We start from the raw sequence: 60,948 nt of genomic DNA, 5'->3' as shown, positions 1-60,948 counted from the left end.
AAAAAAGTTCTGACAAAATGGAAAGCTTTTTCTTGCGAACAGCATGCCAGAGATCGTGGCGAAGTACTGTCATTATCACGGGGAATCCAAATCATCAAGCTCAGTGAGCGATGAGAACGAGGTTAGTGTTTTGAACCGATTCAGAATTTTCACTGTACACACATAAACAAAGAAGAAAGGCAGTGTCCGCAGTGCGTCCACCAAATTCATCCCCGCCGCCATGGCACTGCCCCACAAAGTCTCGTCCCCCCACCTTTCAGGCCAAGATGCGCAAAGGGAAGACTCCCGATACTGAGTATCCATGGCCCCAGAAGATCACGCAGGATGAATTCGGTGGATCCCGATTGAAATTTCTCTCCCGTTTCAAGCCTCTGACAAGCAAGCCAAAATTAGTTACACTCCCCTTCGAGCTGCCTTTAGTTGATTTGGAAAAGAAAATTAAAGAGGTACAAATCAACGCGTGCTACGACGTCGTTCCGCGCAGCTTGTTGCATTCGTATTTTTCCCTTTGCTCGATCGAGCTTGTGAATGCATAACGTGGATCGTAGTAAGGAACCAAATTGTCTCTGATGTCAAAATTAACCAAATCGATCATAAATTTCCGACGTGAATCGCTGATTACGAGGACTTGGCCCTGCAGGTTAGTGAGCTAGCGAGAAACACTGGCATGGACTTTTCGGAGCAAATTGCCGATCTCAAAGAGAAGTATAATCAGGTACGAGGCAATGAAAGCCGCTTACTGAGAATTTTGCTGACATCCATGCTTCATACGTGCTCTACGATAACACAAAATTTGAATTCAGGTACGCAAGGACTTGTACTCGCAACTCACCCCGGTCCAGAGATTGAGCGTGGCAAGACATCCAAATAGACCAACTTTTCCTTACATGATTAGAGCACCTTTCCCCTGATTTCGGGAAAGATCGACTTCAAATCAAGGCCATTCGGCTTTTACGAGTTACCCCTCTTCCCAAGTTTCGCTGGCGAAACTAGTGAAGACTAGTTTCGCTGGCGAAACTAGTCTTCACTAGTTTCGGAAACCTTTATCTCCTCAACCTTTATCTCCTTTATCTCCTCGACCTTTATCTCCAAAGCTTTATCTCCGCCTGCGTCAAACCTTTATCTCCTCGACCTTTATCTCCAAAGCTTCATCTCCGCCTCCAAACCTTTATCTCCGCCTCCTCGACCTTTATCTCCGCCTCCAAACGCCTCCGTCTCGACCTTTATCTCCGCCTTTATATCCGCCTCCGTCTCGACCCTCTGCCGCCATCCCTTCCCCTCCTGGAACATCTCCGCCATTTCTTCCCCTCCTTGAACATCTCGCGAGGATTTTGCCGCTCGAGAACTGCTGGGAGCTTCCCCCCATCTTCTTCAAGGCAAAATTTTGGAGCAGGCGTAAGTCTTCAAAGCTTTGCAGTAAAATTGCAGTTTGCTTCTCGATTTCGGTCTCCAAGGCGGAAATTTTGAATCGAAAAAGCTGAGTGTCGCCTCTGCTTCTTTGCCATCCCTGCTGCAGTCGTGGGCTTCTCTTGCTCCCAACCTCGCTTGTCGGTCTCCCTTCCTTCCTTGAATTGGATGCTTTTTTGGCAATTTTTTGTTTGCCAATACCTCGTACTCAGACACATTCACCACCATGGTAGACATGGCTCCGACGTCCAGAGTCTCCACGTAATGTCCTAACTCGTTGATGTCAATCTACTATCGACGGGCGCACTTCATAATCGGAGAACTGCTAGAGAAAACGCATACTTAGAGAAACACGAGGCCTTCGTTGGGCACACGACAAGAGCAATACAGAGATAGAATCGTGCTAAATAACAGATTTAAACGATTCATCACGAGTCATATGAAGCGCGTGCATCTTGGGGAAAAGACTTGGCAAGGGTGGTGAAACAACGTGCAAAGCAGGAGATGGATGGGGAAAATGATCTAAAGAGAGCAAGAACCTGGAATGAGGACTAAGGACGAAACAAAGAGCTATAGAGAGAGAGAGAGAGAGAGAAAGAGAGAGACAAAAGGACAGACAGACACAGACAGAGAGAGAGAGAGATAGGGAGGGGAGTACCAAAGGTGTGAGGATAGGAGGGATGGAGGAGGTGGGTTGTGGTGAATTGAGCTGAAGAGAATGGATTGGGTTGGATTGGGAGGAGGAGAAGGTCTGAGAGTGGGAGTGAGAGAGAGATGTGTACCGGTAAGTTGTTGCTTTTTCAAAATGATACTGCTTTTCTTCCGGCTCAAGAATCTCCCTCTTGAAAGCCGATAGTCGACACGCCCCATGTGTAGTCCTTGGGATTGCAATTGGAGGACGGATGCTCGTTCGAAAGCAGGATTGGGGAGGGATTGGAGGATGGTATGCTTGTTTTAAGGTCATTTTCTAGTTCGGCTCTCTATGAGGATGCCCTTACTTTTCTCCATGACTCTTTTAGCGCATGCGTTGCTCCTATCCTCTCTTCCTCCTGCCCCTCCCCCCTCCCCAAGCACCACCTTGTCGCTGCCCCGCTCTCTCCCCCCATGTTTTCTCTGCCTGCGCCCTCCTTTCCCTACATCTACTCTTCGAATCGCTCTCTCGGCATTCTTGGGCCGCACTCGGATTGCTGACGGACCAACGAGTGATCTAGGGATTTGTTTTGCAACTGTGATACAATACAAGACTCTTAATCCCCATGTTTTGTGAGATAAATTTCTTTGAGTGTTCACCCGTTTTGAACCTATACTTAGACTTTGTTTTATGAAGCTATTTGTTGTGAGCATTCATTGGTTTGTTTGGGGTAGAGTCATTTGGACAGTATGTTGCTATTATCCCTATCTTTGGTTTGAAGGGGGTGTTAGGAGGCAAAACCTTGATAAGGTTCAAATACTTTGGAGAGAATGTCGAATGTTGTAGATGGAGTACTTGGTAATTTATGCTCCCCACGTTATTCAAATACTTCTCGATTATTCTCGGCTATGGTTTCGCCAGCGAAAGTATGATCTTGTCTTCTTCACACAGTGCTAGTTATAGTTGAAGGGAGCCTCACCCATAACACGAAATGTTTATTCTTAACTTGCATTTTGTTATCAGAATAATGTATTGAGGAACTCCATTTTTTTCAATCATTTAAAAGAAGTTTCCTTTGGCAAAACTATGAATGGCATTTTTATTTAATCATTTGAAAGATGGTTACACTCTGTCATTTTTCATTTAATCATTTCAAAGATGGTTTCACTATGTCATTTATTTGTTTTTCTTCTTGTGCAGGTGAGCTTATTGAAAGTTGTGCAACAAATGCCTCCAGTAAGTTTGGTTTCTTTTTCTTTTTCTAGTTGCATTTCACCTTTGCATTTTTGCAAATCTTGTAATTGAGTTCTTCGAACGTGTAGAGAAAGAAGCGTGATGTGTCTAGTCCTATCACAAGAAAAGGTGGTAAAAGGAAGAAGCAAGAGTCAGAGGTCAAGAATGAACTGAAGGAGCTTGAGCAAGTTGACATTGAAAATGATATTGAGGATCCTGGGGACAACAAGGATAAAACTATAGATGATCCATCCAACAAAGTAGGAGTTAAAGATGATGTGGAGGATATCATTCCAGAGTGTGTTGAGAGACCTTCAGGTGCAGATATTTTAGAGCTTCTTACAGTAACTAAAGAAATTCCACCTCCTCGAATTCCCTTGTGTCGTTGTCTCATAAACCCAGTTGTGCGTCAAATTAGGAATGATTTGACCATTTTGAAAAGAGCATTTGAAACAGAGGGATACATTCCGACCAAAGGATCTTTTATTCTATCTATCAAAATGCCTGATGGGTCTTCCAAGGATGTTGATGATGTCACAAGAGAACGTTGGGACAAGAATTGGAGCTTAGTTAATGATGAGTTTGAATCAGAGATAATTGGCACACCATGGAGCTTTCTATCAAACAAAATGTTCTTCGTGTGGGAAGGAAATCATCGTACGGCATCTTGGATGGAAAGCATAGAAGAGCTTTACACAAATATCAAGTCTAGACACATTAGAGTGCAAGCTCAAATTATTGAACCGGAAGCAAAGGATGAGCTTAAGCTTGTTGCTGCTCTACAAAGATTTAACTTGTAAGCTTTGTTGTTTATGTTTACTATATTGCGCAAGAGGGTTGGATTATTTGAATAATCCTTGAGATGGTAAGTGCTTGTAAATGAAACCAATTTTGATCCATTTAAGTCAATGGTTGCAGGCTTAATGAAGATGCAATTGTTGTTACTAATCTCAAGGATTATTTGTACCACACAAGCACACTCGTATCCTGTGATGCTCAATATTTTACTCAGGATTTTAGTGAGGAGGAGAAAAAAGCTATTGAGTTGGCAAGACAAAAAGAGGTTGGAAGTGGACGAAGGGTGTGGTATCCCCTCACCCAAACTATTCTTGGGAGGATGGTATTTGTTGTAAGTATTAGTTCTTTAGTTTATATATTTTGCTTTGTGTTCCAATAACATTATGATGAGATTATCTGTTTATGTTGAAAGGGGAAATGGAAATCAGATTTTGAGGCTCAATGCAAGAAATTGCATTCTTCCATGCCAAAGGATGAGAGAGAGTCCAAGATTCATGAGATTAAGAAGACTGTGGGAGCAACATATCGAAGAAAAATTACACAGGTAAGTTTTCAATTTACCAAATTTTGTATTTATAGATCACAAATTTGAATTTGTAGTCCACAAAATTCTACGTTTTATATCTCAGATATTTGAATTTATAGTTTGCAAATTTGAATTTATAGTTTTCAAATTCTAATTTTACAACTCATAAACCATAATATATGATTTGAAAATTATAAATCTATAGTTACAACTTGCAAATTTTTAGTTTGTACTTTGAAAACCTTAATATATGGTTTGTTGTGTGTATCAAAGTCTCTTCTAAAACTTTACTATTTGGCAGATGCTTTCAATAGTCAATCCTTCCCATGGCAAGGAGTGGTTTAATATCCTTTGGAATTTACCATTTGAGGATACATCAATGAAGATCACTTTGGAGAAGCTTTACCAAGTATCAATTGCAACCTGTTCCAAGGCAAAGCAACTATCTATTCTTTCTCTTCTTGGTGCAGATGACAATCTAAAGGAGAGTTATGGGATGCCTATGACTGACCATGGTTTCATACCTTGGCTTGCAAAAGAAGTATGGATGGACCATGTGTTGGCAGATGCTGGGCGATTGCTTGACCAAGTGATGAAATCATCAAGCATTGAGGGTGCAGCTACACTTCCAGACAGTCCTTCTATTCTGGAATACTTTGATGGCATTATAGTGAGACACAGGCCTTTTTTGTTTGAGCCTTTAGCTTCATTGATGACAGTTGCTGTTGTTCCATCCAAGCAAGTTGATCTTACAAATGCCAGCAGACGATTGGTTTACAGGTGCGTTTTGGCTTTCGTTTTCAATGGAAAGATATCTTTGTAATACCTTGCATTCTCTTATATTATCCTAAAAATCATTTAGGTATCTCCATTATCTGGCTGCAAATAAGAGTCTTAAGGTGGTACCATCCATTTGCAAGGCTTGGACTATGCTTGCACCTGCTACTTATTGCATGTACACCTCTCATATTTTTAGAGAGAATAAGCATAAGGATGGTCATATATTGCTTACGGAGTGGGAAAGGAAGCACTGCCCTTGGTGGATCGAGATGAAGGCTGGAACATGTATCGAGGAAGAGAAGGAAACTTATGATCGCCATTTAAAAGGTGAGTGCAAGTCAAACTCGGGTTCGTCGGGCAACATGGATGAGGCACAAAAGAAGAGGCTTGAAGAGGAGCAAAAAGCAATAGTAGAAAAGCAAAAGGCAAGTCATGTGACTCCAAATAACAAACGTGGTGGAAGACCTAAACCAACGGGCACTTCTAACACAGGTCTATTTTCTTATAACTCTTTCTTTCATGTTTCAAAGTGATTAGAAGCTTCCTACAAATTTAATTTACGGTTCTTTGTTATTGTAGACAATGATCCACGAAAGGAGGAGTCTCTTCTTAGTAAGAAAGTGTGTAATACGGATATGGTTTATGTTCCTTTGTCCACTTTCTCATCATTTGCAACTCGTATCTCACAAGAAAACTACAAAGTTTGGGAGTATGATTATGTATCACTTGGAAAAGAAGTTAAGCAATACAAGTACGATGGGGCTTTTCAAATCATAAGAAATTTTTACCATGAACTTGGTGGCATGAAGAAGTCACGCAATGGAAAAAATGCTGCATGGAGTGTGGATTTTTGCTTGATTGACCTTCCTACAGGATCTATAGTGAGTGGAATCAAGGGTGGAATCCCTGGATGGAACATTCTAAATGAGGAGCATATCTCATGCTCACTTGCTATTGCTTCATCTGTGATGGATGATTATGGATGGACATTGGTGATGTGTTCACCTATATCCACTTCATTCGTTGAGCGTTTGGCAAGACAAATGAGACTAGAGGTTTCTTCTAGGTGAGCAATATATCACAGTTGATAATGTCTGTTTATGTGAATTGCATTCAGCTATTGGTATCTTATAGTTAGTACATGTAGATGGATCATGGAGACGGGAGATTGCATTGATGTTGCGGATAATGTTGGCTTTGGTGTCAAGGTATGTCATTTGGCTATTTACATGATTGTCATGTTCTTGTTTGTTCGTATTTTAGTATTCTCCATTAACTTTTTCAATCTATGTTTCATGTAGATTACTGCCTTTCAAATCCTATTGTTCTCTAGGATTGGCAAGAAGGCACATCACTATCTTGATAGGGCAAATAAAGTTTCCCAATCCCTTAAGGTGTGCATGGACAATTATTTCATCACTCATTACTTGCCTTCAAGTGTACGGTGCATAAAAGAGGGAAAGGGTGGACAGTGGCGTGGTGGGTTGGAGAAGAGTAGCTCCATGATGTTGATGTTCATGGAGTTGTTGTGTCCGATTGGAGGCTCTGTGCTTGAGCTTGGTGCAGGTACAGCACCTGGGATGAAAGCAGCAATTCACTCAGGACGTCCATGCATGGCAGTGGACAATGACAAAGAGATTTGCACAGGATACTTAGAAGGCATGCTTAGAGACAACTTCACAGAGGCAGGGCCTTCAAGTGTGAATCAAGCAGTCCTCATGATAGATGATGAGGAGACAGACTATGACTTTGATGCACCTCTTGATTAGTGAGTAATTTATTTGATCTATGTGTATAATTTAAGCATGGTTAGATACTGACTAATTGAGCTTAGTGTTCTGCCTTGCTATGCAGAAGATGTGGCTACCCAAATGGCAGGAGATAGCACATTCGATTATGAGTTGGTGGAGAGGCATCATGGACGTCTAGACTACATAGATCACTTGGCTGATGAGGTCTAGAGAGCATGTCCTGGCTTTTTATGGATTGATGCAAAACTTAATTTCTCATGTTTTCATTATCATCTCATGTAGACCTGGTTTCTTATGGATGGATAGCCATTACCTTCTTATGCAAACCTTAACTTCTTATGGATTGATAGATTATGGCTTCTGAATCATGTGATTTTAATGTTCTTTGACCTAATAATATGAACATGTCATAGTTGTTTTGGAAATGTATGGCAAGTTGTAATTTTTAGGTTTGAATTTTTAGGTGAATTCATAGATTACATCTTTGATTGTTAAAATATATATCCGTCCCTCTATTGAGTTTCGAAAGACTAAAAACAAATAATTGTTGGCAATCTCACAAGCTTGAGGGGAGGTATTAATAAGCATATCTACTTAAAAGTGAACAATGCCACTAGTCCTAATTTTGTTGGCATGTTGAGGCTTATAGAAAATACAATGAATGTGCAAATATAATACACACAACTGCATCATGAGAGCATTCAAACCAAGGGTATATGTCTTTGGCTCTTTGTACCTTGGTACATGCATGCAGTTAATATGAGCGCTGTCGAGATTGAGGTTTTTAAAAAAAGATATTCCATAAAAAAACATTCATTCAAGTATAACTCCATTGAGTGTTGCTCGGATAATCCGCTCAAGGGTTTCCGCTCATAATATGTACGCACCCACGAGCCACACGTGAAGATATCTCACTTTGAAAGTCTATCAGCTCTCTCCTATATGACTGCAATTTATCTATTTCAGTAGTAGCCATACTTATTTTTCTTTTCTCTTCCTTCTCTAAGCCCTTCTGACAAGCAAAGTCATCCTTCTCGTACTGGATTAATGGAGCTGGATTTTGCTTTCTCTCCTCTCTCTTTCCTTGGTTCTCGGCAATCCATACTTTGATGCTGCTAATGGCTTGCTCGACAGAATCGATTACCTTAAAAAGATCCATAAAAACGAGAGGAGGAAGGTAACTAGAGGAGGTAAGGCAAGATGAAAGGAGTATGCTTGAGAAGAGGAGGTAAGGATGCGGGCAAGATGGAAGGAGCAAGCTTGAGGAGAGGAGTAAGGTAAGAAGAGCAAAGTGGAAGAAGTGTTTGCTGCAGGTGAGATATAGAAGACGAACAAGAGGAGGAAGGTAACGAGAGTGAGGAAGGTAACTAGAGGAGGTAAGGCAAGATGAAAGGAGTATGCTTGAGAAGAGGAGGTTAGGCTGCAGACAAGATGGAAGGAGCAAGCTTAAGGAGAGAAGTAAGGTAAGAAGAGCAAAGTGAAAGAAGTGTTTGCTGCAGGTGAGATATAGAAGACGAACGACTACTAGGGGATTTATAGAACTGCAGACTCATAATGTAGGATGAAAGATTTAGAATAAAGAATTGGTAGAGGCTGAGATGACTAGATTATCTGAAGTAACAGATGCAAGACTGTAATGCGAGACATGTGAGACATGTAAGATAGTGAGTACATTGAAATCTATAAAGTAAAATGATGGGATGCAAGACCGTAATGCGAGACATTTGAGACATGTAAGCCAGTGATCAGTACATTGAAATCTATAAAATAAAATGATGGAACACAAGAATGATATAATTATTAGAATCTCATCATGAGATATTTTTTTAATATAATATAAGTTAGACTTGCTGATGCAAGACCATAATGCGAGACATGTGAGATGATAGATTTTGAGTACATTAAAATCTATAAAATAAAGTGATGGAACATAAGAATGATATAATTATTAGATTCTCATCATAAGATATTTATTGTATATAATAAATTAGACTTTCAAAAAAGTAAAACCGATTTAATAAATTTAGAGAGGTCAGTTGTTCATTGAGTGAAGTAAAAAATAAAAGACCATAAATGCGAGAGACACATGAGATGATAGATTTTGAATCGGTTTAAATCTATGAAATAAAGTGATTGAAGACAAGAATAGTATAATTAGACTCCCTTCTTTCGTCCATCCTAGTCCTTCTACAAGCACATTCTTCGTTTATCACTCTTAATTTATCATCTCTCCACCCACCATGGATGTCCTTGGCATCGCCGGAGACATGGAGTTTGGAATCGATAGTCTCAAACAATGGGTTGCTGACTAAGGAGCAAGGAGAGATGCAAGAGACTTCTCCATTTGCTGCAAGGTATGATTATTTTCTATAGTCATCCAATGGATAGCTAGAGCAGCTTTGCTTTCTTGAGATGAGCTTTCTATATTCTCTACTCCAGCTATGTCCTCCTCATCCTCCTCCTTTCCCTTCTCCTATAAAAGGATAAAATATTTATGAGATTCAAATTTTTAAATTAATTATAAATTTAAAAATGCCTTTGAATGAATAAAGAAAATTAAACATAAGTTTTCATACCTCTAGATATCTTCGTGGTCTTTTTATGTAACCTTCTGAGGCAAGGTCAGTGTCATATCCATCTTCTTCAGCTTCCTTACTATTGCTGGTGTCCTCACTATCATATCCAAAGCTTTCAGCATTTTCATCATCTTTCTTGCTCTCGTCATACATGACCATCTCTATGTCAGCATCCTCTTCATGTGAGATCGGACCTTTCTTATCATACTTTATTGTGAGAGAAGCCATGGTATCAAGGTATTCCAAGCAAGTAGGGCTCTCAATAATATTTACATGGTGTCCTTTTCTGATAAGAGCTTCAAACAAATGTCCCATTTGACACAATGTGACTTCCCATCCGGACGGCAGCAAAAATTCCATCATACTAATTAAAAGATCAGCACTTTTTGCTAGCCTTTCATAGTGATTTGCGTTGCGATGGAGGGGACTTGGAGCTTCATGCTCTTCCAACAGTAATTGCAATCTCTTTGCATTCCCTCTTATGTTGTTCTGTAAGGAGTCATCATTGTAAGGGCTCTTCATGCACAAGAAAAAGGTTTCAAGACTCTGTATCTTGAGACCGCATTCTCTCTTGTCCCTTTTTCTTGAGTATATACCATTGTAAATGTTAAGCTCATTGCCATATTGTTTTTCTAGGGTAGCATACATTTTTTCCTTGTCATCTTTATCAGCAAATATGACTATGTTACATAGTCCCACTCTACAAATGGTGGTATGTAATATTCTGTCAAGGAGTTGACGAATGTCATCCGGTGATATTTCATAGACAAAGAAAAGCTGAGGCCTCTCCCAAGCAGTGTCGTCGGACAAAAAATCATTCAATGAAACTCCCTTGCACTCAACACTCTTTCCAGACTCTGAAATGATTTCATGTATGAAAAAAAAGCCCTTGTTCAAAGTTTTTTCTTTTCTGAGAGTGTGCTTATTGATGATTTTTTGTGCATATGCATACACATTTTCCGGAATGTCACTTGTCATAGAAGGAGTAATTTTAGATCCATCATCTTCTACCTTCACCCATTTATGCACCCAAGCCTTCTGTTTAGCCGATGGTAAAGCTGATGCCATCTGCCTCACAATGCTATGATCAATTTTACATTCGCTAATTGGAATATTTTTTTCTGCCAACAAATATTCAATTGCACTCTTTACTGCATCACGCTTGACCTGTTGGATGATGCAATCTTCCATGCAATGATCTTTATCCTTTTTGCCAAAACACCATTCTTTGGACATTAATTTCTCTGCAGCAACACTTGCGTATTTGTCTGGTAAGTTTCTTAGAGGCCTCCACATCCGAGCTGTCATCTCTTTTTTCTCAATCTTCTTTGCCCTGTCTTTAATCAATGATGGAGCCTCATATGTGACATCTCCCTTTTCACATGCAAGACACACGTCTTTGATCTGATGAAAAACTTCATCACTACGAAAAAGTATGCTTGTGTAGTCTTGATACCTATCCCTTATGTCTTAAAGCTTGTAATCACCTCTGCTCTTTCCTGCTTTCCCCTTGGTACAATGGCACTCAAGCATGTGTAGAAGTCAACAAGATTATCCGTTTCCACTTTAGTTGCAGTTCTTTTGAGAGTGGTCACAGGAGAATGAAAAGTTCTCCATATGGTCCTAGCTTTGAGCAACATCTCTGAAGTGGAGGTGATTTTTCGTAGTGCATAAATGTCATGATTAAGTCTTTCCGACTCAATCAAATATTTTTTCTCATTCTTGAAGATACAAATGCATGCAGAATAGTAGTGAAATTGAGGCACACTCGTGAAGGTTTGATAAGTAATTTCTCCTTTGTTGTATGCCTCTCTAGAGCACTCATTACAAGCATACGCATAGTGCTGACCATCTATTGCCTCAAATGTGCAATGAGCTAAGAAATTTCTCTTGGCATCCTTTATATGTTGTTCTGGATCATTCATTGAACTCTGTCCTTCTTGAAGTGAGGGAACTTGTTTTCCGAGGAACTTAGTGAATTACATCTCAAAATCTATAGGCTGAGAGAAATTGATGGATTGACTATAATCTCCTCTGACTGGCCAAAATGCTCTTGGACGGAGTACCAAATTAGAAACAACTGGTTTTTTTCCATCAATCAAAGCCTGAAAAATCTTTTCAGCATAGACAATATCTAAGGTCCTGCTATTGGTGAAGACGCTTGCTTCGACCACCGTTGAAGCATGTATAACTTGAGTCTTCTGGCCCCATATATATCCTGGATCCTCATCTGTCACAACCTCATTCAAGCAAAGATTTAGGTTCTTCATTGATAACATTTCTGCTTCTAAATCTGACTCCATTTCAAGACCCTCCGCATCCTCTTCATGTTCTTCCTCTTCTCTTCTTTGCCCTTTCTTTGTATATGAACTACCTCTTTTTCGAGTTATAGGACTTGGAACTGTAGCTCGTGAAGTACTTGCCTTCTGCATTTGACGTCGGGGTTTATTCTTTAGGGGCTCTATGTGAACCGCTTTAGATCACCCTACTTCTTCTTCTATTGCCTCAACTTCAGGTATACTTAAGGGCTTCACTTGTTCTGTTATTCCATCAACTTCATGAGTTACACCATCTAAGTGAGTAATACCATGAACAAGAGATGTTTGTGCATGTCCTATCTTATCTAATGCATGTCGTGTCTCACTCAATTCAATTTCTATCTGAGATGCATGTGCATGTCCTGTATCATCTGATGCATGTCCTATCTCCACCAATTCAATTCCTGTCTCAGATGTAGATCCCTTGTAAGCATCCACGTGTACAAGACCCTCATCCAATGCTACAATGTGTTCTATCTCATCCACTCTAGTTCCTCTCTCATTTGTATTACCATGAACCAGGTCTATATGGCGTGTCTCATCACTTCCTTTCTCATGTGTGGATTCTTGCACCTTAGGTCCCTCCAATGAAGTTGAACCTTGTTCAATGACACCCTGAAAGTATTCAAGGATAATCTTTGACTGCATTTTTCTTGCTTCCTCAATGGGAAATTCCTCCCACACATGTTGGAGGATCTCCAATGCAGGAACTAATTCAAGAAATCTAGGTGCTTTTGGCGGCGGCATCACAAAGTGCATTGCATCTTTCTTAGAAAGAAGAAACAATCTGTTGCTCATTCTTGACTTTGTGTAAATCATCATTGTACTGCTATCTTTTTCACTTTTTATTCCTAGTAAGATGCCCCCTTGAATCAAATTGCTCTTTGAGAAAGATACATTTGATGCCCACTCATCTTTCTCCAACTCTCTCTTTGTCATCACTAGAATGAGATTTCCTTTACTTAATACCAAGAACCATGCTTTCTTTGTTGTGTCAACAACGGTCCAGTTTGTGAAGTCCTTTGGGGCATAAATTCTTCCATTGTATTTCAGTGTCATACCATTGACAAATCCTGTTGCCTCAAGATCCATCCTATATTAAAGCACAATAAAAATTTTAGATACTTTAACAAACTACAATTACTTTGATAAATCAAAAGTACAATAAATCCCATTAATACACCTCAAGTTTTTATTCTTCCCAATCGTATAAGTGTCAATTTCATGCTTTGGGAATAGCCTAAAAGACTTTACAAGGCTTAGACACATGCATAAATGTGAAAAAAAATAAGGATTTACAATGAACTCGTGGATAGTGTAAAATGAAATAAAGTACAATCAAATACAAATTTGAAGTCTGTTAGATATAAGTGCAAAATGCTCTGTCAACTCCCACAAGTGATATAAGTGTAAAATGCTTTGTCAACTCCCACAACTAGTATAAATATAATCTACTTTGTCTAGTCCCTTAAGTGATTCAACTGTAATCTGTCATGTCCACTGATACAACTTTCAATCATCTTGAAAGTTTAAAAACCTTGATCATTGCTTAAATGGTAGGGTTGTTGTGAGTGTGAAACCGAATGTGAACGAATGGACTGGCTCCGATTAAGAACTAGTCGGGAAATTTTGAGCATGGCTTTGATTGGTTTTTTTGGAGTTCTCTCCTCTAAGGACAAACTAATCTATGCTAATCTAGACTACACCAACCGTCGAAGCGAAGAAAAGCAAGAAATAATTTATTTTCCATTGTTCTTTTTAATATGCTTAGCTTGCGAATTAAAAGCAAGAAATAATCTTTTTTCGATTATTCTTTTTAATATACTCAGGTTGCGAGTTTAAAAAATATAAAATTTATATTTTCAAAAACTAATTTACTTACAACTCATAAGAATTGAACATTCACATTAATAAGAAGTTAAACTCTTAATAAATTTGAATTTAAATAATAAAAACTACAAATTTAATTTGACTCCAAACCCTAAACCCTAAACGCGAAACCCAAACCCTCAAATCTTAAAACCTAACCCCAAATCCTGAACCCTAAACCCAAACCCTAAACCCTAAACCCAGGTCCCCAAACCCTAAACTCTAAACTCCCAAACCCTAAACCCTAACCCCTAAACCTTAAAACCCTAAAACCTAACCCCCAAACCCTAAACCCTAAACCCAAACCTCAAAACCCTAAATCCTAAATCCTAAACCCTAAACCCAAACCTCAAAACCCTAAACCCTAAACCCAAACCCCCAAACCCTAAACCCTAATCCCTAAATCCTAAACCCTAATCCCTAAACCCTTAATCCCAAAACTTGAACCCTAAACCCTAACCCCTAACCCCCAAATACTAACGCCCTAAACACTAACCCCAAACCCAAACCCTAAACCGTAAACCCCTAACCCCTAACCCCAAACCCTAAGCCCTGACTCCGAAACCCTAAACCCTCATCGACAAACCTTAAACCCAAACTCCCAAACTCTTTTTTAATTCAAATTAATTTAACTTAAAACTAATAAGAATTTAAAACTCACAATCATAAGAAGTTTAAACTTTGACAAAGTAAATTCTTATTAGTTTGAAATCACAAATTTGAAATATAAATAAATTCAATTTAACTTAAAGTTTATGAAAAAATAACGTAAAATTAAGAAAATAAGACTTAAAATTTTGAAATCACAAAATTTGAAATATAGATAAATTCAATTTAACTTAAAGTTTATGAAAAAATAATGTAAAATTAAGAAAATAAAACTTAAAATTAAAAATTTAATATCTACCTACAATTCTCCCTAAAAAGAAATAAATTAAAGTAATAATAATGAATGTAAGTTAAACTACTTTTAAATTTTTTAAAAATGTAATAAAATTAAAATTATACTTTCTATATTCCAACACAAAATGCATTTTTGTAAACTATATTTCAAAAAATTTAATTGAGAAATTAAACTAGTAAATTGAAAATGGAAGTGAAACTCATTTTAAATTTAAAAAAAAAGAAAAATTTAAAATTCAAGTTTCCACAAGTTTTCCTTTTCGCACACGTTTGTCTTTTCACACTTTTCAAGTTTCCACACGTTTGTCTTTTCAAACACAAGGTTGTCTTTTATCACAATTTTCAAGATTCCACACGTTTATCTTTTCAAACACAAGGATTCATAGTTTAAAAAAAGGCGAGAAATTTAAAATTCAAGTTTCCACACATTTCTCTTTTCAAACACTAAGGTTTATAGTTTTGTTTGTTTAAGTTTCGACTAAATCACACACCAATCTCCTCTAATATGCCTCATTGATCATAGCTCCCAAATTCTTCCATCAAAACATCTCTCCTTTATCTCTCCTTGATCGTCACCCACTCATTTCTCCTCCTCATTGGTAAGATTTTCTATCTCTGATCGTACTTTCTCTTGCGCCCTCCCTCTCTAAATTTTCATCTCTCGTCAATATCTCTCATCTCCTCTCTTCTTCTTCTCTCTCTCTCACGCTAGTACGCTTCTCTCTTCTTCTTGTCTCTCTCTCTCTCTCTCTCACTCTAGTACGTTTCTCTCTCTCTCGTCTCTCCTCTCCCTCTCTTTTTCTCTTCTCTCTCTCTCTCTCTCTCTCTCTTTCCTCTCCTTTTTATTTCCTCTCCCCTCTAGTATATGTTTCCTCTCATCTTTATTTACTCTCTCCCCTCCTCTTCATTTCCTCTCTCTCTCTCTCTCTCTCTCTCTCTCTCTCTCTCTCCCACTCTCTCCTCTCTTTTTCTCTCTCTCTCACTTGCACGTTGTGCCTCTCTCTCTTCTCTCTCGCTCTCCTACTCTCTCCCACTCTATCTTTCTCTACTCTCTCTCCCACTCCTCTCTCTCTCTCTCTCTCTCTCTCTCTCTCTCTCTCTCTCTCTCTCTCTCGCTGCCGTGGCAGTGCACCCCTCTCTCTCCCTCCCACTCTCTCTCGCTCTCCTACTCTTTCTCTCCTCTCTCTCCCACTCCCTCTCTCGCGGTGCCCATGCCCCTCTCTCTCCCTCCCACTCTCTCTCTCTCTCTCTCTCTCTCTCTCTCTCCCCTCTCTCTCTCTCTCTCTCTCTCTCTCTCTCTCTCTCTCTCTCTCTTGCATTGCCATGGTAGCGCGCCCCTCTCTCTCTCCCTCCCTCTCTCTCCCTCCCCACTCTCTCTCTCTCTCTCTCTCTCTCTCTCTCTCTCTCTCTCTCTCTCCTTCGCACTGTGCCTCCCCCCTCTCTCTCTCTCCCCACTCTCTCTCTCCCCCTTCTCTCTCTCTCCCCCTCTCTCCCTCCCCCCCCTCGCGCTGCACCTCCCCCCCTCTCTCTCTCTCCCCACTCTCTCTCTCTCCCCTCTCTCTCTCACGTGCTGCCGCGACAGCGTGCCCCTCTCTCCCTCCCCCCCTTGCGTTGCGCCTCCCCCCTCTCTCTCTCTCCCCACTCTCTCTCCCCCCTCTTTCTCTCTCGCGCGTTGCCGTGGTAGCGCACCCCTCTCTCCCTCCCCCTCTCTCTCTCCCCCCCTCGCGTTGTGCCTCCCCCCCTCTCTCTCTCTCCCCACTCTCTCTCTCCCCCCCTCTCTCTCTCGTGCGCTGCCGCAGCACGCCCCTCTCTCCCTCCCCACTCTCTCCCTCCCCCCCTTGCACGCCCCTCTCTCCCTCCCCACTCTCTCCCTCCCCCCCCTCTCTCTCTCCCCACTCTCTCTCTCCCCCCCTCTCTCTCTCGCGTGCTACCGTAGCAGCGCGACAGCGCACCCCTCTCTCCCTCCCCCTCTCTCTCTCCCCCCCTCGCGCTGCGCCTCCCCCCTCTCTCTCTCGCGCACTGCTGCGGCACTGCACCCCTCTCCCTCCCTCTCTCTCCCTCCCCACTCTCTCTCTCTCTCCCCCCCTCGCGCTATGCCTCCCCCCTCTCTCTCTCTCCCCACTCTCTCTCTCCCCCCTCTCTCTCTTGTGTGCTGATGCGGCAGCGCACCCCTCTCTCCCTCCCTCTCTCTCCCTCTCTCCCCTCACGCTGCGCCTCCCCCCCTCTCTCTCTCTCCCCACTCTCTCTCTCTCTCCCCCTCTCTCTCGTGCCCTGCCACGGCAGCGTGCCCCTCTCTCCCTCCCCACTCTCTCTCTCCCCCCCCTTGCGCTGTGCCTCCCCCCTCTCTCTCTCCCCACTCTCTCTCCCCCCTCTCTCTCTCGTGTGTTGTCGTGGCAGTGCGCCCCTCTCTCCCTCCCTCTCTCTCCCTCCCCCCTCGCGCTGTGCCTCCCTCCCTCCCTCTCTCTCTCCCGATTCTCTCTCACCCTCCCCTCTCTCTCTTGCGCGCTATTGTGGCAGCGCGCCCCTCTCTCCCTCCCCACACTCTCTCTCCCCCCCCTCGCGCTGCGCCTCCCCCCCTCTCTCTCTCTCCCCACTCTCTCTCTCCCCCCTCTCTCTCGCGCGCTGCCGCGGCAGTGTGCCCCACTCTCTCCCTCCCTCTCTCTCCCTTCCCACTCTCTCTCTCTCTCCTTTGCGTTGCGCCTTCCCCCCTCTCTCTCTCTCCCCCTCTCTCTCTCGCGGTCTCTCTCTCTCCCTCTCGGCACTCCTTTCTCTCTCTCTCTCTCTTTTCTCTCGGCACTTCTTTCTCTCTCTCTCCCCCTCCCTCTCCTTTCCCTCTCTCCCTTTCTCTCTCTCGTCTCTCTCTCCCTCTTGTCTCTCCCATCTCCTGCAGCCCTCTACTGCTCTCTCTCCCTCTATCTCTCTCTCATATCTCTCTCCTCTCGTGCAGTCTCTCTCTCCCTCTCTCTGTCTCGCGAATCTCTCCCTCCCTCCCTCTCTCTCTCTCCTCTCGCGGGCCCCCTCTCTCTCTCTCTCCTCTCGCACGGCCCTCCCCTCTCTCTCTCTTTTACCTCTCACCCTCTCTCTCTCTCTAAATCTCTCTCCTCTCTCTTTCTCTCTCTCTCTCTAAAAGTCTCTCCTCTCTCTCCCTCTCTCTTTCTCCCCCTCTCTCTCTTTTGCTGCCGAGGCAGCAAGACTCTCTCTCTTATAATCTCTCTCTAAAAGTCTTTCCTTCACTTTTCTCCCTCTCTAAGTTCTCTCTCTATAATAAAATTTCAAAGAATACAAATTTAAAAAATACCTGGAAAAAAGTTGAGATCTATGCTTGTGCTTGCTTTTGCTCTTCCTCCTCTTTTTGCTTCTCCTCTTGCTCTTCCTTGTTGAAATGAGAGAAACACTAAGAGGAGGAGAGTATATATAAGAAAAACTAGGGTTTTAAGTGCTTCTCTCTCATTGGTCCTTCTATATCATTATCTCCTCTCCCATTGGCCTCTCCATTAGATTATCTTCTCTCCCTCTCCCACCCACTCCCATCCTCCCACCCCATTCCCACTCCCACCCCCATCCTCCCACCCCACCTCCCCCATTCCCACTCCCTCTCCCACTCCCACACCCACGCCCATTCTCCCACCTTCCCCATTCCTACTCCCTCTCCCACTCCCATCCTCCCACCCCACCCCACCCCTCCCACTCCCACTCCCATCCTCCCACCCTCACCCCACCCCCACCTCCCCCATTCCCACTCCCTCTCCCACTCCCACTCCCACTCCCATTCTCCCACCCACTCCCATCCTCCCACCTCCACCTCTCACTCCCACTCCCATCCTCCCACCCCCACCCCTCCCCCCCCCATTCCCACTCTCATTCCCACTCCCACTCCCATTCTCCCACCCCTATCCTCCCACCCCACCCCTCCCACTCCCATCCTCCCACTCCCTCTCCCACTCCCACGCCCATTCTCCCACCGCCACCTCCCCCATTCCCACTCCCTCTCCCATCCTCCCACCCCACCCCTCCCACTTCCACCCCCACCTCCCCCATTCCCACTCCCTCTCCCACTCCCATCCTCCCACCCCTCCCACTCCCACCCCCACCTCCCCCATTCCCACTCCCATCCTCCCACTCCCACTCCCGACCCCTCCCACTCCCACTCCCATCCTCCCACCCTCACCCCACCCCCACCTCCCCCATTCCCACTCCTTCTCCCACTCCCACTCCCATTCTCCCACCCCCACTCCCACCTACCCCATTCCCACTCCCTCTCCCACTCCCACTCCCATCCTCCCACCCCCACCCCCACCGCCCCCATTCCCACTCCCTCTCCCACTCTCCCTTTCTCCCACTACCACCCTCCCACACTCCCTTTCTCCACACTCCCACTCTCCCTTTCTCCCACTACCACCCTCCCAACTCCCACTCCCATTCCCACATTCCTACTATCAATTCCACTACTACTTATGAATTTTAATTAAAACTATTACTTAAATAAATGATATTACTGAAAACACTCATAGGATTTAAGGTTTAGGATTTGGTGGTTTGGGTTTAGGGTTTGGGGTTTAGTGAGTTAGGGTTTAGGGTTTAGGGTTTGTGAGGTAGGGTTTAGGGTTTATGAGTTAGGGTTAGGGTTTATGAGTTAGGGTTTAGGGTTTGTGAGGTAGGGTTTAGGGTTTGTGAGTTAGGGTTAGGGTTTAGGGTTTATGAGTTAGGGTTTAGGATTTAGTGGTTTGGATTTAGGGTTTAGGAGGTAGGGTTTAGGGTTTAAGGTTTGGGAGTTAGGGTTTAGGGTTTAGGGTTTAGGGTTTGAGGGTTAGGATTTAGGGTTCAGGGTTTGGGGGTTAGGGTTTAGGGTTTGGTGGTTTGGGTTTAGGGTTTAGGGGGTAGGGTTTATTGTTTAGGGTTTAGGGGTTAGGGTTTAGGGTTTAGGGTTTGGGGGTTAGGTTTAGGGTTTACGAGTTAGGGTTTAGGGTTTAGGGTTTAAGGTTTTTATTGGTTAGGGTTGAGGGTTTAGAGAGTCAAGATTAACATTTACTGTTTAGGGATTAGGGATTATGAGTTAGGGTTTAAGGATAAGGGTTTACGAGTTTAGGTTTAGGTGTTAGGGTTTAGGGTTTAAGGGTTAGGGTTTAGGAATTAGAGTTTTGGGATTAGGATTTCTGGATTAGGGATTAGGGGTTAGGGTTTACAGATTAGGATTTAGGGGTTTAGGATTTAGGTTTAAGAATTAGGGTTTAGGATCTAGGGCTTAGGGTTTAAGGGTTTAGGAATTAGGGATTAGGGTATAGAATTTAGGGTTTAGAAATTAGGGGTTAAGGTTTAAGATTTAGGGTTTAGGGTTTAGGAATTAGGGTTTATGGTTGCAAGGGTCAAATTAGGGTTTAGGGATTAGGGGTTAGGATTTAGGGTTTAGGGTTTAGGGTTTGATTAAATTTTTAAACAAGATCTAGATTTTTAAATAATTAATAAAGTAGATTATTGAGAAGAGACTAATGTTCTTTATAATGGTTGTTACAGCTTGTTTGCAAAGGAAACTCACAAAGGAGATGGCTACAAAATTTATTCCGGGGATGGAGGTAATTCTATGTTGCAAAAGAGAAGTAGTTGCATTTGCTACAATCCATGAAAGTGATCCAAATTCTATTTGTCACTTTAGAAGACTTGGCGAAGATAAGGTGGCGGTTATCGTATCAAGGATTCTTAGTGCACATGTTGAGCTAAAGCATAAGTGTGGGGATATGGAAATCCTTGGAGAGGTTATGCCCTATAATATTTCCAACGAAGCATTTATTGCATGGGACAGAGATGAGACTTATCCAACACATGTCATCAGGAATACAAAGTGCATATCTTTGGATTTTAGAGTGGGAGATATTTTACAAATGTTATCATTTGCAAATAAGAATGTAGCAGAAGGTCAAGTCTTGGGATTTGAACAAGTGGAACACTGGACATTTGCACAGATGAGAATTCAGAAAGTTACTGATGATGGTATGGATGATAACTCAATGTCATTGGATGGTCCCTACTATGAGGTAGGTAAGGATTTGAGATGGAGCATGCAATTTTTAAAGATTGGAAAGACTCGGCATGTGGTTTTTAATGATAAACATAATGTATACTACAACATCAAAGAATTGAAAGAATATGTCAATGTACCAAGCTCTATTCCTTCAGAGATGGAGGATTCCAATGCACTCAACTATAGCACTGATGTCTTATCAGAAGTCGATGAGTTCATTGGTACCGAGAAAGAAAAATATTTCACAAGTAATGCCTTATCCGGGGTGGATGAGTTCATGCACATTGAGAACTTGGGCAAAGATGTCAAAAGTGATATATTTTCAAGCATGGATGGCTTCATAAATACTGATAAAGTTCTTGGAGTCAAACCAAGTAACTATGGAATTATGGAAATCATGCACGATAGTATAATGAGTGATGTTCTCTCTGGAGTAGAGGAGTTTCAAGACTATGGAATTATGAAATCCATAGAAAGTGCATCAATGAGTGATGTTCTCTCAGGAATAGATTAGTTTGAAGATCATTCTAGACACTCTATCATGACTGACTATGGAGTTATGAAATCCATAGAAAGTGCATCAATGAGTGATGTTCTCTCAGGAATAGATGAGTTTGAAGATCATTCCTTCAAAGATGGATGATTCCAATGCACTCAACTATAGCACTGATGTCTTATCAGAAGTCGATGAGTTCATTGGTACCGAGAAAGAAAAACATTTCACAAGTAATGCCTTATCCAGGGTGGATGAGTTCATGCACATTGAGAACTTGGGCAAAGATGTCAAAAGTGATATATTTTCAAGCATGGATGGCTTCATGGATACTGATAAAGTTCTTGGAGTCAAACCAAGTAGCTATGGAATTATGGAAATCATGCACGATAGTATAATGAGTGATGTTCTCTCTGGAGTAGAGGAGTTTCAAGACTATGGAATTATGAAATCCATAGAAAGTGCATCAATGAGTGATGTTCTCTCAGGAATAGATTAGTTTGAAGATCATTCTAGACACTCTATCATGACTGACTATGGAGTTATGAAATCCATAGAAAGTGCATCAATGAGTGATGTTCTCTCAGGAATAAATGAGTTTGAAGATCATTCTAGACACCCTAATGCCATTGTGACAAGTGGTTCTACGATTGTATCAAAAGTAGGGATGAGATCAACAAAGGACTATTCGGTATTTGACTTTGATTGTGAAATAGTTAATGTTACAAATGGTTTGACGAATGTATCAAAAGCAAGGATGACATCAACAAAGGAATATTCAGTATTTGACCGTCAAAGTGATAAGATCAAGGATGCAACATCTCATGAAAACAACGTGACAAATAAATCTTACAAGGAGAACTACACAAATCCAAATAAGAATGTACAGAAGGTCCCAAAACGGACATACAGATTGCATGAAAAGACAACGAGTCCAGGCAAATCCAGAAAAGCAACCAAAGAGAATAAGAGTAATGAATGAAGATGTTATGCTAAAAGCAATGCGATCTACATGCTGTAAGTGTATATGTATGCGATCCATTAACTTACATGACATCAAGGGTTGTAGAGAACATGTCTGGCAAAGGAAAGGAAGCAGAAGAAATGAATACCTACTCACGAGATTGTCTTGCTTTCTTGTAAATAATAAGAGAAGGCGAAGTTCAGGACAACAGATAAGGCCTCTTATAAATGGAAAAAGTATTTGCAATAATGCATATCGCATTATTACAGGATTATCACATGGCACATATTGGAATTTGGCTAATAAAGCAAAGTATGGAGTTAAATTTAACATTCATGGAAACATCAGAAGGCCCAAAACAAGAGCCTCAATGGTTGTGGCAACAGCAATTTTGAAAGATTACATTTATGAAAATGCTTTACCGCAACCCCATCTATCAAAAATGCATCTTCCGATAGGTTTGATAAAAAAAGAAGTATTTAACTCTATTAGAGAAACACAGAGGCAAAGAGGGCATGCACCGGCATCTTTTCATACTTTGTATACTCTTTGGAAAAAAAGCTTTGGACATGTTAAAATCCCAAAGAGGCAAAAAATGTCAAAGTGCAACGATTGTGATGATCTAAAGCGAGCACTTGAGAGTGCAACATCTCCATAACAAAAAGAAGCTTACAAAAAAAAGAGAGAATTTCATCATGGACTTGTTCGACATTCTAGAATAAAATATGCATTTTGGAAGGAGCAAGCTATTTCTCACCCAAATGAGTACATGTGCATTATTGTAGATGGTATGGATCAAAATACAACAACATTACCTCGATTCGTTAACACTCCATCTAAGCTACAAGGAAAATACTTTTTAAAAACACATCTATGTGGAGTGTTAGTGCACAAATTTAAGTTTTTACAAACATATGGATTGATTCCTTGCATCTACATGATAGCAATCAAGTTGTAACATCCGTTATGAAGGCAATTCACAATGTACATGCATAAAAAGGTCGCCTACTAGCAACTTTGAGAGTACAAGCAGACAATTGCAGACGAGAGAATAAGAATGTACTCTTCTTTGCATTTTGATCAATTCCAATCGCTCATAGAATCTTCAATGAGATTGAAGTTGGGTTTTTGTTGGTTGGGCACACACATGAGGATATCGATCAAGTATTTAGCACGGTTTCAAGAGAACTAAAACACAAGGACATGGAGACGATGGATGACTTGATAAGAAAATGTGGGAGGCAAGTTGGTGGCTGTAAGGAAGGAACAATATGCTCAATGGTTGAGAGGATGTATGATTGGAAGAGCTTTATTCTACCTTTCATACAAAAAGGTGGTGATGCCCTGATAGGTCATAGCGCTCCACACTATTTTCGCTTTTTCTTAAAGGATGAAAAACCAGTGATGCAATGGCAACACTATTCTCTTGATACAAAATGGGAACCTAAAGAACCTTACTCTCTCTTAACTTCAATCCCGAGCAAAGAAATGCATCCAACACGGGCTCCTATAAAAGAATTCAGCGAGAAATCCAAAGGTGAAATAGAAGGCTTAAAAGCTTTTATTACATACAAAGAGGAAATGCTCCGGAGATTTCCTGATTGGAAGCCCTCTTGGAAGGAACACACTACTGTTGTAATTAGCAAGACCTACCAATTGATAAAGGACCTTGCAAAAATGCGAGAAGATGATATTAAGGCAGAACAGCCTTTATTTTGGCCAAATGTTGGTAATGACTTGCGTCCAGCACTTGCGTCCAGCATGTGGTCTCTTTGAAAATGAGTTTGAATCGTTACTCCCACATCCATATTGTGGACCTAAGAAGAGAGAGTTTATGCCACAAATAGACATAGATGTCCATTGTTTTGTTGCAATTCGACCGTCGGATGATGAACATAAGAACGTGAAGTTTTGGGTTGCGAAAGTAGTTGACATGAGCACGGATGACCGGGGGAGAGCTACAACATTTACAACGGTATGGTATGAGCCAAGGGGTAGGAAGGAGAACCAAGATAACAATACATTGTATAGTAGTTGTCTGAAAAGGGAATGGGTCCCAAACCATGATGCAATTTCAAGACTTTCCACAGAGACAGTCATAGTATCCTGGAAATCAAGGTCAAAGAAAACAAAGAAGCACATGGGGTATGATGTAGAAGACAAAATAAACTTATCGCAACCAATTATTACGCACATTACAGAGTTCATAAAGATGGTCGCCTAGGAGAAAGTAGAAGGAGATAGTGCAAATGAAGAATGCCCATGATAACACCATTCAAATATCGAGAAAGAGTGAAGGTGGTGGTGGTAGTCAGATGAGAGTGAATGAAGATGGCACCCAAGCGACAAGTGACAATAGAAAGGACATTCTGAACAAGCAAATCTTTGGATCGTTCATTTCTGTGATCATGATAGAAAAGGACATCCAAACAAGCAAATGTTTGGATCGCCCATTTGTACTAAACTCATTGTAAAGGAAAAATTAAATTATTGAAAAGGCCATAGGAGATCCTTTGTACAAAGACTCATCCAGAGCAATATTTATTGTAAAACTTATGATATGATAATGTAAAATTGCAAGCATAGCTATTGTATTTTTTGGAGTACAAAAGAGGCTTCCATCATGTCCCATGTCTATATAAACCTTTTAATTTCTTGAATATTCAAGAGTGTTATAGTTTTCTGCATTGAAAGTAAAAAGAGTCTTACAGGTCTCTTATGTATACATTTTTAAAATGTTGTGAATCCTCAATAGCATGGTTTTTCATGGATTTAAACTAATAACTCAGATTTTTTATTTTAAGAATATGATTCTTATAAACAAGAAATACAAATTTAGGATTTAATAGTAGTTTTTGCATTATTTGTACAACATTGTAGAGAGATATTTTGAAATGTATTATGTGAAAATGACAGTGCCAAAAAGTAAACTTTTGATTCTCGAATGACAGTTTCATAAAGTAAACTTTTCATTTGGGAAGGATTTTAAGGAATAGTCCAAAAGTAGACATATGAGTCCAAAATTAATGAAATAAGTGTTAATCACAAAGTGTCACTGATTTGTGCTTAGGGAGTCACTCAATAATACATATGACTATCATGTGAGTTTAATAGGACATATTTAATTTCAAATTTTTTCACAATTTCAAATATAGATGGGTGCCATAAAAAGAATTTTGGATAAATGGTTTAGAGATTGAATAAGAAAAGGGTGCATTAAATATTAGTGAAAATTTTACAAATAAGGAAGCCTTAAATGCAATAGCAATAAAGTCCTTGAAAAGAATGCATTCGTGTAGCAAACAAAGAGATTCCTTGATTATATAGTTAATGAGTAAGTATGCCAATGTCTCACCACACCAATATAGTTTATTTTACATTTGTAACATTTTATGTCATAATTATGTCATTTTATCTCACTCTATCAGCATTTTGGATTCCGCTATCCGATTGAAGTCGCCTATCTGCACACAAGAAGGTATCGTAGCCCAAAGTGTTATGTTTCACAATGTCTCGATATATGTGATTGAGTTCTTAAGTACCTTCGTCAATGCAAGGGCTTTCACCTTTGCATCCATACATGGGGTTTTTCTCTTGAATTATGGTGTGCTTGGACTTGTTTCGAAGACTATTTGCTCTTCAAGGCATAAGCTACATGCCAGGAGTTTGCTATTTTGCAGATCTATAAAAGCAGTTACAGTCGAGGGAACTGGACGCGACGGAAGATTACACCATCTAGGCTCCAGTGCTGCTAGTGCTTGGAGGACGTGACTATGCTATGTTCATTCCCTATTTAAAGCAAGCCACGAGCATGATGAAGACCGACGTTCCGAAGCTGGAATCAAAGTGGATAGAAGAAGGCTCACACTTCATGCAGGAGCAATGCCCCGAACACGTCAACAAGCTCATCCTCGACTGCTTCATCAAAGGCTCTTGATCAAATTGAGATTTAAAACAAGATTTTAGCATAGCTATCTTGGAATGCCCGTAAAAATGGATGGGTATCTTGATAGATAAAACCAGCAGGCGAACAACTTAGCAATGCCTACCTAGGAAGGACCTTAGAAGAGAGAGAGAGTAACCATGTTATTTTTAAAAATTATGACATGATGAAAGTTACCAATGTTTTTGCTTGTTGGGAGAGAGAGAGAGAGAGAGAGAGAGAGAGAGATGCCAAAGAACCATATTATTTGTTTAAAATGAAAACATGTTGAAAATCCCAAAACTTATCACCATATACTAATCTATCATAGACAATAATGTAAAAGTTTTTCATTTTTTAAAATAATGTCACAACTTTGTGTCACTTTGCCCCTGATAAGAAATTTTTTTACTAGGAGATGATGGCTCTCTCAATGAAAATTGTAAATGTTAATGACAATAATTGCAAATATTTATCACTTCAAGGAAACTTTCACCATTGTGGCATTGCATTCATTTTAACCCACAAGGATAAATTTTTCGACAATGAAATGAGTTCACATAGTAATATCCACTAATTGTGTCACTTATATGATGTTATGAAATCTTACACTTTAGCATGCATTTCCTTGAAATGGGGAGAGGGGGGGGGTGCGAGTTCTACGGTTATGGATTGCATAGAGAACTACATAATGCTTACTTAGTGTACTAAATCCTCTCTTTTTGAGTTTGCTAATCTCCTTAAGCAACATTGCCCTTCTTTTCATTTTTTTGTTGCTAGATATACAATTATAGGTTGCATGGAGAACTTTATAATACAAGAATTATAGCAACCCGGGAGGGTCCACCATAGACTACATGACCAATTATGATAGCTACAATCACAAAGTGTCACTCATTTGCGCTCAGGGAGTCACTCAATAATACATATGACTATCATGTGAGTTTAATAGGACACATTTAATTTCAATTTTTTTCACAATTTCAAATATAGACGGGTGCCATAGAAAGAATTTTGGATAAATGGTTTACAGATTGAATAAGAAAAGGGTGCATTAAATATTAGTGAAAATTTTACAAATAAGGGGGCCTTAAATGCAATAGCAATAAAGTCCTTGAAAACAATGCATTCGTGTAGCAAACAAAGAGATTCCTTGATTATATAGTTAATGAGTAAGTATGCCAATGTCTCACCACACCAATATAGTTTATTTTACATTTGTAACATTTTATGTCATAATTAAGTTGTAGCAACAAGGTGTCATAGGATTGGATCGAAAATATAAGGAAAGGATTTGAGAGCCTTGGTCAAATGTAAGCACGCACAAAGTAGTGTGATATTCCCTTGTGCACACTTCTTTAGGTTGCCACAAGTTACTAATTATCCATTTAAACAAGTGTTTCATTAATTTTAGACTTGTGCATGTTGACAAATGAATCCTCAACTAGGTCCCCCAAATACGTAGCAAATACTCTTTTTTTACATGAGACAGAAGTGAAAGTGGAAGGTGTCTTTCACTATGCAGGGTTATAAGTTGTGTGCTAAGGTTGACATGGGCTTGCAGGACACAATCATACTCCTCCTCCCGCTGGCTCTCAATCTTTAGCTCCCACTTCTAGCTGGTGGTATCTAACTGGTTGTACTTCTCCATTGGGCATGGAGGTACATGTGCAGGGCTTCAATCTGATTTTGTTGAGTGGCATGGCCTTCTTAGCCCTGGTCCTCGAGTGCTTAAAACTCTCTTCCATCTTGGCACAACTTCTTTCTGGCCCATCTACGTGTGCCTTTTTTTACGTGAGCTTTGAGGCTGTGAGCTTCTCTTTGAGGGTCATTCCTCGCTTTCTCTTATAATGTTTTTCCCTCCTCCGAGAGTGTAATAACCCTTTTTTTTTAATGTTGAGCTCTTGTGTGAGTTGATCGATCCTTGATTGCATAAGAGACAAGTTGGTGGTGGTGTCGGCAAGGGTCTCTTGGAGCATCTTATAAATGTTGAGGTCCATTTGTGTGCCTTGGAAGAAAAAGGCCATAAAGGATCCTAGAGTCACATCCTCCAGGTTCTAATATCTGCATGTTTTGTATTTTATAGGGGAGCAGTAGGTTGGATACGCGCATTGGCCTAACACCTCTTATACTTCGATCCAATCTACGCTAGAGGGACCTATTGATTGTGCCGTGGGGGCCTTGCCCTTGAAGCTTTACAATAATGCCTCCACCTGTTTGGAGATATCAAGGAGGACTTTGGGTGCTTGGACTAGTTGTGTCATCGAAGGAGAAGAAAATGTCATTATAGAGCTGGTTGTCATCCTATTATCATTGTTGATGTTGCTATTGGTGTCCAAAACTTTGGTGGTCACAATAGGAGGAATGACCATTGATGGCTCTTGGTACCAGATGGAGAAGTAGATAGAGATGTGCAAGCCCAATTTAGTTGCTACTCAGCTTTTCCTTAGCCCTTTCCACCATATGTTCTATCCATTCCATTGCAGCTTTGCATCTCCTACTACCTTTGGTACTCTACTTGCTCTTCAACTATGGAGATTGGAGGGACTGTTGTAGGAGCTAGCTAGAGGTGGCATGGGTTGCGATCTGTGGCTCCATATTTCCATGGCTTATACAAGAAATGTGCAATCAATGGCATGAAGGTCATTGGATTGCCAAACTTCTACATGGTCTTGTGGCACTGCAAGTGGAATCCTTTGTAGAAGTATTCAGCCCAGTTAGTCCCATAATATATGGGGTCCAATCAGCACAGCAATATAGATTTGGAGCAACTACATTGTGGTGGTCCACCATGTCCATCTTGGTGAGGAAGTGGAGGATGTGTGATGGCTTGATGTATGCTGGGTTGATTTCAATTCTCCAATATTGGGTTGATCATGAGGAATAAATACATTATGATCTTGTGATCATGATCAATCTATAGCTTCATTGAGTGTACAGTCACAAAAGTCATGCCAATCCATCTTGGCAAAATTTGCTTTAGAGGATAACAAGAGCATACTAGCAATCACTGGCATGAGATGGGTCTTGATCATTGTATTGAGAACAATGGTCATATTATCATTGCATTCAATAGATCAGTATATTGAGGATGCATGATGATTGTGTGCTCTTCATTGTGTTGTGGCATTTCTATAATTGAAATTTATGTAATTCAAATATGTAAATGACATTGTTGGCAAGAAGTTGAAATATTTCAGAAAGAAGAATTTACAAAGGAAAATCTTAAAAAGATAAACTTCCTAAATTTAGCATACAATAAAACTTAAGATCCCAAAAAACACAACTCAACCAAAGAAAAAGAATACATAATATATAAGGGGAAACTATGATATAGAGAAGAGAACATGCTAACCTAGTTACTCTAGGCATAGCAACCCTACTATAGTGGGTTTAGTGTAACATTGAAATCGAGGCTTCCATGTCATCCTCTATCCAAGTCCATAAACTACCTACCTAGTAATCATTGCTGAGGCTAAGAGAAACCAAGCACTCAAAAAGTCATCCCATGTGCACCATATATAGTGCATGCTTTGCTTTTGCATGTCATGCATGACCTGTCCCATAGATCACAAACGATGGTCTACATTGACCAAACATTGTAATAAGTCTAGATTGGCTCATAGACCACAAACTATAGTTTATATTGAATTAACATTATCACAAAAGTGTTGGAGGATTTGCATCTATTCACCCCATTGTAACAACTATTTATTGTCTTCCCCCCAAACTGTCCTAGCCTTTCTATCCAATTTCTTGAATTTAGGATACAGTAAAGATAAATGGGGTTAATTTTTGTGGCAAGTCTTCTTAAGGATTAAAAGTCATTTTCTTTGCCATAGCAACTAGATATGGTCTTCACCCACACTTTCCTAGCCTTTCTAGCCACTTTGAATAGATTTGGGATTATAGTAGAGGTAAATTGGGGTTGAATTGGGAAATGAGTACGTGAGGTTTACATACATGATTGAGTTAATACCAAAATCATGGGAGACAAGAAAAGGATACTTGGATTGAAAGTTCAAGAACACAAAGGCAAGGGGTTGGTGGAATAAACAATTTGGTAATAAGAACCAATGATAAATTTAGTGATATTGACCATGAAGTACTTACTAGAATTGAGGATATCAATAGCATTTGTGGGATAAGCGATGCAAAAATAGGGATGGATAGTGATATTGAACATGAAGTACTTACTAGGATTGAGGACATCAATGTTGCATGTGGGAAAAGTGATGCAATAAGCTCACAATAGGAGGGATCAATGATAAATTAATGATATTGGCCATGAAGTGCTTACTAGAATTAAAGATATTGATGCAGCTTGTGGGATAAGTGATACAGTAAGAGGGATCAATGATACATTTAGTGATATTGGCCATGAAGTACTTACTAGAATTGAAGACTTTTATGGGATAAAATGATGCAATAACTAAGATCAATAATGATCAAGAGATTATCCATGAACTTCTCATTGGGGTGGAGGACATTGATGCCATTTGTGTGAGAATTGATGACTTTAGTGACATTGGTCATGAGGATATACATGACCCAACACCTCGATGTGATAGTAGGCTTCATGTTCGTGCCAAAACGAATTCAATGCAATAGCATACTCAAAGAAATGCTTTTGGGAAACTAATGAATTCAATGAACTTGTTCAAAAAAATGCCATGTCCAAGATATTATAAAGCAACAAATATTTCTCAAGGCTAGTCAACATTGTGACTTCATAGATGAAGATGCAAGAGAAATACAATCAATGTACAATGTTGTCACCAATGGGAAAGAAAGCTACCAAGCATAAAAAGAAAGTATATAAGTATTAAGAGGTGACAAATCATGGCATCGATTCTCTCATCATCACCTTATTTGTATTATAGTCCTTTTGGAAAAGTGATATGATAAACGTACTAAATGGAAGTAATTAATCCATATCCATCCATATCAGAGATGTTTGAGTGAACTTGAGCCATTCATATAATGTTCAACAGAACATACTCAAGTGATTCTCGTTTATCTTAGATATCAACTTCTAAACCTAAATAATATTTAGTCATGCTAGGATCTAAAAAACTACAATAGCTTCCACTAGCTATGCAATTACATTCACAAACCCCACAATGATACATTTCCCCACTAAGAAAAATTGGATATTTAATCCTCGAAGTTCGGAACATGTGGGACAAATAAGTTATCTATGAGCTACCTAGCCTGGCTAAGTTTATGAAGAACGATCAAACCAAGAATGGAGTACAGAACCCTAGAAGCATCTAATGCTATCCAAACATAATATATAAGAAACTATAATGAAAGTTTGTTGTAAGAAAATTTGCCTTAAAAGAGATACAAAGGAAGATTATGAAGCTATATGTGTAGGTATTTGGAGCAAGATAGGTCCAAATAGACATAATTATCTTCTTCATGAGTTTTCTTGCTTCCTTTGACAATTTGAAGAGAACGTAAAGATAAAGCTATGAAAACCTCGGCTAATACCGATGGTCAACGAGATAGTCATTTGTAACTAAGGATGTCAAATGTTAACTGGATTATCGCATGGCATGTACTGGTATGTTTGGGCAAAGGTCAAAGATAAAGTAATTCATAAAGTTCATGGAAATGCATGCAAGTTAAAAGGACAAAGAAGCACCTTGAATGCATTCATAGATTTAAATCAAATCTTTGAAGCAATGGATTGCCACAACCTCATCTTCAACAAAAAATGGCAGATGGAAGCATAGTGTGCCAATATTATCTTCCTCTTGGAATGACAAAGAAGGTTATGTTAGAGACCGTTAACAAAACTTTGCAAGATAGGAAAGAGAGAGAAATTTCCAGTTCTACTTTATACAAAATTTAGCTTGTCAATTTTGCAATGTAAAAACACCATCAAAGCAACAGATGTCAAAATGCAAGGTTTGTGATGAATTAAGAAATGCTATTGAGCATATAAAGTGCAAGGCACATTGAGGAAAGTATATAAAATGATGAACAATCCATTTACATCATGTGCTTGATGCTAGAAAGTTGTATGCTTATTGGAGGGAGGAAGTGATTTCAAACATGAATAAGTCCATGTGTATTACCATCATGGATGTTTTTATTGACACCATACTTATATTCTAATATAAAATCCTGGCGAAAATTTATCAAGCTAGCTTTTTTAGTTTCACAATATTGATAGAACATAGTAGACTTTTATAAATTTTCTTTTGAAATTTAAAGTAAAAGATGTAAATCATGGTAAAACTTTAATTTTTTTCTCATCAAAGTTTCAAATCCTGGCGGATATTTCAAATGTTTATTTTTATAAATTAGGGCATACAAACTATCGACACTAATATAAAAGATTTGCTTCTTAATGGAACTAACATCCATGATTACCATTGATGGAATGGATTCTATAGAATACAACTACTTTGCCAAGGTACAAAAGGACCCCACCTCCATTGGAAGGTAAATGTGGATAAAAACTCACTTTTATGGAATATTAGTACATAGATATCAACTCTTCTGCGATGAATGGATTGATAGTTTGCATGAATGAACACGGCAATAATCAAAAGTTAGCCAATGCAATATATTCCCTAAACTTCACAAAAAATGGCTACACCCAATCATGCGTTGGTCCTTAATTGAGCGAACTAATAGAAAGCTTTTTAATAGCTTTAAAAAATGGATGTATCCCCTAGAAAGACATGTTGGAGTTCCAAATATAAACTCTATTTGTCCACAGATCAAGGGTTGTCATAGTCAAGTGGACTTTCTACAAAGGCGAGGCATCATAGTGATGCTACATTTCAACATATTTCACTCATTAATCATTGTCCAGCTTCTAATTAGCTTACGACTCTTATACATCTTGGGCAAACACTATGATGTTTAACATGGAAAATTAGTTTTTGCCATAAATGTTTTTGTGGGAAAAGAGACTCGGTGCATTTGAGGGTTCAAAATGACATGAAACCCACATTTTACCTATTGTCTATACATGCTGAGGAGTGATAACCACTTGACATCCAAACATCTAACATGGGAAATGAGCTTTTTTGCATAAAAGCTCATTTCTAACCATGTCTCTTATTGGGGGTATACTTAGAGAGAATCTAGGAGAGAGACATTCTATATTATGTGAAGCGGGACGAGGCTGTTTCCCTTGTCTCTCATTGCCGCCTCCACTATGGACCGTATCCTCCACAAATTTGTGCCCACCAACCGTATCAACATGCACATCGCTCAGCTTGGCTCAGGTTTCTTCCTCACCTTTCTAGCTCAATTCTTTGTCTCCACCATTGTCGATCGTCTTTGATGCCACATTGCGCTGTTTTGCAGGTCCTCCTGTTTTGCTGCTCCATGGTTTCCCCGAAATTTGGTACTCTTGGCGTCACCAGATCCTCGCACTTGCAGAGGCTGGTTTCTGCGCCATCGCTCCTGACTACCGCGGTTATGGTCTCACAAAAAATACTGATCCCAGTAAAACTAGCTTCGCCGATCTGCTGCACGACCTAGCGGGCCTTTTGGCTGCAGTTACAGAGGAGCAGGTGTTCGTGGTAGCCAAAGATTTCGGGGCTTTTCTTGCTTATCAGCTTGCACTCTTGCACCCCGAACGCGTCAAAGCCCTTGTCGTGCTGGGAATCCCGTTCGTCAGGCCCACAGTGAGGAAGATGACAGCGGGTAGCTTACCTGATGGCCACTATTTAAAGCGCTGGCGGGTGAGTTTCTCTCTCTCTTCTTTCTCTCCTGAAAGAACGACGGCTCACTCATTGAAGGCGTTGTTTTGTAGGAGCCTGGGAGAGCACAGGCAGATTTTGATAGATTCGATGTGAAGACTGTCCTGAGGAGAGTATACATATTGTTTAGCAAAAGTGTGATTCCCCTGGCAGCTGACGATCAAGAAATTCTAGACCTTGTCGATGCAGCAAGCCCCTTGCCAAAGTGGCTAACGGAGGAAGATCTGGAAGCCTATGCTTCACTCTATCAGCATTCTGGATTCCGCTATCCGATTGAAGTCCCCTACCTGGACTCAGGAAGGTATCGTAGCCCAAAGCTTTCTGACTATATTTCACAATGTCTCGATATATATTGTTGAGTTCATAAGTACCTTCGTCATGCAAGGGCTTTGAACACCTTCTCATCCGTAAATCCCTTGAAATTTCATGGAAGCAAACGTCATTTTGGGTGGAATTGTTTCTTAGACTATTGGCTCTTTAAGGATTGAACTGCCACGACTTTGCAGATCTATAAAGCAATCACAGTCGAGGGAACCGGACACGAAGGAAGATTACACCATCCAGGCTCCGGTGCTGCTGGTGCTTGGAGGACGTGACTACGTTACTTTTTCAACGCAAGCCATAAGCGTGATGAAGAAGGACGTTCCGAAGCTCGAATCGGAGTGGATAGAAGAAGGCTCGCACTTCATGCAGGAGCAATGCCCCCAACATGTCAACAAGCTCATCCTCGACTTCTTTGCCAAAGTCCCGTGAACAAATTGAGGTTTGAGTTAAAACCAACTCCCCAACAATGTAACATGGCTATCTTGGAGTGGCCCGTAGAAATGGCCATCTTGGAATGGAAATCCAACAAGCGAGCATGAATGAGCCTTGTTTGTTTGTTTCTTTTATATATATATATATATTGAGAGAGAGAGAGAGAGAGAGTACAAAAAGAACCATATTATTTTTAATTTAAGAAAAAGAAAACATGTGGAAAATCCAAAAAGTGCAATCATATACCAATCTATCAAGGGTAAAAATGTATTTTAAATTTATGGAAACAATTGCAAACATTTATCAATTCTAGGAAATGTTTAACATTATGCCACTTGCATTCTTTTAATGAAGGATAAATTTTTAGACAACGAAATGAGTTCACAAAATAATTTTCACGAGCTCTATCTAGTACTAGTATGATGCTCTTAGGATTTATCTTCAATTACACACAAATCCTTTTGGAACCCTGACTTTGTGATTGTTGCTATATCATTATTTTTCGTATATTCTATAGCCTTATACGTCCCCCCTTCTAGGATATCATTGCATGGACCATTAACAAGTGGACTCTCTAGGGTTGCTACATTAATTTTGTATTATATAGTTCTCCATGAAACCTATCACCGTGTATCTAGCAAGGAAAACACAATTTGCAATAGCAATACAATCTTGATAAAATAAGGCAACATTACTTAAAGAGATAAGCAAACTCAAAGAAAGGGAGTTCTTCACTATATAGTCAATCAATGCAATCTACAACTCTATATCTAGCAAGGAAAAAAGAAGTGCAAGAGCAAAAAAGTCTTTAAAAAAAGAGCGTTAGTGTGAGCATTAGGTAAAGAGATTAGCAAACATAAATTAAAATTATTCTTGACTATATTGTTAATTAGTGGCAATGAGTTAGTATGCCGATCTCTCACCAGCAACACAAGTTATTTTACAATTTGTATTAATTCTCATAATTAAGTTGCAACAATAAGGTGTTTGTTTAATGTTGTAGGATTGGATGGGCAATAAAAGGAAATGGATTTGAGAGACTTCATTAAAAGAGGGCATGCACAATGTGAGGCATCATCAACTTGTTCCAAGTAAAATAAAGTGCTTTTCCAAGTAAAATAATATAAGTGCTTTTGTTCCAAGTAAAATAATATAAGTGCTTTTGTATGGTCCTATTAAACTATCATTTTTAAGTAATAAATTTGCTATGGACATTAATGTATATTCCATTGTACACACTTCTATAGGTTGCCACAAGTTATTAATTATCCATTTAAATAGGTGTTTCATTAATTTTAGACTCGTGTGTGTTTTTATTAATTTTAGACTCGTGTGTGTTAAACAATGGATCCTAGACTAGTTCCCTAAAATACATATTTTCTTTGAGAGATAGATCATGACAACAGCTTCTTTTCGGTCCTATACTCTACTATGAATGAAAAAAATAAAATGATAAGATAGAAGTATCCAATCCATTATGAAAGATTACACCAATTTGCTCCATGATTACACATGAGCTAGCTCATCAACAAGGAGCTTCAAACCCTACCTGAATATATAGTAATACTTAGCTTGAAATATGACAACCCAAGGGATGGTATGGATCCTATTTGCCTCTAATGAAGGCTTCAGTGGGATTCATGTCCTTGCACTTCTTGCAACTTCTTCGTTACTCCTACTTGTCTTTAGTGCAAATCTTGCCTTCATTACATAGATTTGTTATAACATGCATTTTATTAATTTTGGACTATTTTTCGTATTTGGATTTAGCTAAAAAATACTTCCCAAATGAAAAGTTTACTTTCTTAAAATATCATGCCCAAATCAAAAGGTAACTTCACACCATCATTTGGTACTAATGATGAAAAAACAGGAATTAAAATTCGCATCTTACTCTAGTATAATGTTTATTTTTAAGAATCCTCCTTTAAAAACATAACATATTCTTAACTTATTAACAATTAAGATAAATAAAATAATTTAAAAGCATGAAATGTGTGTGTGTGTGTGTGTGTGTGTTATTAAGGCCCGTGCATGACATTAATTTATCATAAGAGTCCTCTAAATCTTCAAGATATCATACTCATGTCAATAAACATGTTTTGAGAGTTTTAGAACTCTAAAATCTCCAAGACTTTATATGGTGCTAATAAACACCTTTCAGAGTTTCAAAAAGCAACAGTGGTAAAATCTCAAAGGACTTTATAATTGTGCCATTTAAAGATGTGATAGTAGTGAGTGAAGCATCATTGGTTAACATTATGACACAGATGCGGTTCACCGACAATAGGTCATTGGTAGATATGTCATCATAGGGGCATTGCACATGTGTGCATGGCAGGGAATACGTGTGGTTCATCGATGGAATATCACTTATACGTATGGTGGCATGAGTGTGATGCACTTGGGCACATGGCACAGACATGCCCCCGGGCCTTTAGTTCATCCATGTCAGCATGGGATTCATGCTCTTTCGACTAGTACTATTGATGGAGGGTAGGGGGAGCGGGAAGGGAAGGGGGGGAAGAGAGAAGGCAAGGGGGAAGGGGAGGGGAGGGAGGAAAGGGGAAGGGAAGGAAGGGGAAGGGGAGGGGGAGAGAGGGGAAGGAAGGGGGAAGAGGAAGGGAAGGGAAGGGGAGAGGAGGGTGAGGTAGGGGGAAGGGGAGGGGAGGGAAGGGAAGGGAAGGAAAGGGGGGGATGAGATAGGGAGCAGGGGAGGGGAGAGAAATAGAGAGGAGAGGGGGTGCGGCCATAGACCCCCCTCCCCTCTCCCCCTTCTTTCTCCTCTCTCTCCCCCTCTCCTCTTTCCCTTCTCCCTCCCGTCCCCTCCCCGCCTCCCCTCCTCTCCCCTCTTGTACAACCGTGCTTCTTCCTCCCCTCCACCCCCCCTCCTTGCTTCTCCCCTCTCATGCGGCCACATGAGAGGGGAGGGGGGAAGAGAGGTGTGGGGAAGGGGAGAGAGGGGGCTGAGAGAGAGAGAGAGAGAGAGAGAGAGAGAGAGAGAGAGAGAGAGAGAGAGAGGGGGGGGGGGGGGGGAAGGGGGAGGGGGGGGGAGGGATCCCCTTCCTTCCCCCTCCCCCTCCCTAACATCCCCTCGTGTGATCGTGATCGTTCACTACACGAAACAAAAATATGCGCACACGGAGGGGTGAGAGTCAATATATACCATATAGGCCACGAAACCCTAAAATAATTCAAAGTTCATGCTCTCCTTCTTTTCCCTCTCCCTCCCTAGAATTCAAACTTCCCCCACTCCTTCCACCCCCTCCTCTCCCTTCCCTTCCCTAGAATTCAAACGTCCCATTCCCCCCTCCCCTTCCTCCCCTCTCCCCCTTCCCTCCCATCCCCTCCCCTCCCTTACCTTTCCTGTTCGCTTCTTTCCCTCCCCCCTCCACTCTCCTCATCTTCCTTCCCTTCCCTTCCTCCCCTCCCCTCCCTCCTCCATTTTGTTCCCCTTCCCTCCATTCCCTTTAGACCCTACCCTCACACAACTGTGGCCTCTTTTTTTAATTTATTTTTTCCGAACAAAACAATAAATCCTTGCATGAATGTGGATTATAGTCAATCTTCTTTTCCAACCCCTTTTCTGGATTCTATATAAGGCATGCTTATGAAACAAGGTGCAAATACCTTATCATGCTTAAATCCTACTTTCTAAATTCTATACTTTATACACTAAACCCTAAACCCTAACCCCTACAACCTAAACTCGAGTCCCTATACATTAAGCCCTAGACCCTATATTCTAAACCCTAGACCTCTAAGCTATAAATCCTATATCCAAAACCATAGATGCATGTTATTTGTCATTCATGCATGACGCATGGTGAGAAAAATAAGAAAAATTGTGTACCCAACCATGAAATTGATATCAAATGGGCACAATACGGGTACATAAATGTGTGATTTTTAACCCTTGTACATGACGACTAGTAAATAACAAGGAAAAATGCATCCCCAACCAAGAAACTGATATCTGATGGGCACGATACTTTGGATGGGCCTTAAAGTAGGTTATTTTGAAGCCCGTGCAGAGTATTGTGCCCATCAAAGACTCGCAGGCTTTGATTGAGAACCCTAATGTGCGTTTTTTAAGGTGAAAAAAGTAAAACTATGCTCCCTACCTTGCAAATAATATCTGATACGTAGGATAATTTGCACAAGCCTTAAAGAAAATGAGATAGAGTCCCATTAAAAGTAGTGTGCCCATCAGAGACTCATAGGTTTGATCCCTTGTGCAGGATGAGTGGTGAAAAACAAGGATAAATGTGTTCCCAACCATGCAAATCATATCTGATGTGCATGATAATTTGCAAGGGCCTTAAAGTGGGTGAGTTTTAGGACAATACAAAGTATCATATACTTGCACATTCAGATGGGACACCTCGATGCGTGTTTTTTTATCCTTGTGCATCATGGGTGTGGAAAAAAAAGGAAAAATGTGCCCCTGACCATGCAAATGATGTTCAATGGGCATGATATTTTGCATGGGTGTTAAAGTGGATGAGATTGAGGATATACAAAATTACCGTGCCCATCTGAGACTTGCACATTTGAATGAGACACCCTATGCATGTTTTTTACCCTTGCGCATGACAGAAGGTGAAAAACAAGGAAAATTGCATCCCTGACATGAAAAGGATATCTAAAGGGTGGTAAAAAAGAAGGGAAATGCACATTTTTTTACCCTTGTGCATGATGGCTGGTGAAAAGCAAGGAAAAATCCATCCCTCATATGAAAAGGATATCCTCATATTGTAGGTTCAAATGAGATACCCTGATGCATGAATTTACCCTCATGGATGACAGGTGGTTATAAAAAGGAAAAATGCATTCCAACCATGCAAATAATATCTAATGTGCACAATACTTTGCACAACCCTTAAACTGGGTGAGTTTGAGAGCCATACAAAGTATCATCCCCATTGTATAACCATGCATTTGAATTGTCACATCAATGTGTGTGTTTTTAACATTGTGCATGACACATGATGAAAAACAAGAAAAAATTGTGTCCCTAACCATGCAAGCAATTCATTGCACAATGTGACCGTAAAGATGGTGAAAAGGGAGCATGGTTTTTGGACCTTGTACATGACAACGGTGTGAGAAACAAGAAAATGCATCCCTAACCATGGAATCAATATCCAAATCGAGAAGATTCCTTATGAGGACCTTAGAGTGGGTGATATTGAACTTGGGCTAATTACCATGCCCATCAGAGACTCGGGTGTGCATTTTTTTACCCTTATGCATGACGTCGGTAGTGGAAAAACAAGGAAAAAGGCACCCCGTGCTTATTGACACCATTACGGTATCTTAGAGATTTTAGAGAAGTCTTATGGTAAAGTAATGTCATGCATGGAACTTAACAATATATACATCTATACATATACATAAATGCAGTTTTTTTATGTAACTTTTCCTTTGATGTAATATCATGCTATTCACTTTTGATGTAATGTCATGCTGTTCCTAGAAGATATAAAAGACTCTATAAGATGTTACGTCAAAATATACAATTTTCAATTTTTGCGCTTCCGAAAACTTATAGAATTATCTTATTTTTTGTTTTAATTTGTTTGTAAGAGTGTATTTTGTTCAAAAAGTTTTATCTTTACGTACTACAAAGTAATGTATAAAAATGAACTCGAAGAGTGCACTTTCCAAAAGTACTTATAACAATTTATTTGGAGAGTGCACCAATCCAAAATTAATGAAATGCATGTTTTATGTTATTGTAGCCTTCAACTTCTTAAGCTCCTTCACCCTTAGTCTACAACTACATTACACTATTTTGCAATATTTAGGTTGTTCATCACCTTTTCCTTTGCAGCTATATTGTTATATTGTTGTAGCAATTGTCTCATCTTAGCTTTTCAATTGGGTTGGGCTTAAATTGCAACTTTATTATGTTGCTAAGCATGTGTCGATGTTTTAGTACAAGTGACTACAAATTAAGCCATTGTAGTGCTCATCTTGGTTCTAGGATCAACTGGCAATGACATGACTTTGCTCAGTCTCATCATTGTAGTATTCACCCTTGGCTCTAAGTTGAATTGACAACTACATTATGCCACTCAATCTCATCCTTCTACACCAATTTCCCTTTTCCAAAATCACATACTGTGACTTTTTATAGCAAACTCCCTACTAAACTAAGATTCTACGATGGCTCTAGTCACTGATTTGGTGACTAGTAGACCTTTAGCAATCAAGGTTATTCAAGCATAACTTATAGCCAACTAGTCATTCTCAAATCATTACCTATTTGTCTCTAGGATGCTGGTGATATTACCTATCATCCATAGGTCTAACCAATTGGGGCTCCTAAAGTTTCAAAGCCTAGTCCAAGTAGCTTAAATTCCTCTTCGTACTTCCTTTTCAGTGAGAAGTCTTCATCATCTAGTATTGCAGAGAAGACTGAACACCTCTTCATACTTTGGCTACACTGAGAAGGACAAATAGATCTTCATACTTCAATAAGGTCGAATACAAAATTTTAATTTAGCTTCATTAAAGACTAAATGAGATCTATCACTTGCCTTGGAACTAATAGAAAACCCTCCTAAAAGTCAAGGAAATCACTAGGAGAGAAATGGGGTCTCAAATGGCCTTGAATTAGTGTTTCTAAGGGATTAGAGAGTAATTTGAGGTGTACGATTATTTCTAAGGTATTAGAGAGTAATTTGGGGTATACTAACAATGACAATGCTCTGAAATGCCATGTTGAAGTTGACAAAAGATTTTAGGGTGGGGAGACCTCAAACCCATAGTTTAGACCCATGATCTTTTAAGGAATACCATCAAAGGATAGAGGGATCAGATATCCACTCTTGATTGACACAAAGGTCTAATGGAGGAGATAAGAGGGAATGCACTTCAATCTAGGCCATATATTTGATTGTAGCTCCAAGGGAGGAGATGAGTGCTAAAGGGTTTTAACCTAGGCCATAGATGTGCAAGTGGATTTTAGAGAGGATATTCTAGCATATGGCATTGCAATCCAAGCCATCTAACTAGGTGCTTCAATCTAGGCCCTTGATCTTTCAAGAATGACCTCCACCCTCCAAAAAGTGCTCCATCCTAGCTTTCCAATGTGCACCTCCATCTTAGCCATTGATATTGGATTTGAATCAAGGGTCTATGTTAAAAGGTTCCTTTTCCCTCCTAATGAGACCTCCCCAAAGTCAAATTTTGCCATTTGGAACCCACAAAAGTGCATCCACCATCCATCAAAGGCATCCTAGCTTTAAATTTTGCAATGAAACAAAGAGGACTCGGCATGTTATTTTTTACCCTGACAGCATAAATATTACCATCAATATTTCAATCCCTATTTACATCCATATTTTTATTGCAAACTATGTAAATATGTATTTCCTCAATTTTTTGATTCCCTTAAAATTTTCAAATTTCTCTCATTTCCAATTATTGATTAAGTTTTAAAAATGATGGCATCTATTGGATTATGAAATTTTTGCACTTGGGAGGCCTTGTTAAAGGGGTGCATATGCATGTTTGACCACACCTTGAGATGATTACTTTTCAATAGGGTAAGGCCAAATCCATGGTTCCATGTCTTGAAATGGGAAAAGATTTGGTCTCACTATAGGTCGCTATGGTCCCAAGCCTTGTGCAAAATATTGTCCCATAAATAGTCTTCACATCTAATTTTTTAATGAAAACCCTAGTGGCATGCACTGGGATACATGTGGATCCATGGCACTATTGGGCATAGATGGTCAAAAAAAGACCTAAAATTGGTAGGCCTATAAATCATGACAGTACACATGTTTACGCTAGGTGTTATTGCATTTATAGTAGCACAAAGCCTTGTTTTAGGGTGCGTATGACTTTCTTTACCACACCCTAAGCTAATTGATTTTCAAAAGGGTAAGGCCAAATACATGGCTTCATGTCTTATAATGGGACAAGATTTGGTGTGCCTATATGTCACTATGGTCCCAAGCACCATGCTAAATTATGTCCCATAAATAGGTCTACATATGCATGTTTTTAAGGAACCCCTAATGGAATGTATAGGGACACATCTGCCCACATGTTGTTTTGTTATAGGGATGTTGGGCATCGATGGATGAAATACAATCAATGTTTTTATGACTCTAAATCATGATGGTTTAAAGATTCATGCTAGGTTTTACTGCATTTAGAGTAGATGAGAACCTTATTTTAGTCTACATATTGTTTGTTACCCCACCCTAAGCTGATTAATTTTCAATAGGGTAAGGCCAAATCCATGATTCCATGTCTTTTAATGGGACAAGATTTAGTACTCTTGTAGGTCACTATGGTCCCAAGCACCGTGCCAAATCTTGTCCCATTAATAGCTTTGCACATGCACTTTTTTAAGAAAAACCCTAGTGTCATGCACTAGGACATGCATGGGTCCATGACATTGGTTTTTCATTGGGATGTTGGGTATTGATGGTCAAAACAAGACCAAAATTTTTATTCCCATAGTTCACAATGGCATAATAATTCATGCTATGTATTATTGCTTTTGGAGTAGCATAGGGCCTTGTTTTAGGGTGCATATGCCTTTTTTTAGTGCACCTTGAGCTAATTAACTTTCAATAGGATAAGGCCAAATCCTTGGCTCCTCATCTCATAATGGGGCAAAATTTTATGCACCTATATTTCACTATGGTCACAAGCATCATGCTAAAATTTGTCCCATAAATAGGTTCACATATGCACACTGTTTAGGAAAATCCTAGTGGCACGCATTGGGACATGTCGTTAGGTGAGAAATGGGGTGTCTCAAAAGGGCCTCAAATTAGGGTTTCCTAATTTCAAAGTATTAGAGAGGTATTTGATGTGTGCCATGAATGTGCTTGATTTTGTGGGCCAATTCCATGTTGAGGTGGCATGTGCATTTACTATGGCTAGTTCTAAAGTGGTTTCAATTTGAAAAAGGTAGGGGTGTCGCTAAAGGGATACCATGAATTTGCAAAGAAAACCGGTAGGGTTAGAGAAGGAGAACCATATTTTCAAAAAGATAGGAAGGGCTACATTTAAGGCTTGTACGAAGAGTAAAAAAGGTAGCTACAACTTGGCTTGGCGCCATGGTTGTAGGACTGTAAATTGGGCCAGTGCAAGCTACACAATGTGTGAACCTGCCATGTGTATATTTGTGCCTCAAGTGGTCCACCTTGCCCACCAAAAGAGATAATATGCGACACACATTGTCAGGAATGGAGCCCAAAATCACCTATACCTATGCAAGAGCCTTGATCATTAGGCTACCAAGCCAAGGGTGATACTCCATTTCACCACAGAAAATATAAAGTAAGGCTATTTTTCATTTGGTAGAACCTTGACCATAATTCTAAGACAAAACCATGTACAAGCTACCAAAAACTCCTTGTCCTCAATTATGACCCCTTTACATAGGATCGAATTATGAAAACTAATCTTTCACTGATCCATTCCTTATGAGGCCCTTTTGAGATGACATTTATCCCCGAATGGGGTCCACGACTTTGGGGATGTTAGGCATCAATGGTTGAAATGAGATTAAAATTGTTTCGCCTCTAACTACTCATGGTATAGATATTCATGGCACATGCTAGGTGTTATTGTGGTTGGAGTAGCGCAAGGCCTTGTTTTAGGGTGCATATGCCTTTTTTTAAAGGCACACTAAGCTAATTATTTTTTAATAGCGTAAGGTAAAATCATGGCTCCATGTCTTGCGATGGTACAACATTTGGTGTGCTTGTAAGTCACTATGGGCTCAAGCACATAAATATGTATGAACGGCCTTGTTTATGAAAACTAGAGTGGCTGGCACTAGGACATGTGTGGGTAAGAAATAAGGAAATATGCATGCCCAACCATGCAGATAATATCCAATGGCTATGATTAAAAACGAATCTTATTCACACTAAGGCCTGTGAAAAGGAAACACACACACAAAGAGAACAATCATGCATGACGCATGTTAGGAAATAAGGAAATATAGTGCCCAACCATGCAAATGATCTCCGATGGGTATGATACTTTGCACAAGACTTAATGTGAGTAATGTTAAGGTCTATATAATGTATCATACCCCATCATAGACACACACACACATATGCATTGTATCGTACCCATCATAGACACATGCACACATAGGCTACAAGCACACTAGTTCCTATTGTTTAATGCTCATGTGTGATGCATGGTAAGAAGTAAAGAAATATGCATCCCCAACCATGAAAATGATCTCTGATGGGCATGATACTTTGTATGGGCATTAATGTGAGTAACTCTAAGTCCCATACATATTATCATACCCATTACAGACACATCCATAGGCTACAAGTAGAGCAATGTGTGATGCTTGGTAAGAAATAAGGAAATATGCATGTCTAACCATGTAAATGATATGTGTTAGGTATGATACTTTGCATTAGTCTTAATGTGAGTAAGATTAAGTCTTGTAAAAAGTATCATACCCATTGGAGACACACACATAGGCTAAAAGCACAAGTTACAAGCACACCAATGCATACTTTTAACACTCATGTATACCAATGCCTACTTGACGTGTCATAAGAAACAAGAAAATATTCATGACCAGCCATGAAAATGATCTTCAATGTGTATGATACTCCATATGGGCCTTTATGTGAGTAAGATCAAGGCTTGTGCAAAGTAGCGTATCCATCAAAGAAATACACATAGGCTAGAAGCACACCAATGCTTTTTTTCAACCCTAATGCATGATCCATGTAGGTAAGGAGCAAGAAAATACGCATGCCTAATCATGCAAATGATATTCAATGTGTATTATACTTTACATAGGACTTAATGTGAGTAATATTAAGACGTGTGTAAAGTATCATACCCATCAGACACACACACATAGGCCAGAAGCATGCTAATGTCTAGTTTTAACACTCTTGCATGATATGTGGTAAGAAACATGTAAATATCCATCCCGAACCATGAAAATGATATCCAATGGGTAGTATGATACTTTGCACGGGCCTTAATGTGAGTAAGATTAAGGCATCTACAAGGTATCATATCCATCAAAGAGACATGCATAGGCTAGAAGCACACGGATGCCTATTTTTTAACGCTCATGCATGATGTGTCGTAAGAAACAAGGAAATATGTATGCCCAGCCATGCAAATTATCTCTAATGGGTATGACACTTTTCATGGTCTTTAATTAACAAATGTGAAAAATATCATATCCATTGAAGACACACACACAAGTTACAAGCACACTGACACCTACTTTTTTAACTCACATGCATGATGCATAATAAGAAACAACAAAATATATTTCCCAACCATGCAAATGATCTCCAATGGGCTTGATACTTTGCATAGGCCTTAACATGAGTAATATTAAGGCTTGTGCAAATTATCATACCCATCAAAGACTCACACATAAGCTAAAAGCACATTGATGTTGACCTCCCTTCCTTCTCCCTCACTTCAGTTTCTCATAACAACCCCTCCTCACATTGTTTCCTCACCCCTCACCTCTCTTCCTCCAAACAACTCCCCCTTGACTCTCTTTCCATTTCCTCTCTTCCTCTCTTTGTCACACAATCCCTGCCTTGCCTTTGTTACCTCTCCCTCATCTCTCTTTCTCACAATAGTCCCCCTCACCTCCCTTGCCAAATCTTGTCCTGCATTAGTCCCCCCTCCCCTCCCTCCTCACTCACCTCTCTTTCTCATAAGAGCCACCCCTCACCTCCCTTCTTCCTCCCTCACCTTTCTTTCTCACAACATCCCCCACTAGCCCCATCCCCCACTTGCCTCCCATCCTCCTCCCTTGCCAAAACTCATCCCACAATATCCCCACTTCCCCTCCTATCCTCCTCCCTTGCCAAAACTCATCCTACAATATCCCCACTTCCCCTCCCTTTCCTCTCTTTCTCCCAATAGTACCTCGTCCCCTCTCTTCCTCACCCCCTTTCCAGTATCCCCCTCACAATAGCCCCCACTTGCCTCTTTTTCCCTGTCTCTCTCTCTCTCTCTTTCGCTCTCTCTCTTCAATCCCCCTCTCCTTAATCCCCATTATTTCTCAATAACTCTCCTTCCACCCTCTATACACTTGACACAAGGGGTCCAATGCTAGATAGTAATTGAAGAGAGTGTCGTGCTAGATTGGCATCCAAGAGAGTAGGCATGCACCTACAAAAGTTCATAGCGATGCTAGGAGAGATGTCTTAGAAGCTATTATGTACATATACATATGTATGTATGTATGTAGTGTGTGTGTGTGTGTGTGTGTGTGTGTGTGTGCATGTGTGATCTTTTGTAGATAGATGCCCACTCTCTCTAATACCATGCTATATTTTTGTTAGCTATGGATTTGGATCTAGTTGGAAAGCAATCAATGCATTCCATTTTTGTTGAGGGAAACCATAATGATATCCATTGCACATCAAACTTTGTGAGTACACGTTGCATTTTTCCCATGAGTTTTATGCCTTTACTTGAAATGTGTTTGATCAACAGAGAAAAATTTTAGAGTCCAAATAGGGAAGCATTTTTTTTACTTTTACCAACTTTTTACTAGAAAAATAGTCAAATTTGGCATTTTTCTAGAGAACTTATCAATGGAATATCAGCAAAATAGTGAAATAGTAAAAAATTTCATTGTTTGGTAAATTCATGTCTTGCATTTTATGTCATTGAGCTAGAATTTAGTGAAATAGCATAACAAGTTCCAAAAATCTTTCAAAGATACTATATGAGAGACAAAGATGGTTTCTTCCTATGGGCCATCCATGTCAATAAGATCCATCTCTTAAGTGTTGAAGAACTAGCTCTTATTCCTCCAATCATGAGATTCAAAGATTGGGAGTAGCTTTAGCATGATCCAAAATTCCAAATGCCTCTGCTTGGCATGTAACATCTTTCCATATTTGACATTCCCTTATTGGAGGCATCATAAAGTCATAAAATCTATTCGAACCAATGTATATATTGAAAAATGTGACAAAAAGTACATGGAAGCATATGATCATGATAGAGATAGCCTAATAGAACAAAAATGGACTTTTGGTCAAAACACAAAAATGGAAAGGTGATTTTACCAAAGGCACCATGTATGTTGAAAAAAATAGAAGAGAGATATGAGAAAAATATTTTTGTAGGTATAAAAAACCCAATTAAATGTATGTATAACTTGAAGGTTGCCTTTACTTCTAATGGAAAATTAGCATTAGGAAAAAAGCGAGCTCATGTTGGGGCCTTTTGGCCAAAATGAAAAATCCACCAATCATAAGAGGGCCAATGTGACATTGGAAAGATTTAAAAAAATTAGCATAATTCCACAAACAAACAATAGTTTATAGATATACAACTATGAACAATAAATGAAATGATATTACAAGATTCTAAACCTGACAATGTCATCTTTGAAATTGCCTTAGGCCTTTCTTTGTGCATCATAAATCCCTCCATGATTTTAGAAAAAACTTCTAGTGATTGTGATTCGTTCCTACCATGGCTACCTCATCCACAATGTGTACAAGTAGGTGCACATGGATTATCATAATGCTCAATGGAAAGTATTTTTGAAGTAGGCATGCAACTTCAATCAAGTCTAACTAGGCCTTATCAATGCTTTTTACTATTCTTTAAGGGAAGGATCCATGTGGAGCATTTGGAGAGAGGAAGATGGAGGTTCACAGAAGGTTTGAGAAGAGGAGGAGGAGATTTGGAAAGAGATTCAGGAGTGGAGGCTGCTACACACATCCACTCTTGGCAATGGGAATGCCAGGGTTGCGGACTTAAATTTGCTTAATGTCAAAAAAGAAAGTGACTATACAAAGCATACAAATAGCCGAGAAAATCATTTGTAGAGTGGAAATATTGTGTATAGTTTGTATTACAACAGATAGCAACAAGTCAATCCATGCAGGAGGTGATGACCAACTTATAACAACATCCGATGGTATTCCGACCTCAGTTGGATAACAGTTAGAAGACAGACATAGTCCCAGAAATGATGTGGTGGATAAGGCCATTACTACATGCTGTTAGGGACTGTTATAACTATCCCTACAGTTATAAAAGTATCCATTACTTGTTGGTATTGTAATCCCCCCTTACTAGAGGTCTACTAACCCTCCTTGGTTAAGGTCCACGTGGGTGGAGGAGTCATCCTCAACACCTGGCACACCCGGTGGTAAAACTTTTTTTTTGCAAAAAAAGTGGTCTCCTCGAACCCTTCACTGGAAGTAATCCATTAACTTAACTCTGATGGTGTGGGTGGAGTTTAGGTCTATGACTGCTCCCTTAGTAACAATTGGGTTTGCCTCATCCACATCCTCTTTGATGTACTTGTTCAGTTGTGATTCCTCCTCAAATGTTGCATGTTCTTCTGCAATATCTGCACCAGAGGCTAAGGCATGGCTTGAGGTTGCTGTGTTTTTTGTGTCCTTATATGTGGCATCCATGATTGTGTTGTGCTTTGCATCCAACTCTGTTGACAGATTCTACTGAATTGTGTTGCAACCAGCTTCTCAAATTGTGCTTTCAAATCAAACAATGATGTGTCATCATGCATGGGCATCTACCTCTGTTTCACATCCTATGCTTTAGATCGAAGCGTCTCTAATTCATGTGCCATGATATCATATGCATATGCAGCAGATGCAAAGGCATCATAAGGTCTTTGAGCAATTACGAACAGGCATTTTTTGAGATTTGACCATAGGTCTTGAGACGTCTTTACCGACTGATTCTTCATATCTTTGATTTCGGAGGAGTTGAGGAAAACTCCATCTACCTCTTCTGCCATGTCCTTGAGCTGTTGTTCAACTCCTTCCAATGCATGGATTCATTCCTTCAGTATAATATTTTCAATATTTAAGTTTGTGTGGGCTGCACCCATTCGATCTAGTTGCAGAAAAATTTTTGCTTTCATTTCCTATAGCCAAGTTGTTACAGTTGGCAGGCATTCCTTTTGTACTCTCACTTGGACAGTGAGCTTCGAGATTTGCTTCTCCTGCACCTCTATATTGGGCATATTCTTTCTTGATTGCCTCTATTTCCAACTGAGTGTTGTCGAACTTCTTTTGCATTTTTGACTGCTTAGGCATATACTCGTGTACCGCCTTCTTATCTTCTGTCAACTCTTACACTTGCTTTTGCAACTGCATCTGTACCTTTCTCTGCTTATCAAAATAGTTCTACAAGACTATGAGGGCATGTTCTGCCTCCATGTTGGAGACTATTCCTGTTGCTGGTGGACTGGTCACATCTTGTGTTGGGGATTGTTGCAACTCTATCAATTTGTGGATAGGGAAAAAGGCCTCGAAGGGGCTTCTAGGAGGCGATGTCAGCAATAGACTGGCAATGTCCTCCTCTGGATTTTTTCTAGGTCTCTACGTTTGGAAGCATGGATTTTGCCCAAGGATTTAATTTAATTTTCTTGGTAGATTTGGGCTCTTCTAGGCTAGCTAACAGCTCTTCTCCTGCTAAGGGTGTATCCCATAGGTGTTTTGCCAAAAATTGGCCATAGTAGCTTCATCTTTGGAGTATTGAGCATCTTCCAAAGCTTGAAGCATGGCTTGCTTTGTCTTTTCTTCCTGATGCTGTATGTCTTGCATTGCTTTGGTGCGCTCCTCTCGGTACTGAATGATTACCTCCGAGTTTCTCATATTGATCTGGCCAGCAAATTCAAATAAGGCAGCAATAAATGGTGCTATCTTGGAATGAGTATTTGAAGCACTCGAATCCTTTTTGGCTATCTCGCTCATAAGCCATGAGTGGAGCAGATGTGCCCGCAATATCATTGTCCCCTTCTCGACTGCACTTAGCATTGCATAAGAATCCCTACTCATAGTATTTGTCTTTACTAGCAACTGCATTCTCTCCAAATACCAAATAAGCTACTGGTGCCTTCTCGAATCCTGAATATTATTGATTTTAAAAAAAAAATTCGTGTCTCTGGTGGCCCGAATTCTTTATGCATGTTGGAATCGACATCCTTCTTATACACAACCTCCTTGTTGTGTATAAGAAGGATGTCTCTGGTGGCCCGAATTCTTTATGCATGTCGGAATTGACATCCTTCTTATACACAACCTCCTTGATAATGGGTAGGTGAAAGACCTGTGCTATAATTTTAGGGGAAACCATTACATTCTCTGCAAGCATAAGCTCTCATATTGTGCTAGTGCATCCTGGGGTGCCTTCCATGATGTCCAAGGGAAGCTCGCATACTACAATAAATTGATTTTCTTTAGCCACTTTTGATGTTTGGAGAGATCCAACGATACATTGAAGTTCGCAAAGCTGGCCACCGTGAGCATCTGCTTCTTTAGTGGAGGAAGGGGTGGTTTTCCCTCCGATTCAATCTCCTCCGGGTTCACTATGAGTATAGCGTTTTCCTTGGACGAGCTCTTGCACGGGCTTTTACAAGCAGGGGTGAAAGACCTTGCGACCCACGTCTGCATTGAGGAGTGTTGCATCGCTTAAGAGCTCAAGGGTTAGCTCTGGCTGTTCTAAGGTACTGGGAAGTGTGAGCCGATGGGTGGCTTCTCTTGGGCACCATTTGTAGATCAGTTGCATGGGAGAAGCTTGCGTCAATGTGCTGTGGCGATTGACGATCAATCAGTTCAGCATGCAGGGAACTGATAGTGCATTTTGGTGATTGGGAGGGACTAGTGTTGATCTTGCATTTGGCACTACGGCTGTTATACTCCATGATGGAGTTCGTTGGGCAGGGTTTGACGAGAATGGCGATTGTGGGAGTGAGAGCCTTATCCAAGGGAAAAGGCTTGTCGACAGGACTCGATTTAATACCTTGTACATCCTTGGGCTGTGTGGTCGGTACGAAGAATCCAGTACACGTGGCATAGATTGTGTTGGTTTTGGTGGAGAGTCGAGGTGCTGTCAGAGTCTCATTTGAACGTCAGAGCTAGGTTGGATGTCGAATTATTGGTCAGATCAGACGCGTAGTCTTTTCTTTTGCCTGAAGCAGATCGGAATCGGACGTCTCAGTTGGATCGGAATTGGACTATGTTGTCCGAGCAAACTTGAAAAGACTCGTCAGATCGGAGTAGAAATTGGGTCAGATAGTAGGATTCATGTCACACGTGATGGGCGGATCAGAGTTGGAGTTGTTTGTCCACTCCCGCGTGCCCATCGGATTGGAGTCGAAATCAGACACACTGGTCAGCAAACTCGGATCATACTCGGAGTACTCAGTCATGGGCATCATAGGAGTTGGATTGGAGTTGAACCCTTCGTGGTCGGGATTGCCATTGGGTCCAATGTTTCTGCTATGGCCGCATTTGCTAAATTCATGTACCTTCACTCTTTATGTGATTGGATTTGTATGGTTTAGAGCATAAATGAGTTTTGTTAGAGATGAGACAACTCTTTTCTTTTCTGTTTGTCAGAATGGCGTCAGACTTTAGTTGGATTTTTTTTTTTTTGGTGGTTCTCTGAAGCTCAACTTTGGCATTGAGCTTGCCTTTAGGAACTATAGTGGAGATTGTTTATGCACTGCCACCTTGTGTAAAACTTGGTGACCTGATGTAGTATCATTGTAATTTGTGGAAATAAGTTGCAACCCATAGAAGTGGTTGCTGGTTGTATTCTTTGGAGTCATTCTTTGTTGTTTTTGCTGAAGCAAAATTGTATGTTGCCTGAGCCCTGATATTTCAATGGCTAGAGTAAGGATGTCTGTAGCAGAGTTAGACTTCTGTTGAGGTCTGTTGTACACAAATCCTTCAACCTGAATAGTTGAAACACAAAAGTCATCTTGATTGATGTCAATAGAGAGCTACAGAGAGATTTTATTTATCTTTGCTTGAGTGGGGTCAGGCCCAATATAAGGTTTTAGCCTGAAACCATTCACTGGTCTGTCAAATGTATTGCCATGAAGGTTAGCCAATTGGAAGGTGCCTTGATCAAAAGCCTCAAGTACTTTGAATTGGCCATCATATCTTAGCTTAAACATCCCTGGCATTTTCATAACTTTGTATTGAACATCAACACTAAATCACGTTTCTTGAACAACTTGAACTTTATGTTTCTATTAATCCATGTTGCCCTCCTTTTCTGAATAATATAAGCCGTATGTGAGCTTGTGAGCCTATCCTCATCCAATTGTAGAAATTGTTTAATATGGCTTTGATGGAATCTTCTGGGAATAGTCTATTATCTATTGCCACTCTCAAGCTACCTCTATAAGAAATTCCATAGGCATTACTACCTCATAGCCATACACCAATTTGAAAGGTGTTAATCCAGTTGCAACCTTGTGTGTTGTTCTAAGTGCCCATAGCATTAAATCCAAGTGCTTATCCCAATCCTCTGGGTGATCAGCTACTACTGTTCTTCTATACACTTTTTTCATCAGTTTGTTGGAGCTCTCAATCTACCCATTGGCTTATGGGTAATAGGCTATAGACTTTTTATGCAACATCATGTGCATTTTGGTCATCTTCCTAATTGTTTTGTTGATGCAATGGGTCCCTCTGCCATACACTATTTCAATAGGAACACCAAATCTAGTGACAATGTTGGGATAAAGAAAATGTGCCACACTTCTAGCCTTGCATGTTTTGAGTGCTACAGCTTTAACCCATTTTGTACAATAGTCAGTGGCACCCAAAATATATTGATTACCTGAAAACTTTGCTAGAGGTTTGATGGGTCCAATAAAATCTAGTCCCCATTTCTAAAAAGGTCCCAAGGGGAGAATTGGTTGATGGGGCATCTTATCACTGTCAAGTGGCCTATCATCTCTCTGATATGGCAAACATGCTTTGGCCCAATTATGAGCATCTTTAAAAATTGTAGGCCACCACAAACCAGCTTGCAAAATCTTTTTACCTGTAATATCTCTAGAGAAGTGTCCTCCTGCTGGTCCTCCATGGGCTTCAACTAGGACAGCCTTTTGCTCATGATCTTGCACACATCTTCTAATCACTTGGTCAATTCCTCTTCTATACAAAACACTAGCAATTACTAGAAAAGGTTTGCTCTATAAAACAAGTTTCTTTCTCTGATCCCTAGTTAATTTTTCAGGGATCAAACCATCAGTAAGAAAGAACAACATTTTATCATACCCATTTGGTGGTTCTTCAATTCTTACCATAAAAATGCCTACATCAGGAAGTTGATTTGGTATACCTGTTGGAGCTTCCCTTGATTGTAGCTTGCTCAAGTAATTAGCAATGACATGTTGCTTTCTAGGCCTATGCACAATGCTATAGTCAAAATCTTGCAACAAGAGCATTGATCTAGCCAATCTTCCTATCAATTGTTGTTTATTCACCAAGTAAATGAGAGCTTAATGGTCTACATGAAAAATCACTTTGTTGCCCAATAAATAATGCCTAAATTTTTGCAATGCATAGATCATTCCAAGTGCTTCCCTCTTTGTGACTGCATAGTTCTTTTCATGCTTTGTTAAGATTATGCTGGCATAGTAAACTAGTTTGAACCAATTAGGTGTTTTTTGCTGCATAAGCACTGCACCTACTGCTACATTAGAAGCATAAACAAAAACCTCAAATGGAAGAGTCCAGTCAGGGGGTTGTAGTATAGGTGCTACCACCAACATTTTCTTCAGGATATTAAAAGCATATTGTTGTGGATCACCCCAAATGTGGCTCAGTTTCCCTTGTCAGTTTTGTGAGTGGATAGCATATATCAGTAGCAAGGTATCTAAGAAATCTGCAGTGCCATTTAATCTAGCCTATAAATCTTGAAGCTGCATTATGTTTTTGGGTGGTTTGGCATGTTGTATGGCTGACACTTTGTTGGGATCTATCTCCATTCCCTCCTGTGAGATAATATGCCCTAGGAGAATTCCTCTACTCACAACAAATGCACATTTGGCTAGGTTTAAGCAGAGACTAGCCACTCTACACTTTGTAAAACATAAACCCAAGTGCTGCAAATGTTCCATTCTTTTCCCAAATACTGAAAAATCATCAAGGAAGACTTTCATAAAAGATGTAAGATACTCAGCAAATACCTCATGGATGTACTTTTGAAAGGTTGGCGGAGCATTCTTAAGACCAAGGGTCATGACACTAGAAGCAAACACTCCCCACTCAGTGACAAATGTTGTTTTGTCCTTATCTTCAAGTGCCATTCTTATCTAGTTATAGCCACTGAAACCATCAAGAAATCTATAGATTTCATGACCTACTACAGCATCTAGCAAAGAGTCACAAAATGGTAGAGGGAAAGGGTTAGTAATGGTGGCAACATTCAGCTTTCTGTAGTCCACACATATTTTGAGCTTTCCATTCTTTTTGGGCACAATGACAATAGGTGAAAGCCATGTAACATGGGTGAGAGGATATATAAAGCCAACTCTCAACAACTTATCAATCTCTTCTTTGAATTTCTTTGCATAGTTGGGATTCATTCTGTATCTTCCTTGCACCACTGGGACAACATCTTGCTTTAAATTGATCTTGTCTTGACAGAACTTAGGGTCTACTCCCTTCATATCAGTATAATGCCAAGCAAATATGTCTTTATACTCAGTTAATAAGTCCTTTAGTGCCATTTTGAAACGTGGAGAAGACCTGTACTTACCATAAATGTCTTGGGGTTGGCAGGGTCTCCAAGGTCATCTCTTCCAAGTCATCCTATCAAACTCTGGCACTCTTTTGCATATGCTCCTCAAATTGAGTTTCAGCTTCTAGGATGGCATGTGCAGCTAATTTCTGACTATTCTCTTATAGGGCGTCATTTGTGTCTGTATGATTGTCATTTGTCATTTTGTGGTTGGTAGAATCTGCCTACGATTGCTTTCCCACAGTGTTCTATTTTGTAGTGGTGGGCTATAGGTCGAGCTGTTGTATTTGTTCATTTGAGCATGTATACTGATCAATGATTTTGATTACATCAATTTCAAATATGGGGAAAACAGTAGGATTTCTTCTTAGGAAAATGTCCTCCTCATCTTCCTCAAATTCTACTATCATGTTGATGCCCTCTACTTGTAGTGGCTAAACTTGTCTTGGGAAACTTATCATGTTGATGCCCTCAAATTCTACTTGTAGTGGATAAACTTGTCTTGGGGAAATTCTCTTTGAAGAGATATTGATCTTAAACTTCTTTTTGCCTTTCCTGATGGTTATACTTTCTGATCTCCAATCTTGTCTCACTTTGGCAGCTCTCAGCCAATAACATGGAATAGGCACAATCTCTTTCCTCCATTCTGAGTACCACAAACGTGACTGTAAAGGATACTCCTATGAGTGGGACTTGGTAATCCACATCTTCAATGGTGGATGTGTAAATGTTTGGTGTTTCATCTTCATCTTCACTTTGTGGAGGATCTTTTGTTTGAGAAATGTCCTTAGAATGCAAACTCTGACATAATTGGTTCTTGAATGCTGGAACAAGATTCAAAAGTTGATCCAATGTGATCTGAACTTTGGAATCCAAAAGCTCTTTAAAGTTGAGTGTAGGGTCTTCATGTTCATATTTTGCCTTTTGTTGCATCTGACTTCTGTTCTTCAATGTGTTATCTGCAACTGGAATGGCTTGCTCCTCTTTGATTTCTGTCAGCTCGACTTGGGCACCTCTGTTTTTCTACTCTGCTGAGTCCGAGCTTGTTCCGCCGACCAGGAAATCAATTTTTTCTTTGGGAATACATTTTGAGCTAGAAGAAGCTTGTCCTGTTGTGTGTGTATATGGAACCCTAGTAGGTTGTTGAATGCTACTTTGCTACAATGTATGATCGGTATTTTGATGTCAGATGGTTTCAGTTGGAAGACTGTCGGACTGTGTCCCGAGTTGTCTGGGGTTGATCTTGGCCTTACCCTTATTTTGGAGCTATGATGTTCTTGCATCTGTTGTTGCATTACTCTCAAGTACTTGCTGTAGAGCTTTATTTCGGACTTTGCTTGATTGGGCCAATTCATTGGCTTTGCCGTCTCTCTTGGTGCATCTCCAAGGTCGGGCATCGGCTTTGTACCTCTGGATCTTGTGACTGCTACTAGTGCCTATATGTTCCTCTGATTTCTTTGATTTTGTTGATGTAATCCTCATTAATAGGAGCCAAGTACACAATATGAACTCCTGGTGGTGGCTGCTGCCTGCTGATTTTGGTTACCTCTTGCATTATAATTAATTACAGGTATTCCTCTTTCTCCTCTATGTTTGCACCAAAGATCACATTGAGGTCCTTCTCTGTGAGCTTCCATGCCACAATATGTGCATGCTTGGTCTTGGTTTTGTCCTTGTTGATTTTCCCAATTTTGCTAATTGGGTCTTCTTGGTGCTACATTGTGGAATCTTTGTTGTCCTTGCCTGCCTATTGCAACCTGATTAGCTGCCACGGGTGGGGCTTGATTGTTTGAATTTTTAACAGGAGGAAGAACTCTCACCCTATGACTTGGATTATACCAGCATCTCCTTCCCACAAAATGCACAAGCAACTTTAGGCGAGGGTGGGGGTGTTTTTAAAGTTTCCAATTGCTCTAACTTAAAGAGCTTGTCTGTCTTCTTCTTGGCTTTTGATTCCTCTTTGTTCTTGGTCTATTTTTTCTTTTTCTTTGAGTGCTATTCTTCTTCATTCTCTTCATCTGATGTATCATCTTCTGTATCATCACTATCCTCGTCTTCTGCATCAGTGTCTGTCTCCGTTTTAGAGTCTGTGTTAGAGTCAAAATGTCTTTTCTTCTTTTGTTTTTTAGACCTTGACTTTGTGCCTAATCCTCTTTCTGCTCTTTGTATCGCATTAATTATGTTGTTGAAGTCATTTTCTCCTCCAAGCTAGTCTCTGCTAGCTACTACTGCTGTCCTCAACTCCTTGTTTAGTCCTTTACAGAAATAATCTCCCAACTACTCATCAGTGGGTTGTTGATTGGCTGTCAGTCTTCTATTCATATTTATGAACATTTGAGCATAGTCTTCAATTAAGAGATGCTTTTGCTCTTGTGTTTTATATTCCGAAGCTTCTTGAGTATGTCTTCTAGAGTTTTTTCATTACAAAAACGGCTTTAAAATGTAGTTTTCAAAATATCATAAGTTGCAAAATGAGCTACACCATATTGCATAAGCCAAATCATTGCCTTACCACTAAAAGTTGCTGCAAATTGCTCTTTCTTGGTGATGTCCGGAAGTTGTCTGAATCAGCTTGCAGCCCACCTCGTTTGAAATTGTCCGACATGACTGTTTGGATCTTGCCCTTTCTTGCTTGTGAATTTGGCTGACTTTACCAAAGGATTCTGCATTCTTGGTTGGCCTTGTAGTTGTCTTTGAGATTGAGCTTGTAATTTCTTTTTTGGAGGTGGGAGGCAATGGATTGAAGTCGAGTTTTCTTTGAGCCTGAACAAATAGGCATGCTGCGAAATTTGTTGCAATATCCTTTTGAGCAATTCTTTAGTAGGTGATTGCACCATCAATTTGCTAAGTTCAATTTGAGCCTTGCTTATTTTTGTGCTATGCACAGAATTATCAGCAGAGCTTGCTGCACTGGGTGTATAGTCAGGGTCGTTGAAAATGTCGTCTTGATCTTTTGTTTGTGTGCCCGCTTCCAATCTAGCACAGTTTCTTGTAAAATAGGCATAGCCAATCTGGCGTGGTGATGTTTTCTCCTTAAAGTTATCCAACATGGACCAAGATACTCTCCATGTAAGAAAGGAATGGAGAACTGCAGTCACTGGCTACTGTCAGATTGCTTGTAGTGTAGTTTGATGAGTAATCTGCTTGCAATTTGCTGGGGCTTATCACCTTGAATATTTGATAGTTCTATTGCTGTCGATATATTTGTGGTTGGATTGCTATTGTTGATGAACCTGATAAGAGCGTTTGATGCTATTGCACAGTTGGACGACTGTCCACTAGTAATCCGATGACTGCTTATTGGCTCGTCTGGTCGATGTAGTGACTGAAGACTTTGACAACAATGTCGCTTGTCGAATCGTGTATTGTATTTTGCTTGCCAAATAGTTGTTTGCCGGTGATGTTTGTCGATGAGGGACATTATCAAGTTGTTGTAAGCTTGTATGGTCAAAATGGAGTTAGATTACAATCCGCTTCCTGCTGAATGCTTAATCCGAGACACAGCTTCGGAGACACCTCACTCATCGCAGTGTGTTCACTTGTCCGAAGTGTTGTGGCGGCTATCCAACTGGTTCTTATCGCGAGGAAGTCACTTACAGAAGTCGTGAAGGATTTCCAAAAGTGGTCTGCCTTCAAGCAATCTCTGAATGACATTGCTCGATGAATCGGCTTGTATGCCATCTCATGCTTTGCTAGAAGTCGTCTTCGCGACAATACATTGTTGTTGTTTCGATTTTGTTGCGAGCTGTTGCCTCTGCTAGTCGATTTGTGTTGTAGTTGTTGTAGATCATACGGTTTTCACTCTTATGCAGAATTGCTATGTAGTAGCAACCGGCAGTCAGAGCTCGAACGTAGACTAGGGTCCCTTATAGTGTTAGTGGTGTCTCCAAAAGATTGAAAAACACCTACACACATCCACTCCTGGCAATGGGAATGCCAGGGTTGGACTTAAATTTGATTAATGTTGGAAAAGAAAGAGATAGTACAAAGCATACAAATAGCCGAGACAATCGTTTGTAGAGTGGAAATATCGCCTATAGTTCATATTACAACAGATAGCAATAACTCACTCCATGCAGGAGGTGATGACTAGCTTATAACAACATTCGATGGTATTCCAACCTCAGTTGGATAACAATAAGAAAACGCGGACATAGTCCTAGAAATGATGTGGTGGATAAGGCCACTACTACATGCTGTTAGGGACTGTTATAACTGTCCCTACAATTGCAAAAGTATCCACTACTTGCTATTGTAACACCCCCCTTACTAGAGGTCTACTAACCCTCCATGGTTGAGGTCCACGTGGGTGGAGTCGTCATCCTCAACACGTAAACTTTTGTCTAGGTGGAAACTCTAGAACAGGTATAAATATATCACAATGCAAAAAAGGTCCCACTCCTTGGGGTTCATTGTTCACTTTTGTGTTCATAAGCTTGACCTCCTAGTGCCCATGCTCCCTTACACTATCGTGTTCTAGCATGCTCTTACCCTTGCACTCCCTCATCCCATCTCCTCGTCCTCCCTCCTCCCTCCTCCTCCCATCTCATCCACCTCCTCTTCCTCCTCCTCCTTCTCCTCCTCCCTCCTCCTCCCTTCCCCTCTTCCTCCTTCCTCATCCTCTTCCTTCCTCCTCCTCAACCTTGTCCCTCCTCCTTGACCCTTTACCACATGAAGCTATGAAGGAGACTAGACCTCCACTTCTCCTAGTTTGTGCCAGCGTGCCTGCTGCCATGACTGTGGTTTATTTTATCAAATATACCAGAGCCTAATGATCTAAATGAAAGGCAATTTTATGGCCCATCAAGTATTGTTAGAATTTACTAAGTGACTAGATCATACCTAGACATGCCCATTGAAATGTCACCCATTTCAACCCTTGGACCCTCGAGTAACCAGTTTCTTTCTAGCTCCGAATTCATGCAATCTTTTGCTCCGAATCAGAAACCCGTATTTGATTGCTCAACAAGAAATGTCAACACTTCCAATCAATGATTTTATCATTTGGTTTAAGAAAACGTGAACCTTTATTTCATGTGGGAATCTTCATCCTGCATGTTCTATAAACTATACCATTTTGCGGTTGCCATGCTCACGGAAATAAATTCTTTCATCTATGAGTTTGAAAGGCATCACTAGTATTGGATTTGATGGAGTATTTGAACTCGGGGTGTAAGGACTCCGAAAATATTAACTAGGAAGATTTATATTGAAATGAATATGGAATATATATATTAGGAATAGATTTCACATATGGCTCACTCTTATTCTGATGGACATAATAGCTTTCACTGAACGTTCATATCAGAATCGCATTGAAAAGATTACAAATTGTGTTATGTCTGAGATATAGAATAAAGAGTAAAAGGATTGAACTTTAGTGAAACAAGAACTCTACGTCTATTTCAGAATAGTCGAAGCTTTTCTTTATGTGTTCCAGATACAACATTCTCACTTTCTTGAATATTAAAATTTGAGAATCATGCTTATCCTTCTCATACAATGACAATGAGACAGTGCATACGAGAAACCAAGAGATACACACAACAATGATGTTGCTTCATATCTAGAACTACTAAAGGATATACTTATATATTATTATATAAATATTGGATGTGTATTTATCCATGTATTAGTATGGTTGTTAATAATCGAGAATCCAAGGTGATGGCAGGTTTAAAGAACTTACTATTTGACATGAGTTTTGTTTGACTCTTAACTAGGAAGGACTCTTTGGGGA

The 60,948-nt window shown here is 40.1% G+C and overlaps 2 protein-coding genes and 1 pseudogene across 2 annotated transcripts; all 3 read left to right on the top strand.

Annotated features, from left to right (window-relative positions):
- Positions 1 to 232: 232 nt before the first annotated feature.
- On the top strand, positions 233 to 911 carry LOC147888847 (acetyl-coenzyme A carboxylase carboxyl transferase subunit alpha, chloroplastic pseudogene; annotated as a pseudogene).
- A 2,035-nt stretch (positions 912 to 2,946) lies between these two features.
- Positions 2,947 to 27,793, top strand: LOC147888846 (uncharacterized). The gene is made up of 4 exons (XM_087392377.1): positions 2,947 to 2,964; positions 3,361 to 4,067; positions 4,190 to 4,253; positions 27,713 to 27,793. The coding sequence occupies exons 1-4, from the start codon at positions 2,947 to 2,949 to the stop codon at positions 27,791 to 27,793; spliced, it is 870 nt and encodes a 289-aa protein (XP_087248503.1).
- A 5,573-nt stretch (positions 27,794 to 33,366) lies between these two features.
- LOC147888845 (epoxide hydrolase 2-like) lies at positions 33,367 to 34,769 on the top strand. The gene is made up of 4 exons (XM_087392951.1): positions 33,367 to 33,437; positions 33,520 to 33,899; positions 33,971 to 34,218; positions 34,424 to 34,769. The coding sequence occupies exons 1-4, from the start codon at positions 33,368 to 33,370 to the stop codon at positions 34,668 to 34,670; spliced, it is 945 nt and encodes a 314-aa protein (XP_087249077.1). The 5' UTR covers position 33,367; the 3' UTR covers positions 34,671 to 34,769.
- Positions 34,770 to 60,948: the final 26,179 nt, after the last annotated feature.

Source organism: Dipteris shenzhenensis, chromosome 21 (assembly GCF_047967505.1).
Source record: "Dipteris shenzhenensis isolate YYH24624 ecotype China chromosome 21, Dip_SZ_1.0, whole genome shotgun sequence".
Classification (NCBI taxonomy): Eukaryota; Viridiplantae; Streptophyta; class Polypodiopsida; order Gleicheniales; family Dipteridaceae; genus Dipteris; species Dipteris shenzhenensis.
The sequence above is the reverse complement of the archived record's forward strand: the minus strand, read 5'-3'. Positions and strand labels throughout refer to the sequence as shown.

Bases quoted from the DNA above. Each gene is read 5' to 3' on its own strand.
- LOC147888846 (XM_087392377.1), top strand. The intron at 4,068-4,189 runs GTAAGCTTTGTT...CAATGGTTGCAG, and splicing joins GCTCTACAAAGATTTAACTT to GCTTAATGAAGATGCAATTG. The intron at 4,254-27,712 runs GTATCCTGTGAT...TTCACTATGCAG, and splicing joins TGTACCACACAAGCACACTC to GGTTATAAGTTGTGTGCTAA.
- LOC147888845 (XM_087392951.1), top strand. From the start codon at position 33,368: ATGGACCGTATCCTCCACAAATTTGTGCCCACCAACCGTATCAACATG. The intron at 33,438-33,519 runs GTTTCTTCCTCA...GCTGTTTTGCAG, and splicing joins CATCGCTCAGCTTGGCTCAG to GTCCTCCTGTTTTGCTGCTC. The intron at 34,219-34,423 runs GTATCGTAGCCC...ACGACTTTGCAG, and splicing joins CCCTACCTGGACTCAGGAAG to ATCTATAAAGCAATCACAGT.